Source organism: Myxocyprinus asiaticus, chromosome 46 (assembly GCF_019703515.2).
Source record: "Myxocyprinus asiaticus isolate MX2 ecotype Aquarium Trade chromosome 46, UBuf_Myxa_2, whole genome shotgun sequence".
Lineage (NCBI taxonomy): Eukaryota > Metazoa > Chordata > Actinopteri > Cypriniformes > Catostomidae > Myxocyprinus > Myxocyprinus asiaticus.
Window position 1 is genome coordinate 19250613 of NC_059389.1, and position 61317 is coordinate 19311929.

At 37.6% G+C, this 61317-nt stretch overlaps 2 protein-coding genes and 1 pseudogene across 3 annotated transcripts in view; 2 read left to right on the forward strand and 1 right to left on the reverse strand.

The window, feature by feature from the left end:
* LOC127435976 (hematopoietic SH2 domain-containing protein homolog) overlaps positions 1-3492 on the forward strand; it is a 5943-nt gene extending 2451 nt beyond the window's left edge. Inside the window, exons 5-8 of the mRNA XM_051689832.1 lie at positions 263-428; positions 1638-1799; positions 2150-2839; positions 3100-3492. Coding sequence (XP_051545792.1) covers positions 263-428; positions 1638-1799; positions 2150-2839; positions 3100-3144 — 1063 coding nt within the window. The 3' untranslated portion in view covers positions 3145-3492. The remainder of the gene's footprint in view (positions 1-262; positions 429-1637; positions 1800-2149; positions 2840-3099) is intronic.
* Positions 3493-14876: 11384 nt separating this feature from the next.
* LOC127436219 (calcium and integrin-binding family member 2-like) lies at positions 14877-49862 on the reverse strand. 2 transcript variants are annotated; one of them, XM_051690246.1, is made up of 7 exons: positions 49570-49862; positions 44843-44877; positions 28994-29105; positions 25308-25373; positions 21276-21423; positions 20864-21059; positions 14877-15715 (listed from the first exon to the last, which is right to left on the reverse strand). In XM_051690246.1, the coding sequence occupies exons 1-7, from the start codon at positions 49618-49620 to the stop codon at positions 15694-15696; spliced, it is 630 nt and encodes a 209-aa protein (XP_051546206.1). In that variant the 5' UTR covers positions 49621-49862; the 3' UTR covers positions 14877-15693. The 2 variants fall into 2 exon arrangements, with proteins under 2 accessions (XP_051546206.1, XP_051546207.1); XM_051690247.1 differs by lacking the exon at positions 25308-25373.
* A 5268-nt stretch (positions 49863-55130) lies between these two features.
* On the forward strand, positions 55131-60317 carry LOC127435709 (leucine-rich repeat-containing protein 61-like; annotated as a pseudogene).
* The last annotated feature ends 1000 nt before the right edge of the window (positions 60318-61317 follow it).

Here is a 61317-nt window from a genome sequence, read left to right on the forward strand (position 1 = left end):
ACTTTGAAACAATATTAATGGCTACTCTATATACATTCAATTAAGACTTCATTGGTCTTTTCTGGTGTACCATTTAGATTTTTTTATTTTTAAATGACTTTGCTTATAACCAGATATTTGCATTTCCTTTAAGCAAAGTAGGAAACTGTTCAAATGCAAAGTTTTGGTTGAATTTAACCTATTTTGGGGGGGTCATTATTTTATGGTATTTGTTGAATAATTTTGAAATTGTATTTTAACCGTATTAATAATTGTTTTTCAGAGGTCGTGATCGATGTCGGCACTTTGTCATCAATCAGAATAAAGAGGGACGCTTCATTGTGACGGGCGACACAGAGATGCATGATACACTGACCAGCCTGATCGAGTATTACAAGACAAGCCCCATTGAACCTTTTGGAGAGTATCTGACACTGTCATGTTTTGAGGTGAACTCTCTACCCCTCCACATCTGCGACCACATTTAAATAAAGTTATATTTCATCATAATACTTGAATTATTTAGTGTTGAAGATTGTATTATATTGCCTTTTTGCTAACTCTAATTATATTATTATATGGTAACATCTAAATTAATTGGATTTATTCAATTTAAAAAATTTAACATGACTGAATCAACCTGAATACAATATGAATTTTTAAGGTATCAATCAGGTAGAAATATCTTCTTAATGTAGCAATTATAATGTACCACTTTTCACAGTGTTTATTATTATTATTTTGCTAACTGTATTTTAACTGTATATTATATTATATTATTAATTACATATTATTGTTAGTATTTATTTATTATTATTATTCTATTAATATTATATTACAAAAACTGTTAACCTAAAAATGTGCTTCATAAGGTAACATCTAGAATGACTGGATTTATTCAAGTAAAAAAATATAACATGACTGAATCAATCTGAATAAATTAGGCTACTACACCAACAAAATGAATTTGTAAGGTATAGATCAGCAATAATAATTGACCAATTTTATATTATTATTTAGCTAAATGTATTCCTATTATATTACTGTATATTATATTATATTATTGTTATTATTTATTAATGATTAATTAATGTATACAAAAAAATGTTAACCTAAGAATGTGCTTTTCATCGTAACATCTAAAGTAACTGGATTTATTCAAGTTAAAAATTATAACATGACTGAATCAACCTGTATACATTACGTTACACCATAAAAAATAAAAAAAATAAATTAAAAAAATTAAAAAGAATTTAAGATCTAGATCAGGTAAAAATATCTTCTTAATGTGGCAATTATAACTGACCCCTTTTCAGTGTATATAATTATTATTTTTCTATCTGTAATTTAACTGTATATCTGTATATTATATTATTTTATATAACATTATATTGTGTTATAATTTAATTTTATAATGTATATAATGTTATTTATGTATAAATATATGTATGTATTTATATTTTGAAAATTGTATACAGTTTGTATTGCATTATGTAGCTACAACCAAACAAGTACGTAACTGAATGTTTATTTATTTATTTAATTATTTATTATTTGTAACTATATTAATTCACTAAATCATACATGTTGGTTTAAAAAGTTTATTGTTTACTGTGCATATCTGATCTTTTCTATGTGTGTTTATATGTGTGTTGCAGTCTTCCACAAGCGACCTGTATGATGTGGTTCATTTTGACCAGAGGGAAAAGCCAGGTGTGAGTGTGAAAGCTATGAAGGATATTTGGCATCATCAGTGTGAAAAGACCAATGAGATCCTGCAGCCTCCAGCCCTGCCGCCCAAAGGCAACAGAAACACACAGGTATGTCACATTCATTTAAATACTTTTTGAAAGAATTTTTATTAATTTATTTTTTATAAATATTCTTATTTTTCCATTTATTTTTGAACCAACTTTCTATATCTTTAACTGTGTACTTTATAAACTACATTGATTTATATAAGTAAGGATTTGATCAAACTTGATAAAAAAATAAAAAAAATAATTGTGTACTGTTCAAAGTGGTTAAAGACACTTAAGACCAAATTTTTAATGTGGTTTTTAATATTTGTTTATTACTATGCATTCTTCAATATTATTTTTGTCAGTACATGTTACTTAAACATCTGACTGTGGATTCACATCTGGATAATTGTGATTTCTTTCCACAGTCAGTACCTCCAGTGCCAAGAAAAAGCCTTCCTATAAAATCTGCCTCCTTGGAAATCAAACACAGCCCAGAAAACGTGCTGTATACTCAGGTAGAACTGCAGAGGCCCAAAGAAAGAGTCAGAACGTCCACTGAGGACATTTCAATTATAGCTCTTAGGGTCAACCAGGGAGCACACCCCAAAGGCCCAAGACTACAGAAAAACCCTGTTGTAAATCAAGGAACCATATACTCCGAACTCATGGTGCCGAACTGCCGAAGTCAGTCCCTGCCTTTCCTGGATGATGACAATGAACAAGACGAACAGTTCTACAGGAAAAGCCAACCCCACCTGTCTTCTCACACACAGGGGGAACAGCTCAGTAATCCACCAACCAACAGGTTGCCAAGTCTCAGCAACAGTCTGGATAAGCTATGCAATAATTCTCTCTATCAACTAGCTGGAACATCTTGCAACCAAAGCGTAGCAGGGCAGGGAATTTCAATGGTCAACATGCAATGGAATGATGCTGCGTATGCTGAGGTGTCTCTCGAATCCGTTCCTAATCACATTCACGTGGATGACACATACGAGCAGATTCCAGATGCACGGCCTACAGCCAGAGACAAGGAGAAATCAGCTCAAACTAATACATATGAGACGCTAACCGACCTAAAATCAAAGCACATCTTTTCTGCCAGAGGCATTAAGGTGAGTGTATGTGAGATGCATATGTAATTGATATGGGTGATACAAATTAACCAGAAAAAGTCAAGGTGAAGTGTGTAATTTCTGGGCAGCTAGGAGCACCAAATGTTTAAATTGAACTTGTTTAAACGATTTTTTTAGCAACAAATGTATGGATTAAGAATATGATTTTTTTGCAATTCAGTGTTTAGCTTGTAAAGCAGTTAATTAATCAATAAATGACTCTTCAATTAATTGTAATAACAGACTTCCTTTTCCTGCAGGCTGAGAAATGGAAATGGCTGTCCCCTGAATACTGGAAAAAATAACTCTTCATTCTCTTCATAAATGCGTTTCCAGGCATGAATCACAGTCATCACAAAGTTACACTATCTGAGAACAGTCGTAGAAAACCCTAACAGTCTGAGAAAAAGCTAACTTTATTTACTTTGAAGCTATTTCCGATTATTGAATACTAGAAATACTAGGACAGAGCTTTATTTTTTATCAACTGTGAAATGTTTTTAAGTATTTGATATTTGTGAAATATTTTAATTTGTATATGTTTATTTACTATTTATTGACTTAATAAACATCACATTTCTGTGTTTACGGTTTCATGATTGGGAGAACAAGAATCCATTGGAACAGGAGCAAGCACCTTTAAAAGCAGTTAATTGTCCACCTACTTTCATTCTTTTTAGTTATGTGACTGGTGTAGTGCAGTATCATAAAACATCTGGGTATTAATAAAAAAAACCATTCAGGATCATCAGAAGTGGGCCATGTTGAAAAAGGGTAATCCACAAATGTGTCATTACACCTACATGTCTCACACATAACATTAGCTGCCTCAATTCATTCAATTCTTAGACATGTGTGACATTATTGTGGTTCAGGTAGGAATTTGTAAAGGAAACAATATCTGCAAGATTTGACAGTCAAGGACTTTCTATGACTAATAGATCTACAGTGGCCCCACAAAAAGTATGTAGACACTTAAGCCACACTTTAAAATTTTGATTGGACTAATGAAACTAAGGTTGAATAGTTTGGGAAGAACACGCAGCACTACGTTTGGCGTAAAATGGGCACCGCATACCAACATGAAAACATCGTCTCAACGGTGAAGTACGGTGGAGAGAGCATCATAATTTGGGGCTGCTTCGGGGCCTGGACCGCTTGCCATCATCATATATTTATTTCTTATAATATTTGTATTTTTATATATTTATATGAAAGTACTTGTACATATTACATGTATTTAACAGACATACTTCAATTCATCTAAGAAGATGTTGATATTTTGAGTATATCAGCTGGGGGTTCAACAAAACATGTTGTTATCAAAAACGTTGAATAAAATATGAAATACGATATGAAATATAATGAATTTTTGCATATTTTCTTGGTATGCATAACACTATTAATATCTGCACCACAATTCTTGTATGATTCCAGCTTTATTGACCATGAATCTAATTATTAACCATTTAAGTTTAGATGAGCCCATGAGAAAAAAGATTCTTGTCAAAAATATAACTACAGTCTTGAACAACACAAAATAGGTATCGTTTGAAAGCTTAGAAGCTCTACTTTACAATGCATGTAGGCATTATGACCAAAATAAGTGCGTTTAAATTTGCAGACGAATCAGAAGTGTTCCGTTTTGATCATTTATGAAACATATTGCACTGTACATATTATTGCAATCAGTAAAAACATCAAACTCATCAAAAAGCCATATGTCATATGTTGTTGAAAAGCTCTCAAAGAGTAGAATACAACCAGCCTTTTTTCTTTTTCTTTTTTACTCACAGACAAAAATATAGTGAGTAATTGCTAAGTATGTCTTTGACATTTATGTGGCTTTTTCTTATATGCCACGCTTTCACTTTTCATCTCACGAAAAATAAACTGAACATAAAATATCACACAACATTAATTGGAGGAGGCGATTATCTTTCAAACGAGTCCACGCACAGATCATTAGATAACCCACACGAAACACAGTGTTACATGTGGCCACCAGTACATGACACAGACTTGATGCAGACTCATTGAGTCAAAAGGTACTCATTCTGTGAAATCTCATTTCTAAAATCATGTCTGCAGGTTTGCATGTGTAATTAGTTCTTATGTACAGTTATTATGTTTTATTTGTTTGGAGAGGCTTTTGGACACTTGGAGATGTTTTTGTACACTAGCACTTTTTTTAATGCTAGAACTTTGATTGCTTTGTCGCATCAACACAAAATTTTACTCAGTTACGGGTATAATGATTGGGAACAAAAAAAAAGCAGTTTTTCAGAACCACTTTATTTCACCAAGAGATTTATCATGTAAAATCAGAAAAAAGGTACATTTTTGGCTCAATTTTTATTTTATTTTATTTTTATTTATTTTTTCAGCAGTTTCTTAAGCTGAGAGTCTCAGACTTTATCATAATCTATATCATAAAAAATGTGAAAAGTTTTCTTTACAATGATACCAAACATTTTTTGTTGTTGAGTTATAAGTCTTTAATTTTGGGTATCCCACTGAAACAGGAAATCTTTAAAAACACCTTCAGATCCTACAGTAAATGATTAATACACAGAGTGGGAATCAGATGCTGTAAAACTTTAGTGTCTTCAAAATTACCTTACCTGCCAATTACAAAGACCATCTGTGAGGGAACACATCTGTCTTACTGTGCCGGTGTGCAACCACCGGAATCATTAAAACACATGATGTCATTGTACTGTAACCATAAGTGCCCTTATTGCAGGCACTATATCGAGATTCTGTCTCTGCCTTCAATATTTTAAATGTCGGCAGTCTAGTTGGTTCCCAGTAACATATACTTACCACGTATACTGTAAATAGACTATTTAAATCAAAGAATTCAAAATTACAATCTAATAAAAATCTATAAAAGAGCTAGTAGCATAACACTCCCTGACTGTGTGACTGTCCAATACTCATATGGGGAATTTGATATGACATGGCAGAAATTTTAATACTTGTTACCAGGGACAGTCATCAAATATGTGATCATCATGAGGGAAGAGCAGCAAAAAGGGCCTCCTTGATTTTTAAACACAATAAATCTGTCTAAAACAATAATGTGACTAATTTATAGATTGAGAGATCATTTACAGTACTTGTTGATCACAAACAAGTTACATATAATAACAGCGATAAAAATCGAACTCTCTGAGGGACTGTGATTTCTGTGAAGGCCTTAATACATTTACATTCACTTTTTTTATACACATAGAACTTTTCGTGCATGGGGGTGGGGGATTTGGTTGTGGATTATTTAGGGCACATAACAGCAGAAACATAAATCACACTGTAACATTAAGAGCATGTGCATTAAACACTGCATCACTTGCTGCAAACAGTTAGCATCTTTGCTGTGCCTGAGAGCATAACCCAGATAGCATAGACATATATCCTGACAGGAATGAGTTCCATTATCTGTATTGCTTTAGGTTACTTGAAAAAGCTAATTGCCTATGAATTTATTCATGCCTGCTGTTGTACATTATTCCAGGTCCACTTTGTTGAAAGGGTTAGCTTTATCTGTTAGCTTTTGTATAAACATGTCAACTTTAGCTTGCTCAGCAAGATTCTGTTTAATCTGCTGTTCCGTTATGAGAGTAGCTGACTCAAAAAGGGAAAATGGCTATAGAAGACAGTGTTCTCTAATGTTTGCCACTGTGCTCCTTGCGGCAACTCTGATAATGTGTATTGCACTCATTCACAACATTTGAAATCAAGCTTGCATAGCGTTTCCGTTCATATACTTGCACAGGGTATATTTCGAGCCTTAATGTTCCAATTCACTTGGCTCAGTGTTGCTTATTTATTGGAAGAAAACAAAAACAAAAAAAAAAAACAAGCTGTAAGCTAGTTGAATAGAATTTTTTCTGATTGGTTTATAAGAATCATATGCCTATTATTGATTATAGTCTCGAGGCATATACTACGGAAGTCCATTCTGTCCTTGGTTTTTTAGTTTTTTCCTGTCTTGTTTTCTCGTGATCACAACTTAATTTTCTCTTGTGTTCTCGTGATTTCAACGTACATTTCTTGGGAGCAAACACCTTTTCGCACCTGCAGCACCTCATAATCACAGGCACAGCATCTTCATCTTCAGTTTATCGCAACAGTTGGCTTCTCAAGGTTAAGAACATTATTTTATCTCCGTTTTGCCAAGTGAAACTCAAGCCTGCTAACCTGCACCTCTCAGTCATCATCTGCTATCCATGGAGTAGTGAATGGTAGTGGGTTTGTTACTCAAAGCTTCTGTACAGGTGTTCAAAAAATTAAGCGCAACTTGTAAGCCGCTGTGAGTGACAACGTTTTGAAGCAATACAATTTATTATTAACGATAAGTAATAACCAAGTGAAGGCTCAAAGGATTCACATATGAGTTAAGAAGTCACTGTGTTCTGTTAAGAAATAAAAACAATGTCTGAGAGTAAATTAAGAACTGATTATTAACACTTAAGTTGTGATCTCAAGAAAACAACTTTTGTTATGTCGTGATCTCGAGAAAATTAAGATATGATCATCAGGGACGGATTATGACTAGCAAGGGCCCCAGGGCCAATTTTTTTTCGAATATTGTTGAATTTAACAAATACAGTAGGCTCCTACAGTATCAATGCAAGGGTTTGTTGAAATTCGGCAATGAGTTCAGGCAGTTCTGGTTCGCACTGCTATATCTTTTCTAAATCATCTGAATGATGGGGTGCGTTCCATTCAGAAGTGATCATCCCTACACCCTATTTCCTTCAAAGACTTTACCCTCCATTGTGAGAGCTTTGAAGGGCTGAAAGATGTGGGGTTTGGCTACCATTGTTATTCTTTCATTGAAAAGCCCTGCTAAGGCATCATTTAAGCCTTTTCAAAGTGTCCAAAAATCCCCCAGACTACATTAAATTGACAAAATATTTAAATGAGCTTCAAGTCTGTTTTGGAATATTTTGGAATGTTCATAATTTCAAACTTTAGCTGTCAAAACTTACACACAAGCCCTTTAATCTGCTTTAAGATGCTCTCTTCTATCTATCTTTCTTTCTCATTATAATGTGTCTCAGCAAACTTTATGTATCTATGCTAATCAATGCTTTTGAACCATACAAAGTAAAATATCAATATTTTATTTTTCCCAACCACCTAAGCCAAGTTATTTTTTGTAATGTAGGGCAAACATGAGTTGAGCAATGAATAGTATAATAAACATTTTTGTTCGACAGCCCTTTTATACAAAGAATAAAGCTTAACTATATAAAGCCTAACATATGAAATAATAGTCCAAAAATTATATTTATAAAACCTGTTAATAAATAATTAAATTTTAAGCACATGTTGCTTGAATTCAATAAATACTAATTTTGACTTATCAGTAACAAGATAAATGTTATTGTTAATTTTACTTACTTACAAAGCCAGCAAAGATTTCACATAAAAAAGATGAGTGCATCAAAATATGAAGTTAGCTATTTTGGAAATTATTTTACAAGGTCTTCTACTTCCAGGAGAGCACGGAAATTTCACCAGGCGGCATTATAAGATTAAAGATCGGCTCAAAAAATGTAATTAGAAACAGGAAGACAAAAGTGTCCTATAAGAGGGCTGGGGGCTCTCATAGTCACAGTGCCCTTTTTTTTTTTCAAAGTTAATGGGCCATGAGAACCCCCCCCCCAGGCCCCTGGTAGTCAAGGACCCATGGGCACTGGCCCCGTTGGCCCGGTCCATAATTCACCTATGATGATCATGAGGAAACAATAATTTGCTATGTTGAGATCTCAAGAAAATTAAGCAATTATCACGTGAAAACAACATTTGTTATGTTGACATCATAAGAAAATGAAGTCGTGTTCACAAGAAAACAAGACAGAAAAGTGATAAACCATGGACAAAACGGGCTTCCATAATATACAGTGACTATACATTATTGCACAAACACAAAGCATTTTAATCAACTTTAGCTCATTCCTAACAAACTTCCTCACTCATTCCTCACTCAAATGTAGGGCTGTGATCCTTATGGGTGATTAATGTCCAGAGGAAATTTATAGTGGCCTTTCCTACTCCCTGGAGAAGCAAGACTAGCACACTTGCAGACAAACTCAAGGGACAAAATGATGTTGGACAAGATCTTAATTTAAAAGGGGACAATAAAGCTGCCAAAAGTGACTGTTCTTGTTTTTGTGGGGAGCATCAATTGTAATAAGGGTTAGAACACACTGTAGACAACATAGCTGGCAAAGATGAGAGACGCTCTATCAAATGTGTCCTTCTCTCTACTGTTAGCACCATGCTTAACATCTTATTAGCAAAAAGACATGTTTCTAGATCAACTTCCTGTACTGGTCCTGGAACAACATTCATATTAAACAATCAACGGACAACAATCATACCCTATCGCTAATCCTAACCATTAAACCTACCCTAAGATCCATAACACTCTTTTCCAATTATCTGTTGTGCAATGTCTGTGTTTCTTTGCCCACTCTAACTTTTCTTTTTGTTTTTCTGTTTCAAAAGTGGCTTTTTCTTTGCAATTCTTCCCATAAGGCCTGCACCCCTGAGTCTTCTCTGTACTGTTGTACATGAAACTGGTGTTGACTGGGTAGAATTCAATGAAGCTGTCAGCTGAGGACATGTGAGGCGTCTATTTCTCAAACTAGAGATCTGATGTACTTATCCTCTTGTTTAGTTGTACATCTGGCCTTCCACATCTCTTTCTGTCCTTGTTAGAGACACTTGTCCTTTGTCTTTGAAGACTGCATTGTACAAATTTGTATGAAGTCTTCAGTTTTTTGGCCATTTCATGCATTGTGTAGCCTTCATTCCTCAAAACAATGATTGACTGATGAGTTTCTAGAGAAAGCTGTTTCTTTTTTGACATTTTATACCTAATATTGACCTAAAGACATGCCAGTCTATTGCATACTGTGGCAACTCAAAAACAAACACAAAGACAATGTTAAGCTTCATTTAATGAACCAAATAGATTTCAACTGTGTTTGATATAATGGCAAGTGATTTTCTAGTACAAATTAGCAATTTAGCGTGATTACTCAAGATAAGGTGTTGAAAGTGATGGCTCCTGGAAATGGGGCCTGTCTAGATTTGATCAAAAATGACTTTTTAAAATAGTGATGGTGCTGTTTTTTACATCAGTAATGTCCTTACTATACTTCGTGATCAGCTGAATGTCACTTTGGTGAATTAGAGTACCAATTTCCTTCCGAAACAGCAAAATCTGTGCATTATTCCAAACTTTTGGCCGCCAGTGTATATAACAGGGTAGACAAACATATCACATTTGTTTCTATGTTTATCATTATTGATCATTAGCCTACTGTTCTTACATTAGTGACAAGAAAGCTATTACACTAACACATCCAGTAATACTTATCCTCCAATTTCACTAAAACCCTAACAGGAAACAATGAATACAACCCAAAAAAAGCAATCTGTACTCATCCAAATTTGTCACTCTGCTTGTTTTAAAAGCTATCGAACTGATTTATAAAAATAAAAAAAAACATTAGTATGGATTGTTTTGCAACTCTTTGGATGCCATATTGGCCAGACTCAGCGGGCAAATAAGATTAGAGGGCAGCCAAGGCCAGCACACCCAGTGTGTGTGTGAATCAGTGTGCATGTGTGAGAGAACCAGGAGTTGCTGACACCCCATTTTATGCCCAACGTCCAGAAGAATCAATGCTCTAATGCCTACATTACAGTCAGCAGCCCATGGCTGTATCAGACTGGAACAGAAGCACTGATCTAAATCAGTAGATGCTCAGGGTGAGGGGTGTAATTAACGGAGATGCATCATCAGCACATACTGTATATCCCGCTGGAGTTTTAATACAGTCCTCATAAAGGGAGTTGGAGGTAACGGGATGAGGAATTAACGGCATATTAGCACAGGCCGCCTGCTCTTTAATGACTGCAGACTGCTGTGATATCGCCAAACTGGTTCCTCACCAATCCATCCAGGCGTGTCTTGAGAACCATTTTCATGGTTACATAAGCAGTGTGAATGGGATTTATTTTACTTATAATAAAGGCCCAAGTGCATTTGTGTTTACTTAAAAGCCAGTTTTAGCTGTTTCTGGTACAAGTATCTCAAAGTATGTTGCTAACAATAATAATAAAAAAAAGAAATAAAAAAAAAAAACGTTTTAACTATTGGATGTTTATTTAGTGCCTATGATTATTTAGCTGCATTTTTTTTTCAATGGCAGATTTTTGCTAAACAGATGTATCTTTCTATACTGCTATCTTAGCAAGCACCGCTATCAGTATTGCTCAAACTTAGGTTTAGGGATTTGAAGAAAAAACCTGTGTGTGAACCAGGGCTTCACCTACTTTGACACCAGCATCTTTTTCCGGTTAATTTCTTGCACTTGGTTGAGATCAGTCACCATCAACTTGACACATTGGAGTGCAGAGTTGCCACTCTTTTAAACACTTGTCTTTGCAGGTATATCTATGTCTGTCTTTAAAAAAAATATACCTTTTTTCATGATCTTACTTGAATTCTTTATACAAAATTCATCACAAAATACTATAACAGAGGGTAACAGGTGCATGTTATGACCAGGTATAACTTGTTAGCATTAGCATTAGCTAAATCCAGAATGGAAACATGACAAATTACACTTTAAATCATCATCAAATGGTTAAAACAGCTCCTTTTTTTTTTTTTTTACTGATCTCATGTAGATTCTATTCATAGAATGAGGCAGGTAGTCATTGATAACACATTTTAATGTCACACTAGTTAATGTTTTACATGGAGTCTGTTGACCGGACAGTGTGCGTCTTATATTTAAATGCTCATCTAAATGCCAGCCTCAGTGGCGTGGGTGGTGTCCAAATGTTTGCAAATAGTATACCGTTGCTCCACTGTTTTGACCTTCTTTCTAGCTCAGAGCGAAGAAAAACTTCGCTGTGAGTGTATCGGAGCTTTTTAAGTATTAAACTTTGATGTGTAACTCTTCCCACACTGTTTGTATTATGGATGTAATGGTAGCCAGCTGGTATGTGCTGTGCAGTGTGTAAACCTCACTCCCCTGGCCTCAAGAGGCGCACTAGCGACTGATGCTAGATGCTGTAGCCTTTAGCCTCCTTGTTAGCGTGACTAATGCTAGGGGCTGTAGCCTTTAGCCTTCTTGTTAGCACGCCCACCTCCCATGCCAGAACCCCGGTTCAAATCCCGCTCGGAGCTGGTCGGCAGGACTGGTTACATATACATGAATGATACTGTCCCTCAAATTTCAAAGCTTGTTAAAGAGAGGTGTGCTATTATTTTTTCAAGAGAACAGACATATGGTTTTCACTTGATGAATGATAAAAAAAAAAAGTAGTGACTTCAGACATTTCAAAGGACCAGAATATTCCAGATACATGGTGGTGGGCTCTTTTGAATTGGGCCAATAAACAGCCATCTAGCAGCCACCCAGAATTCCTAGGTACCACCCAGTAATGCCCCAGAAACCAGTCAGAACATCCTAGCAACCATACAGCAATGCTTATATAATCACTCATGTTTTGCACGACAATTCTCAGCATGAGAATGGAAATGGAGCATAAAGACTTAGATTAAAAAAAAGTGTTAGAAAAGAACCGAGAAGAGGAGAAGATGGCTTTTGATGACATTTTGATAATGGATTCAGAATTGATTATAAAATGAACCTGGAAATCCACCAGAAGAAGAATAGTAAAATAGCAGAAATGTTCCATTATGTTCCATTTTGTCACAGATCTTCTAATATTAAACATTAACCACTTGTGCATGTTTCACTTGGGGGAAGTGCTGTATCATTCTCTTAAACAGAAGTTTTTACCTGATTTTACCTTACAGTGTCATTTTAATAGATGTTTAGAACATCCAGTGAATATGCAACACCACTGAGGTTTGTTCTTTTGGGAAAACACAACAGATTAAAACAAGATTAAATCTGAGTCTTGGAGAATTCCTAGGTACCACCTAGTTATGCCCCAGCAAACAAACAGGACACCCTAGCAACCACACAGCAATGCATATATAATCACTCATGTTTTGCATGGGCAAGCACCATTCACATTTTCTTCATAAATTTTCCCTATCTAGTTATAATCATCATTCTGTCCATTGCACATATAATGCAGTATATGGCTCCCTAGTGCCACATCATATGGCCATTATACAACGTATTATATAACAAGATCAGTAGGAACATACACACCCATTCTTCAACAAAAACAAAGTTTAACATGTACATTCACTATCATAACAATATCATCTCCCTGCAAGACAAAATCGAATGCATTTTGAATCAATGTTGAACCCTGTTAATAGGACATGAATTTGTTGACCCAGTAAATTATCAAGTGAACTAATATGGCCAGGCTTAGCTCTGTGCTGTGATCTCTGAGTGGAGATTTACCGGGCTGAGAGTGCGCTGAGTATAATCATAAGGGTGCTGAAGCAGCGCTGTTCATAACGATCTCATTCAACTTAAAAAGTCATTAAAGTGGAATACGATAGGATGGGCTGAAGAATAATTGTTGGCCTGTCTTTATTGTTAAGGCTGGTTGGTTTGCTGCTGCATGGAGCCTCAACTAGATGAAGAGGAGGACAAAGGAGGACAAAGGATCAGCTTGGACTAGAACTGGGGTTACAAATGTTTGAATTCTTTAGTCTTGACAAGGGAAATATAGATTGAGCTGATTACTATTGAGGTTATGGGTCCCCAAATCTGTAAAAAGTGCTTCAAATATAATCTACAGTAGTGAGCGATAGTCTGATATATCGGCCAGCTCGATTAATCGGACGATATTTGGCTATTTTGTGATGATTGGCACCAATAATAGGGTTCTCTTAGCCAATTAACAGAAGTTTTAATTTTCCCTTGTGTAAGTTCCAAATCTACCAACAGGTTTGCCAATGGATAATTAACACTTTCTGTTTTCAAGGGAATTTTTATTTTCAAGTTTAAATGAATTTGAGAAAATATTGTGTAAAATAAAGATTAATTTCACTTAATTTTTGTGTCCATTTGATTTGCTGTTTGTTGTTGTCTAATGTACACTCACTGAGTACTTTATTAGGAACACTATGGTCCTAAAAAAGTGCCCGACATGGTCTTCTGCTGTTGTAGCCCATTCACCATTGGCCAGGACACCGGGGTACACCCCTACTCTTTACGAGAAGTGTCCTGGGATTTTTAATGACCACAGAGAGTCAGGACCTCGGTTTAAATTCTCATCCAAAAGACGGAGACTGCTGTGCGAGAAAATCCCAGGAGATCAGCAGTTACAGAAATACTCAAACCAGCCCGTCTGGCACCAACAATCAAACCAGCCCATCTGGCACCAACAATCATGCCATGGTTGAAATAACTGAGATCACATATTTTCCCCATTCTGATGGTTGATGTGAACATTACCTGAAACTCCTGACCCATATCTGTATGATTTCATGCATTCCACTGCTGCCACATGATTGGCTGATCAGATAATCACATGAATAAGTAGGTGTACAGGTGTTCCTCATAAAGTGCTTAGTGAGTGTATATCAACATTTATATCAACCATCAGCCATCCTGTTCTCTAGATATCGTATCGGCATCGGCCATTGAAAACCCATATCGGTCGACCACTGATCTACAATGCAAATATTTTAAATAGTGGCATCAAAAGTCTATCACTGTCTGTCTTTTCAGACAATGGCAGTTGATAGCAACTCTCTTTAAAGCTTAAAAAAGAACCCACAAGTATCATACAAGTAGTCGATATGACTCATGCATCATATTTCAAGTCTTCAGAAGGCATACAATAAGTTTTGTTGAGAAACAACCTGAAATTTAAGTAATTTTTCAGTGAAAATCTTAACGTCCATTGTACGTTCATGAGTACATGAAAGAGGCTTGTTCCCAGTGGCAGAAATCAAGAATTTCACTATTTTCCATATATATTTACCCCAACAATCTCATAAATAGATGCACTCAGTCAACAATCAACAGAAAAACATTTATTAAAAGTTAAGTCAAATGCCCTCTATCACATCAAATACTGAAAAAAGTAAAAGGTAAGAGACAGTTTGACGCTAAAACCTCAAGTTAGGACAGAAGGGATACAGGAATCGCAAGCAGAACAAATACATGGAGAGTGAATGACAGTGTATAAGACAATGAGAGAAATATATGATGATAGAGCCCTTCATTCAACTGGAGTACACTGAGATATGATTGTCGTCATGCTCCAGTTCTATAAGCAATTAGATAGTTTTGAAATGGCAAAGCTGTAGGGACATTAGGGAATGAAAAAGGGGGGAAACATAATCTAATTCATGCATTTTATGGAGAAAGATTGCATAGCTGTAGAAAACACTGTCTCAGTGACATCGATGCCAGTGCTGTGCTTTGTAGCCCTCTCACTCACTCTCTCTTTAACATTTAGGATGGACAATGTCCAATGATTTACTTGATCCCAAAGACGAGTCATTAGAATTAGGAGAGTGAGTCAAAATTGTTTCCAATGTGCCACAGACATTGTTAGACCAAGGAGAACATTTGTAGGACCCCATATGAGTGGCTGTAGTCCACAACCAGGTCAAATCCACAAAAGATCTTGCCATCCTGTTTCCTCTCTCTGTAAACACAAAGGGATTTCTGAACCAATGTTTGAAGTTTTCCACTGGCTAAAAAACCATGCACTTGTCATTAATCCTCAATGTCAAGTGTGCTTCCAGTGCAAAAATGAAAGGAAAACAATTGTAGACATTTATCCTCCGATGTGTACATGTCTGTTCAAGGTGGATTCAAGTTCTGGATCAGCCTAGGAACCTCAGGATCGGTGTCTTCCATTGAAGCCATTTAGATTCGTATATGGAAGGTGCTGCAGTTTAGAAAGAGGGCACAAGAGAAACAGCATATTAGATTACAGATAAAAGCACATGAACCAAGATTGCATTAAGCCCTTTCATGCCCCTAGAGCAATGGGATCATTTTTCATAGCAGTGGCCCAAACGTGACAAAACCCAGGATATATTTTCCAGGATATTGACATTTATATTCCCGATCACTTGAGTAAATTTTTGGTGTCTCACTGAAAATTTTCAGCATGAGAATGGAAATGGAGCATAAAGACTTAGATAAAAATAAAAAGTGTTAGAAAAGAACTGAGAAGAGGAGAAGATGGCTTTTGATGACATTTTGATAATGGATTCAGAATTGATTATAAAATGAACCTGGAAATCCACCAGAAGAAGAATAGCAAAATAGCAGAAATGTTCCATTATGTTCCATTTTGTCACAGATCTTCTAATATTAAACATTAACCACTTGTGCATGTTTCACTTGGGGGAAGTGCTGTATCATTCTCTTAAACAGAAGTTTTTACCTGATTTTACCTTACAGTGTCATTTTAATAGATGTTTAGAACATCCAATGAATATGCAACACCACTGCAGTTCTTTTGGGAAAACACAACAGATTAAAACAAGATTAAATCTGTTTCTTGGAGCACCCACAATATATAAATTAACTTTATCTTTAAATCCCATTATGAATGTGTCTGTGAGGTGAGACTTAGAGGGACAAGTTCCTGTTAAAGTGTTCAAATGCTGAATCATGCAGACACTGTTGTACTTTGTTTATTTAGCGAGCTAATATACAGTTTATTGCAATTAAAGGAATATTCTGGGTTATGCTGGCTTGACTAGAATAAATACTGTTTTTCTACAAACTTGGTTAAGGACTTTTTCACTTAAACTGAGACCAAAATGTCTAACATTAACTCCTCCTAGAGCTTTCAAGCTACATCCACCAAATTTGGTACAGACCTTCACACTGCTGTGACTTAGTATGATCTGTCTTTTCAAACTGATCAGACTTACGGTTTTAGCACTGCGGACAATCAAAAATCTGAAAAATCCCATACATTTACATTGAGGGAAAGTTCAAACGGGCCAACGGAATGCTTGTTAATTCAAACTCCAACTGTAAAAAATGCAAATGTAAACAAACCCACAAAAGGCCTTTGAGCTGCTTTAAGTTGCTCTCTCTCTCACTCTCTCTCTCTCTCTCTCTCTGATGGTTTATCTGACTATTTAAGTGACAGACTGGGTCTTTCTCAATGATAAGAATGCAAAGAACAGATTCTTATGAAGACCAATCTTGTCAAGCTACTTTGGAAAGAGAACTCATAAGAACAGAAGGATGTAGAATGCATCTATTGCGAGCTTTGAGATGTGCTGTGATCTTCCTGTTGAGCAATTGCCCATCCCAGCACATTTTTATCCAGTGACAGAACTGCTGGCATTATCACACACCACTGACAGTATTTTTATCATCACACCAGTGAGGTTTTGCAGTACAAGTGACTAGTGAAAAAATAAGTAAGGGACAGTGCACAGTCAGCTGGTTTTTATTACAAAATAAACCCAGACAGGGTGATCAGGACTTGGATCACCCTGAAGGGGTTTATTTTGCTATAGTAACTGACTGCTCATTATACAGCTTATTACACAGCTAATAACCAAATATATGAATAAATGGACATGATATATTGATTTGTGTTAAAATTATGTTATTATTTCAGAAGAAAGGAATCGCTGAACAGCTGAATTCCACCTCTGGCTACGTCAGAGTTCTGTTGACTTATTTTGCAAAAATGACAATATGACTGCTCATTATCCAGCTTATTACAAGACGACTTGCCAAATAAATAGATGAATGGACATGAAATATTGATTTGCATTGAAATTATGTTATTATGTGAGAAGAAACAAATTGCTGAACAGCTGAACTCTACCTCTGGTTTACATCGGAGTTCTGTTGGTGTTTATTTTGCGAAAATTACCATCTGACTGCTCATTATCTAGCTTATAACAAGACGACTTGAGAAATAAACAGGTAAATGGACATGAAATAACTATTTGCATTGAAATTATGTTTTTATTTGAGAAGAAAGAAATTGCTGAACAGCTGATTTGCACCTCAGGTTTGCGTTGGAGTTCTGGTGGTCCTTATTTTGCGAAAAATACTGTCTGACTGCTCATTAACCAGCTTATTACAAGACTACTTACCAAATAATAAATAAATGGACATTATACATTGATATGGTATATATTAAATTATTGAAATTATTTTATTAGCTTACTAAAAAAAGTGCGTAGAGATCACAAAAGTAATAGAAATAGGAAAGATCTCTTGCAATACCCGGATAAACGGTCTGCTATTACTTAGATTCCAGATGTGAAGTTGTTACACAGACAAATCAGACCACTAGATGGCGCCATTGACCAGTCAGAATAGAGTATTCCAGAGAGCCATGTAATAAAAGTAGTTAACATTCGTTTCCTTCATGTGTTTATTACTTGCCCATAAAATGTTTACAATGATGTCCATAAAAACAACAAATGTTGATGGTGTATGACAACTCTCAAGAGCCAACAGAAAAAGAAAACACAATAAATGTCCTTTGTCTGACACATAGTGCCGCTATGACTTCTGTGACTTCAAGTGAGTTATTGTGCTCAAGTCACCATTCGATGCATCCTTGATATTGGCCTGATCAAGAACACATCTGGGTAATTTTATGCATTCCCGGCACTTATGTTTATGAGTATTAGAATCGAACTTCGGCAGTGGATGATGACGTTAAACGAGTCCACGAAAACGTAAGAACATAAAAATGCACACTGAGAAACAGCCTCTGTCTGATGATCTATCTAGCTAGCTGGCAGTTTATCTTACTGTAATGTCTGTATAATCATCAAACTTAAAACTCTTAAAACTAGTTTAAACTTTCAGACAATGGTTTGTCAAGCCAACATCAAAGTTTGTCTTGACAAACTTTACTTATTTAGTTTTCAAAGTAATGTCTATGGACAGTATTATAAATACTGAGGATTCAACATACAACTTAATTGAGATACTGTATTTGGCATACAATATAATAAGGAAGTAGGTATATTCAGACGCGGGATCCATCCACAGGAACGGATTACGGTAATGCATAACTAAATTAATCAACGCAATATTCTCCACCTAAAAAAGTAGTTCCACCTCCCAATTCATGAATGTGCTTTAAGTCCAAATACAATCTTGACATTTCTGCTTTTAATTATTTATTTTTTTGTTTTTTGTTTTATTTTTTGTTATTTTTTATTTTTATCCCCAATTCCCACTACTTAGTAGGTCCTCGTGGTGGTGTGGTTACTCACCTCAATCTGGGTGGTGGAGGACAAGTCTCAGTTACCTCTGCTTCTGAGACCGTCAATCTGCGCATCTTATCACGTGGCTCGTCGTGCAAGACACCGTGGAGACTCCGCATGTGGAGGCTCATGCTACTCTCCGCGATCCACGCACAATTTACCACGTGCCCTATTGAGAGCGAGAACCACTAATCACGCCACGAGGATGTTACCCCATGTGACTCTACCCTCCCTAGCAACCTGGCCAATTTGGTTGCTTAGGAGACCTGGCTGGAGTCACTCAGCACACCCTGGATTTGAACTCGTGACTCCAGGGGTGGTAGTCAGCATCAATGCTCGCTGAGCTACCCAGGCCCCTTATAGTATTTCTGCTTTTAAACCAAATGGCATGCTTGCCTGCTGGGCTTTCATTGTAAGTGTATTATTGTATATATATTTTTTTCTGTTCAGTTTTACAAACTAAGAACAATTGTAATTATTGTCTCTGATTATCGAAATCATTCCATAGATGCTGTCTATACACTAAATAACTTAAAATATTCCTATAAACTAACATATTGGCGCATTGTGTGGGGACAGTAATAGCCCATTGTATGCATTGTTTGTGTTAGGATACAGGGCCTTTCCAAGCTGAACAACATATTAGTTGAACTCTATATGACAATAAAGTTACTGCTAAAGTTAAACAGGTTGCGAAAAATGTAAAGTCAGCAAAATGCATTAAGGGCAAAAAGTTTAATTTGCCAAAACTGCAAGTGGCCAGTAAAGTAATTTTTTTTTGGCTAAGCCAAGTCTCCAAATGATGGTACAATGCTCTCCCATCACTCACAATCATGTGTTCAGTGAAGCACAACTGTGCAGTGCAGAAAGGCCTGTAAAAGCAAAATAGAAGGACACTTGCCCCATAAAGCACACTGAAATGCACTGCAACCAAATTACAGTAGTGTACTTCCAGTGCAGAGAATTAGCAAGAATGCTAGCCACTAGCATTACTAGTTTTACACACATAATGCCTCTAACCCAAGTGTATCTGTCTTTATCCCACAAGATGACACGGAACACTTACTAGCCAACAAATCCACTCCAAGTAATACCCCCCTTGGATCACAAAGTGATTCTATTGGCTGAAAGAACTTTTAAACTCCTACACAATTGGTTTTTGTTTCATGTTGTCTTAGTTATTTAAATCTAACAAAAAATTCATTATATGTCACATATCGTATTATTAAACTGAAGATATAAATGGTTAAATAAAAAATTTCTCTGTTCCGTTTTCTCCAGTTAACTTGCAAGATATCGTATTAGCCTATTAGCTTAGCATCTAGTTTCTCGTCAATGTTGCCTCTAGCCTGTTTGAATCCTTATGAAATTGCTATGATGGCACATCGTGTAACTGGTGTAAAATCAGTCCAATTAAATTATATACATCATTAGTAAAGACTTTTTCACAGGGTGACACTCTTCTGTACATCAGCATGCTGTCAGGATGGTCAAGCAAAGGGTATACACTAGCTACTTTTGGCTAGAAACAAACTACTAATTCAGAACAGGAACAGCCTATGACCAACCACAATTATGTTTTGGGGTGAATAAATGATGGTATGATACCACAATAATAGGCTGGCATGCAACAAAGTAGTAGCTCATTTAAATGACAGCATTTTCCACTAATAAAGGATAAACAAAGAAAATAACTGGTAAACGTATGTAGACTAAAACCCTAACTTTAATAATAATTTATGGAAATTCTGCAGCAAACTGAACTCAAATTTGCATACCTACAGTAGAATAAAAGTAACTTTAATGCTGTAATGCAATATTCTTACCTTAAAAAGTCAGGAGCCCTGGAGATCATATTCTCAAAGTCGGCAAAGGACAGCTTGTTGTCTCCATCCAGATCAGCCTCCTCGATGGCCTTCTCACACACCAGAATAACCTCTTCAGGTGTCAGCTCCTCCTTTGTCAACTTGTTTAAAGTTTTTTCTAAGTCTTCCTTGCAGATGTAATTATCCACGTTAAAGTCTAAAGATAAAAAAAGATGTTAAGAGTTAAGAAAGATAAGTAAATATCACTAGTTCAAGTTATGATGTTGCTGTAGTGTTTACAAAAGTTGCAATATAAATGTTTATTACAAACTCTAAAACAATGGTTTGTGACAGTCATATTGTAAAACTTTGTTAATGATTTATTTAAAAATTTTTGTGGAATGTACATGAGGTAATAAAAACTGACTGTTACCGTATATTTTAAAAGCATAAATGGCTTTGAGTTCTCTTGGGGCCGTTTCACTGAGAACTGAAAACATGTCAACAAAGTCGTTGAAGCTGAGGTTCCCCTGGCCGTCTTCAGAGAATGATTCCACAATCCGATTCCTGAATGGATTCTCCTGGATAATAGAAATTGAGAGTTCTATTAAGCAGATTACACAAAGATTACAGATTTACTACAATGTTGTAATCAGTGGGCGTTTGCAAACCAGGATGGGCATTTCTCAACTATGTAGCAGGAAAATCATGTAAAGCAGTTGAAAATGCCCATCTGATTGGGAAACTCATTTTTGTTCCCATTTTTGTTCTGCAGAGACACAAGTCACACCAAAGGTGGAAGTGTTGTTGAGGAGAAATGTCCACAGTGTGTTGCAAAAAGCAAGTTGTATTTTAGTTGTATATTATGTAATTCAGACAAAAGGAATGCATATTTTAATAACCCTAATTATTTTAAAGTTTCTCCCCGGACTTCATTTCTAATCACTTCCACCTGTTCCTTATTTTCCTCACCTGTATTCCATTCCTTCATTTAGTACTTTGTGTATAAATACCCTCTAGTTTTGTTAATTTATTGGTCAGTCCCTGAAGTGTTCCGTTATGAGGTGTTATGTTGTGCTTAGTTTGATTGTTAAAGATTTAGTGTTTGTTCCAGCGTTTGTTCCACTCAAGCGTTTACTATTGTTGAGCCTTTCTTCTGTTTCCACTCCTGTGATTGTCCTACTCCAACATTTATAATTAAAAGATTAAAAGGAATCTACTCCTGCATCTCCTCTCTTCCTCTCCAAGACACCCACGTTACAGAAGGACTGACATACAACAAAGAAATACGGATTTACTTACCGGTTACTCCCAACGTCCTCCTCTACTCCAGTGATCCCTCTAATTGTCCTCTTCCACTCGTCTAGACCCTCATTGAGCCCAACCTAATGGATCTACCGCCTGCAGTAGCAATCCTCCTCCTAGAACAAGGAGACTGTCCAACTGAGGATCACGTACGTGAGTTTCTCCATCTCGCTAATTTGGTGCACTATGATGACCATGCTCTGGTGAGTTTCTTCAGGGCTGGCCTGAGTAGTAAATTGAAGGAGCTGATGCCTCCGTCGGGACCTCACTGGACGATCTCCGACTACATGGAGGTGGCTCTGCAGCTTTGCGGCACATCATTCACTGTAGGTTTGGAGGATGAGGACTTTGAATCTCCTCCCACAGTGAACATCCTCCATCCTTCCACGGCCCCTGTCTCCGCGCCTTCCACGCCCCCTATCCCCAAGGTAACTCCTCTCCATATAATTTCCCAAAATAATTTTTTTGGGGGGGCTCATCCTCTTAAGTTTCCAGTGGTCGATGCCCTACCACAGTCAACGGTAGCGACCATGGTTAACGAGCCAGTGCCCAAGCCTGCCACGGTTAACGAGCCAGTGCCTGTAGCCTCAACCGTCCCAGAGCCAGTGCCTGTAGCCTCGACCATCCCAGAGCCAGTGCCTGTAGCCCCGACCGTCCCAGAACCAGTGCCTGTAGCCTCGACCAACTCCGTAACCACACTCCCTGCTGGCCAAAAGAGGAGGAGAAAGAAAAGGACTCTTCCCCAGTCTCTGCCCATGCTCACAACCACGAAGGTCGTTCCCCAGTCTCTACCTGAGCTCTCGACCGCGGAGGTTGATCCCCAGTCTCAGCCTGTACTCTATTCCACGGCTCTCAGCCCCGAGCCTCCCACGGCTCTGTCCCTCGAGCCTTCTACGGCTCCGCCTCCCATGGCTCCGCCCCCAGAGTCTTCCATGGCTCCTCCTTCCTCAGCTCCGCCTTCCATGGCTCCGCCCTCAGACTCTTCCACGGCTCCGACCCGCTTCCCCAGAGTCTCCTCCTCCAGCGGTTCCACCTCCTGACCCAATCCTTGACCTGTGGCTGCCTCCCAGGCCTCCTGACCCAGTCCTAGCCCTGTGGCTGCCTCCCAGGCCTCCTGACCCAGTCCTAGCCCTGTGGCTGCCTCCCAGGCCTCCTGACCCAGTCCCTGCCCTGTGGCCATCTCCCAGGCCTCCAGATCCAATCCCTGCCCTGTGGCCTCCCCCCAGGCCTCCGGATCCATTCCCAGGCATGAAGCCACCCCACAGGCCCCCGGATCCTTTCCCAGCCCTGAAGCCACCCCTAGGCCTCCTGATCATCCTCTTTGGATCCTTCATCTTCTGCGTCACCCTGCCCTCATCATCCGTTCTTGGGTGTCAGGAGTCGCCCTTTAAAGGGGGGGGGGGGGGTTGGGGGTAGGGGTAATGTCACAGTCTGTCTCACTCATTTTCTTCAAGGACTCTTATTTTGAAGTTTTCCCTTGGACTTCATTTCCCAAAATTCTCTGCCCTAATCACTTCCACCTGTTCCTTATTTTCCTCACCTGTATTCCATTCCTTCATTTAGTGCTTTGTGTATAAATACCCTCTAGTTTTGTTAATTTATTGGTCAGTCCCTGAAGTGTTCCGTTATGAGGTGTTATGTTGTGCTTAGTTTGATTGTTAAAGATTTAGTGTTTGTTCCACTCCAGTGTTTACTATTGTTGAGCCTTTCTTCTGTTTCCACGCCTGTGATTGTCCTACTCCAATGTTTATAATTAAAAGGAATCTACTCCTGCATCTCCTCGCTTCCTCTCCAAGACACCCACATTACAAATATTTAAAATGTTGGTATTAAGAATGTTAATTTGGTAAACAAAATTTTCTCTGAAGAATAAACAGGTTTAGAAATTAACAATATAGGGCTGCACAATAGGAAGGAAAAATGTTATATGTAATATCTAAACTTGTTGGATTATGCATCGACGATATGTTATGCAATTAACCTATAATGTGTCTGTGGTGATGGGTGCATAGCCGAACGACATCAGAGGAGAACGAGGCTGCAAAAGGAAGAATGGTAAGGATTGACACCTGTGGGAAATTATCTCTAACAGCTGTTTGTGTTTGCAGTGAGAGCTAAGAGGGATATAAAAGAGCAGTCCAGTCTGCCGGAGGAGAGAGAGAGACGCATGAAGCTGTGTATGTGCATGTTGTGCTGAAAAGCAAACAGTGATGAAAATTGTGTAGAAATAAAGACTCACGCAAGCTGTGTGCAAAAGGATGTCCAAAATTACCCTGTAGTGACGGTCACTATTCAATTTCGAAGACAAAATCATAGTGTCGGGCTGCGGTTAGTTCCCGCCTCACCCATCCACTAATCTTGGGAACAAACTGGCCGGCATTTACTACCTTATTAAGGGGAATGTGTGTAGATGGGTCCTGCAACAAAGCAGATTGGTGTGTGGTGTGAGACTCGCTGGCTGGGGAGGGAGAGCCAGGGCCATCTACGTCAGCTCCACGTCAGGAGGACATAAGGGATGGGGAAGTCTTGGCTTCCCCAGCCCTTAGAGGAGTCCCTGCTGGTGATTTCCCACTGGAGCAGACACGAGACAAGACCCTTAGGCACGCCTTTGACCAAGTGAAAGTGATTGATGGTCAACACCTCCAGCAAGACGTTGCACTCTCATATACATATTTTACAATTGTCAAGGATCGGTTGTATCGAGTGACACAGGACACTCAGACAAAGGAGGAAGCGGGAGCTGGATAAACAATGCACGTGAGTCTTTATTTCTACACACTCTTCAGTATTTTCATCACTGTTTGCTTTTTATCACAACATGCACACACACAGCTTTGTGCGTCTCTCTCTCTCTCTCCTCCGGTGGACTGGACTGCTCTTTTATATCCCTCTCAGCTCTCATTGCAAACACAAACAGCTGTTAGAGATAATTTCCCACAGGTATCAATCCTTACCGTTCTTCCTTTTGCGGCCTCACTCTCCACAGACGTTGCTCGGTCACACCTCCATCACCACAGTGTCCAAATCAAATTCAATTGTCTTCAAGTAATTAATAATTAATAATAACTCCTTACATTTATTTAGTGCTTTCTAGGCACTCAAAGTGCTTTACATAGTATAGGAGGACTCTCCTCAACCACCACCATTGTACAGCATCTACCTGGATGATGTGACGGCAGCCATAGTGCACCAGTACACTCACCACACACCAGCTATTGGTGCAGATCTACATCAAGAAAACAGTGATATCCAAGAGACATAAAAAGACATTCTGTAAAATGTATTATCCAGCATTAAACAAATGGAGATCTAAACAAAGTGTGGGCTAAATTAAAAAGCTACATGTGCAAAGTGTCTTCGCAAATTAGAAAAATTATGGGTAGAGCGAATCTTTGACGCTATACATTTTTCCTCACTTTCTGCTTTCCAACTCCCCTCACTCTCACATAATGTTTTCTCATATCGCCATCCCAAATCAGTTGTCTGTGCAGTTATACTTGCATCTTAAAATTTTGCACCTCTAATCCACCCCATTACCTAGACAGTCATTAAATTCAACACTTCAAAGTCTTCCAAGGGCACTTACCGACCATAAAAGTAGAATACATTGGGCCGCATGCAAGACTTAGGATGTTTTTTTATTTATTTAGACAGAAAACATTTGTAAAAGAAAATCATGCTTAATTAAATTTATTATTTTTAAGGGTTAGGCCTAAGATACAAATGGAAATTCGCCCTTGTAATCTCCAGAAAAAATAAATAAATCTAGTCACAAATGACTGTGATTGGTGCATCCTGAACAGTGCTAAGAAAAGTAACAGGTGACACGCAACAATGCTGTTTATATGCACAATACTTCCAAAGCAGTCAGACAATAATTTACACATGAATAATGAAACTGATAAACTTTAATCGTCATTAAAATGAAAATAAAAACATAATATAAAGTTAATTTCCCAAATGTTTGTCGGGACACTTCTGATTTTCACTTCTGACATACGCCTATGCTGTAATGTAAGCATGTGAGCAGCAGAGTCAGTTTTGCTGAGTGAGTCATGTATAAAATGTAAAAAGGCTGACTCCCCAAACTGGTGCCGATATATTTGTTACTGGCTTTTGGCCTAAAGGATTTTATTCCCTACACTACTAGCTGACTCAACAGCTCTGGGAACAGTAGCAGGAAAAGAGCTGAGCAGGGTCAAGCCTGAAGTTTAACTCTGCTTAAAAGGAATGTTCCGGGTTCAATACAAGTTAAGCTCAATCGAAAGCATTTGTGGCATAATTCTGATTACCAAATTAATTTGGACTTGTTTCTCCTTTTCTGGGTAACAGTGAGGCACTTACAATTGAAGTGAATGGGGATAATAATGGCCAATTTTTGGAGGGTTTAAACAGAAATTTGAAGCTTATAATTTTGTAAAAGCACTTGCATTAATTCTTCTGTTAAAACTTGTGTATTATTTGAACAGTAAAGTAGTTTAAATCATCATTTTTACAGTCATTTTAGGGTTTGTTGACATTACATCATCATGGTAACGAAGTTGTAAAATTGGCTATAACTTTACACAGAAAAGGCAGTGATTTTAAGGTAGTGATAGTAAGTGATTTTATGACACTAAAATCATGTTTACATGCATATCCTTTATGTCTTGTGGCTATACTTTTGAAAAAGTGAGTATTTTAACGTTAAAAAATTGGCCCCTTTCACTTCCATTGTAAGTGCCTCACTGTAACCTCAGTTTTTGCTTTTTTTTTTTTTTTTTTTTTAAAGAAAAGGAGGAACGAGTCAAAATAAATTTTTTGGTAATCAACAATATCCCTCAAATGCTTTAGATTGAGCTTAACATGTATTGAACCCAGAACATTCCTTTAATACACTTCACATCCTGTGCTTAGCTAAAAGTGCACTCAGTAATTTTTTCCCCTTTAAAAAAGTTTTACTCCTAAAGAAATTAATTGTGATTTTGAAACATATGTATAAAATCATGACCACCACACATGAGATGAGGACTCTAGTCATATCAGTGTCCTTATAAAAGCTGTTTTATTCTACATAGGGCAGGGGTGCCCTCATGGGGGCTGCCATTTTAGAATCACATGATCAGCTGAATACTACTCGCTTAATCTCAGCAACTGTTTTATTATTGGACACTTTCTCTCTTGGATTAAATGAATCATGGCTGATTGTGAATAGTGAATTTCTACAATGGCATCTGTAACTGAAAACTATTGATTTTAAATGATGCTGCATCCACACCATTAGGTGTCATTGTCCAAGATGACACGGGCAAAAGGTTACTGAGTGCACCATTAACTGTAAATAGATTTTTATATTTTCAACAAAATTCACCAAACAAACAGTGTGGGATGAGTTATTCACCAACATTTCATACTTTTTGAACTCTAAGTGGGGCAATTGTGATGGCAAACACCACTGAATTGTTTATCTTGGAACTTCAAGCATGACTTCACATTGTTAGCTGGAAATTGGTTGACACGATTGTATCTAAGCATCAAGCCCTGGAATCAGTGGTGATAGAAGGTTGCCCCATGGCCTGTGTGTTTCTTAAAGAACATTCATCCTTGTGTAATGACAAGAAACACTTCTGAGGTGTCATTATTGGCAGAAATTAGGTAAACAGTCCTCTGATTGTTGTGAATCACTTCACTGGGGTCAAAGGGGACAGAGATGAAAATTTATGGAGACTGAGAGGACCATTAGAAACTGGAAACTGTGGTGGCACCATAAATTCCAGCTTGAGTGGTCTCCTTCACCATCATTCACTTCTGAGAGGGGCTTTATTGCTACTTTGCTCACTATGATGGCTTAAGGGGTGAAATTATGTCTCCAGCAAGGGAATATGATGGGGCTCACTCTAGACCCATAACAAAGATGTATTTTGATGGGCTGAGGGAGGGATCAGAATAATTTAGGAAAGGTGAGATCGTATCTGCGACATGGCCACGATACTGTTATTATTCACTTTAACTTTCATTTTATGGGAAAAAAAGTGACTAGCATAATCTTCAAAAATTCACCTATTGTATTCCAAAAATGTCATATGGGTGAACTAATAATTTAATTATAGCACTGTGTAAGGGAATGTTTCTTTAAATCAAGGTTTGGGGTCATCTTTGGGGGGAATTATCATCAGCCCTACACTTGATGAAGACTTATGATGAATTATCTGAAACAGCTTGACTATGGAACTAATAAACCATTTTCTCTATAAAACAACATGATTACAACTGTAATGCTAGCATAATATACCGACTAATGCTCTCATTGGGTAACACTATAAACGATCCCCTTAAGCTTTAGTCTTACTTGCTTGAGGATTAAACGTATGTATCTTAACAACCATGAAAAGTCTAAAGTTCTAACATAATTTGCTGAAAATGCACCATCTCATGGACTGTTAACTTTCACAAGCATAGCAGTGTAATGTGCCTCGCTCCCACCAGTGTGCTTTGTCATATAAACAGCTCTGCCAGCATTCCCATTAAAAAACAATTATACCCTCTAAACCCAACTGTCTATTCTATTTGATATCAAACGAAAAGTGCAGTGAGGGTCACTGCTGCTTTAACAAGGGACGGGGAACATTTCTGCACCTTTAATGCTTAGCTTTAGATTCAGAACATTGCTGAATCACAGTAGTAAATTAAATTCAGAAAATTGTTGATTCATAAAAGTAATCAATTAGATTGAGAACATGGTTGCATCACAAAAGCTAAAAATTAGATTCAGAACTGCGCTGCACCACACAAGTAAATATTTGAAATAATTCTGCATCAGACAAGTAGTAAATAGCAAATAACGAAGTAATAAACTGAGAGCATTACCTTCAGTTCTGGCATGTTGACTATGAGAGCTAATGGGACTTTAACATCAGGATCGTTGGTGTAGTCCATGGGAACCAAATGTGGAGCCAACTCGTGGTATCTTCCATGCAAGCTGTATTGCAGAAAAAGGGATAACTGATTACCATGGTTCCTCATGGTTCCTCTGATTACTTCATTATGTTAATGTATAAGACGTACTGATTTACTGAGAAAGATACAATATAGAATAGAAATCAATTTAAGTTTAAGATGAGTATTTTGGAAGACAATATAGCACAACAGAATTAACAACTCCAATGACAGATAACAAAACAAAACAACAACTTATTCATTGGTTTATTTGTTCCTGCAATGGCAAAACAAAACAAAACAAAACAAAGGAATTAAAAAAACAGCAAAGGAAACAGATATTACACCAGAATAATGCAAAAAGCCACACAATTTTGTTTATATCTACAGTGGTTTATATTTACTGACATTAAACTGCAACAAGCTTCCAGTGGACTATGATGCACACCTTGCTGACCTGTCAGTGTAACGGGAGCTAGCTGGTACGTAATAGCTGTAGAGTTTGTGTAAACCTCACTCCCCTGGCCTCAAGAGGCGCACTAGTGACTGACGCTAGAGGCTGTAGCCTTTAGCCTCCTCGTTAACGCGCCCGCCTACAATGCCAGCTTACGCCGGTTCGAATCCCGCTCAGAGTAGGCCGAGCGGGACAGGTTACACCAGCATCATCTTGGTCATAGGATAGACAACACTCTCTTAAAACGGAATAAGTAGACTATAAATTAACGCGAACTAAAGCCTTCATCAGCCAAATAAAAAAGAACACATCATCTATGTGCACTTCTGCAATCAATTCGGGATGGACTTCAAAAGACCCTCAATCATTAATCTTACAATTCATACAAAATCTTTTCGTTTTAAACATTGCCCACCAACATTTACTCAGTTTACTCACATAAAACAAGACTTGTACTACACATTCTATCTAATACTGGCATTATATTCCCCCAGGTGAGCCTGGTTTCTCCCGAGGTATTTTTTTCTCCATTAAATAAAATCTTATGGAGTTTTTTTGTTCCTTGCCACAGCTGCCTTTGGCTTGCTCACTGGGGGCCTAAAGACAATATATATTTTTAAGAATAATTGCTTAATTCATTTAAACCACACAATGAGGACTTTAAGACATTCAGCATGTTCTGTTACAGCATCATTTTATGTGTAAAAAAGACTTGACTTGACTATGTAGGGCAAGTCACCAAAATACCCGAGACTAAATGGATTTCACAAACATTTTGAAACTCAATTATCAATAACACCATCTAAACACAATCATGCACTCAGTATAAGGAGAAGCAGTACTGCTCTTGACTAAGCAGGAAGATTTCACAAGGCCATTTTGTCCATTTGTTCTGCATAGAGAGACTTGGAGTGTTGCCAGCCAATGGTGAATTGATGACTCATTCTGAGCATGGCAACTAGACAGAGAGCGGACACTGTAACAGACCTTTGCAGCAGAAAGGAAAAAACTTTAGCACTAAGAGATGAGATAGCAGATGTTCTATAAAATCAGGGCTGCAGGAACACAGGTGAAGACAAGACAAAATAGATGGCTGATACAGCTTTGTGTAAGAAAGAAAACAATGTTCTGTTCCCAGATTACAGTTATATAGATGAACAATATTCTCTCCAGTGTGAATGTTGAATAAACTAGTAAATGTAGAAGACTAAAGGGAACTTATATGAAAAAGGGTTTGTTGCATTTATGTGTGACTAAAGAAAGAAAGGAGGCTGTGGAGATATTTTAGGTATTGAAGGTTGTACTAAATACTTCAAAACCTTCCTGCTATAGTTACACAAAAAGAGAGAAATCTCATGTTGCACCACAGGCATCCAATCAAGATGCAAGGAAATAAAAGTCAATCCATAATTATTGGCAATAACCCTTTGGCTTTGCTAACCTTGCATAAGAGTGTGGCGGATTGTTTTAGTGTATGCTGCGAACAGAAGAAACAGAGTGTTTTATGTAGTCGATAAAGTACGGACTCCATTAGGTTCGCCAGTGATTGTCCATTTTGTTTCTCGTGCTCCACTGGCCCTGTTATCAAAACCAATCTCAGTGTCATTTCAGAGGGATAATCCATCCACATGAATCAAACCTTGCTGGCACATTTTATATGAGGTGGAACTGCTTACTATAGTAAGTACAGGATGAAAGCTCGTATTATATAAATGAATAATATTATCACTTAAAGAGGCATAGGAAATATGCAAAAATGTGTCCTGAAAACACAAAACTAAAAATGGTAGACATACAGGGGCGTAGATTCCAGAGGGAATTGGGGGGGGGGGTTAACCCTCCCCAAAAATCAAAACAAGTAAGTACAACCCCCCAATATTTATACCATGATTAATGGAAACAAGTAAATGCTTCACGCTGCAACCCGTACATTTGTTCAAGCCAAAACTACGTAGACATAATTCAGACAAATTATACATTATATACATGAGTGCACTATAAAGAAAGATGTTTACCAGTTATAGCACTGATGCAGTATGGTATCCAGAGCCACAGGCACAGCATCAAGCTCATTGGTGGAGTTTGCTAAGGCAAGTATGAGTTTACTATTACTCACACTGTAGTAACACCCTAGAACCTAGAACACCCTAGAATAGAAAACATGTAGCAACATCCTACTGTAGCAACCACCCAGAACACCCTAGCAACCACACAGCAATGTACTAAAAAACACTCAGAACACCTTACCAACCATAGCAATACTATGGCAACTACCCACAACACCCTAGCAACTGCACAGCAATGCATTAAAAATCACTCAGAACACCTTAGCAACCATAGCAATACTATGGCAAACACCCAGAACACCCTAGCAACCATAACAACACCTTAGAAACTGCATTGTTGCATTGTCTAATGCATTGTCAACCACCCAGAACACCCACAGCAATTCACTATAAACAATTCAGAACACTTTAGCAACAATAGCAATGCTATGGCAACCACCCACAACCCCCTAGCAACCTTAGCAACATCTCAGAAACCATAGCAATGTCCTTGCAAACACCCACACTAATGTTTTATGTGAAAAACTACGTAAACCACCTAATTTTTATGTGAAATGTGTTGCAGCTTACTAAAAGCATCATAGCATAACAGCACCCAGTGAATGGGTCTTCTGGGGGGTAATGGCAGCAGATGGTGACAAAGCACTCTGAGGACAGGAGATAAAAGCCAGAAATGGTTCATTGCTGAGGAATAAGCAGAGCCTATAATGGCCATGAGAAACTAATGCATTAAACATCTCATTAACCCCTTTCATAGACACAGCCATGTTAATAAACACATAGATTTTTCAACTCGCACATGAACCACATATACTACCAGTCAAAAGTCTGGACACACCTACTCATTCTTAAAGGGATAATACACTTTAAAATTATTTATGTCATCATTTACATGTTGTTCCAAGCCCATATGACTTTCTTTCTTCCATGAAACACAAAAGGAGGTGTTAGGTGGAATGACACCTCAGTCAACATGTATGTTCTTTGTATGGAAAAAAAATATGTAATGAAAGTAAATGGTGACTTAGACTAACATACTGCCAAACACCTCTTTTTGTGTTCCACAGAAGACAGTTGTGTTTCACTGCTTAAAACAAGCAGCTGGCAAATGCAGTCAGCTGCAGGACAAATTAGCTAAATGTGCAACACCCACATACCACACTGAAGCTTATCCACTGTCACAGGAAAGTCCATGAGCCATGATGGGTCACCAGGGGACCATAGGATGGGTTTCATTATGATAACTGAAGCCTTTCATTACACACTCACTCAATAGATGGGTATTACTGCCACAAAAACAATTAAAACCACCAATACTGGGGGGCCTGGGTAGCTCAGGGAGTATTGACGCTGACTACCACCGCTGAAGTCGCGAGTTCAAATCCAGGGTGTGCTGAGTGACTCCAGCCAGGTCTCCTAAGCAACCAAATTGGCCCGGTTGCTAGGGAAGGTAGAGTCACATGGGGTAACCTCCTCGTGGTCACGATTGGGGGTTCTCGCTCTCAGTGGGGTGCATGGTAAGTTGTACGTGGATCGCAGAGAGTAGCATGAGCCTCCTATGCTGTGAGTCTCTGCGGCGTCATGCACAACGAGCCACGTGATAAGATAAACGGATTGACTGTCTCAGATGCGGAGGCAGACCACCCGGATTGAGGTAAGTAACCGCGCCACAACGAGGAGCTACTAAGTAGTGGGAATTGGGCATTCCAAATTGGGAGAAAAGGGGATAAAATAAAAATAAAATTAAAAAAACACCAATACTGTCTACCAGTAAACTATTAACCAGCTGCTCATGTGATCTCAGTGAAATCCCTTCAGAAAACTGGTCTTTTGTAAACCAAAGCAGTAAAATAGAATGGGACAAGTGGTTGTGTCACTCCTATTTATGGATCCTCTCTTATTCTTTATATTATATAATACTTATTTGATTATGCAGCTAAATTGTTGATCCAAAAATCAAAGTTCTGTCATCATTGACATATAATGAAAGTGATAGGGGACTTTAATAAGCTGTCAAGCTCTGCAAAAAGCATCATAAAACTATGATTAAAGTAGTCCAACCATGTGTCCAAATATCCATACTAATCTACTATATAGTATGCCAAAAACAGTTTGCCAATGGAGTTGTACAGAATGTTCGAATCCTCAGTATTCATAAAACAGTAAGCAAGAAATACCCGGATGGCCCACTGAGTAAACTCTAGAGGCTGTTGTGCGTGAAAATCCCAGGAGACCAGCAGTTACAGAAATACTCAAGCCTGTCTGGCACCAATAATCATGCCACTGTCGAAATCACTGTGATCACATTTTTTCACCAATATGATGGTTGATATGAGCATTAACTGAAGCTCCTGATCTGTTTGCGTTGCACTGCTGCCACACTATTGCCTGATTAGATAATTGCATTAATAAATAGGTGTACAGGTGTTCCTAATAATGTGCTCAGTGAATGTATATATCAAGAAAGTTGTTCCTTGTGCTTAAATGGTTCTTTTACAAAACCATATTTTTGTGGTTCATATTTTTCGGGTCATGGGACAATGCCCATGTTTCTGGATGAAGTATGAATCTATTCATACTACTCACTTGCATACCAAAAGAACATACTGTTTTACCAGCCGAGAAGTGCATCCTTCATCAAATGCAGTACATACTCACCTCAAGTCTTCAAATTCCAAGTCTTCTGACACAAAGTATGATTACATGCACTTTAAAAGTTCTATTTCATTCGGACTAAAACAACAGTGCATCTTTTTAAAATGTAATATTAATGCTTTAGTTTTCAGTACCCAGTACCCCCCACCCCTTCTGATGCCCCCGCCCTGGCTGACAGCAAAACGATCAAGGGGCACTTTGTCATTTTGGAGCTTGACAGACCCAGTCCCTTTTCAATATAAAGAACGGTTAGGATATTTTTTAAAAATATCTCCTTTTGTGTTCTACGGGGAAAAAAGTCACAAGGGTTTGGAATGACATGAGTGTGAATAAATTAAGACACAATTTTCATTTTTGGGTGAACCATTCCTGTTCTACAATGTCTATAATGCATTTTTTTTTAAATCCTGCATTATAAAAGCGAGTCCATATAAATGTCCATCAGAACTGTAATAAAACCTCATTTAACTGCCACTGTGTTCACAACCATTGACTCGTACAGACATACCCAAGAAAACAGCAGTAAATCCATGGTGATGCAGCATAGCACCCTGAATCATATCATATTATCCTTTCAAGGTTTAAACACCTGAGCACAGATCATGAGGGGTAGTTGGACAATCTATCAAGCTCACATCACATACAGCGCTCAGAAAATGTCGAACCCCGTCCATTAACGAAAGCCTTGAGGCAGCTCAGGGGACATCAAGAGAACTATTGGAACATTTTGGTTCAGAAAAATGCCACTTAGTTGATGGTGATTAAAGACAGTCCATATTTCTCATAATAAAGTTGTCATGACCTGTTCTTTAAGCTTCAAAACACTGATTAATTTATACCAACATCATAAAATCTAAAAGCTGACTCACTGAGAGGAACTGAAAGTGTAAGGGGCCGTTCAGACAGAACACTTACTTGCAATTCCAAACTGTATTCTATAATCTAGTCATCAACTGTGAGAAGAAATGAGCTGTGAACTGTAGGCAGATACCTACTGAATTTCCTACACATGGATATGACTTACGGACAGAAAATGTAACTAGTATGTACAGAACTGGAAATGTCCTACCTATGAGTCAGACTGGGGGAAGTACACTACCTAGAGCTCAACGAATCAGAGCCGGGTGCAGGGCCTTTGTATTACCGTAATTGGGTCATTTGACTGTAACCCGACCCTGTACCACCTTTCTCCTGTATCTGCTTTTAATTTCTTAAAGTAGTCACTGGATCTTCAAACGGCAGCGGTTAACAGCATATCCTGAAACCCGAGAGCAATATGTCAATCCCATTAGGAAAGCAAGCTAGCAATTTGTTTTATTTATACCTAATGCATAGAGGGAATGGACAACAGCCAGGTCAAATAACAAGCACAAACGCTGGGCTTGCTTTGCTTTGGGTTTCGTTTCTTGTTCTAATCGTGGATAGGAATCAACGTATGAAACAGACCCGATGTGAGACATCGTAAGTCTGTGCCTAATCAAGAGATTGGGTTCCAGGTCTTTCATAAGGTTTGGAAAGTGACCCTTCGCCATGAGAAAAAATTAGCCCAGAGCTTAAAGGGCTTAAAACTGGAGTGTGTAATTTCTTTGATGTAAAAATAACTGCTTGTATACCAGTTTAATATGACAGAGAAAACTATATGTGAGCCATATGTAGGTTTATTTCCTCAAAAGGTGTAAAAAATTGAGGCTCTGTGGTAACTTTAAAACATTGAGCATCCCAACCAGCTTGGCACATGTTTTCTCAACCACTGGCTTGAGTCTGGGGCGGGGCTACCTGTTTTTTGAACAATGGCAGAATGGACGGAGAGAGTGTTGGGAAAACCCGTTTAAAAACAATAATTTTGTTGGCTTGATAAAGCAAATACTGTTATTCTACAGACTATTCTACAGACAAGACCAAAATGTCTGTCTGTAACTCGTCCTAGAGATTTCAGGCTACACTGTTAAAATGTAATCCATAATTTTAACAGTAGGGCCTAAAAAGAATGTAAAAATGCTACAGTAAAAAAACTTAATTGGTTAACGGGTAGTTATCATAACATGCATGTACAACCAAACATGTATAAAAGATTTATAAAGTATGATTTTACTGTATGATTAACGGTAAAAATGTATATCATGTTTAACAAGAGAATACATGTACTTTTAATAGTAAACTATTGCAAAAATTACTGTAAAAAGCAATAATCGGGCATTCCCTGAAGTCCCTGCGTGACTCATCCCATTCCATTATATTTTATGGGAATAGTTATGTTACTTCTTGTTTTTTAATATCAATTACTGTATGTACATTTAAATGTTCTGTGTTATATTTTATGCAGTTTAGTTCATGTTTATTGCATTATTTTATTGTCATGTGTGTTACCCTGATGGTGTTTTGTGTTTGTGTGAGAAACACTGTGCACTGTCTCTACATGTATATTAATTATTGCTCCTTGAAATGGGGCCACTCTTGATGAACTTTAAGTTATCGTGTGGCCATTTTTAGTTACTACAATGATTATCAATACATTATAAAGTGAAAAGCAGACTTTTATAGTTCCAGTAGGTTGTTATATCAAGTTTATATCATTTAATAATATGAACGGTAGGGAACCGTAAAATATACAGGTATCAAAATTACATCCCGTAATGCCTGAAACAGTTTTAGTCACAGTATTTTTACTTTAAATTTCTGGCAACCACAGCTGCCGGTATTTTAAGGTAAATTTAACAGTGTCTTATTTACAGTGTACATCCACCAAACTTGCCACATATATTCAGACTGTTCTGACTGACTGTGCTAGATCTAATTGGAATTAAGGCCGTCGCACACCATGACGTTGATAAGTTTGCAGGTTAGTGTATAAAACATCTAGACAACATCTAGACAGACCAGGGACTTATGCAAGGATACTATTTGTTGACTTCAGTTTGGCTTTTAACACAATCAACCCCGCTCTCCTATGGACTAAATTAACCCAGCTCTCTGTTCCCAGCTCTGTCTGTCAGTGGTTCTGACAGACAGGCAGCAGCTAGTGAGAATGGGGAAATTCACCTCCAGCACATGTACAATCAGCACTGGTGCCCCCCAGGGATGTGTGCTCTCCCCACTACTTTTCTCCCTCTACACAAATGACTGCACTGCCAAGGACCCCTCTGTTGACGACACTACAGTCATCGGCCTCATCCGAGATGAGCATACAGAAGGGAGGTTGAACAGCTGACCGTCTGGTGCAGTCAAAACAACCTGGAGCTGAACACGCTCAAAACAGTGGAGATGATAGTGGACTTTAGGAGGAACACTCCAACATTGACCCCCCTCACCATTCTGAACAGCACTGTGGCAGCAGTGGAGTCATTCAGGTTCCTGGGCACTTCCATCTCACAGAACCTGAAGTGGGAGACCCACATTGACTCCATTGTGAAAAAGGCCCAGCAGAGGATGTACTTCCTTCGCCAGTTGAGGAAGTTCAACCTGCCACAGGTGCTGCTGATACAGTTCTACTCAGCAGTCATTGAGTATGTCCTCTGCACTTCAATAACTGTCTTTTTTGGTTCAGCTACCAAGTCAGACATCAAAAGACTTTAAAGGATAGTTTGGACTGCTGAGAGGATTATTGGCACTCCCCTACCCACCCTGCTAGAACTACACATCCAGAGTGATGAAAAGGGCCCCATTCACCCAGCACACTTCCTTTTCAAACTGTTGCCCTCTGGCCGGTGCTACAGAGCACTGAGCACCAGAACCATCAGACACAGGAACAGTTTTTTCCCTCAGGCCATCCACCTCATGAACAGTTAAAACTGCCCCCAAATACTTTCCTTTGGTCAATACAACCATGTGCAATATTCAATCCATCCATTCCTACTTATATCCATATTTATATTCTTTAACATATCCTACCTCTTCTTCAATACATTACATCACCTGCACATCACTGTATATCTGTATATAAAATATTCTTACAACATTATTGCACTATTGTATATTTCTCTTTTTTTTATCTGTTATATCGTATTTTTTTATTATTATTTTTTATATCACTAAATGTTTATATGTATATGCTTGTATGTATCTATATATGTTGCATTCTTTTGCACTGGAAGCTTTTGACACCATGACAAATTCATTGTGTGTGTAAGCATACTTGGCAATAAAGCTCATTCTGATGCCGATTATGAAACTGGTGTAACTGCACAAATTGAACGATTAGACATAGCGACATTTATTATACAATTTCTCTGCAGCACTGAATGAACTTAATTTAAGCTGTCAAACCACAAAATACATACTTGTAACTGAAAAACACATTGTGTAGGTAGAGGCAATTCTAGGGACTCTAGGGGCTTTAGGCAAAAAACTCTCTTACCAAGGCCCTTCTCCCCCGATTGCTCAGTTTGGCTGGGCGGTCAGCTCTAGGAAGAGTCCTGGTTGTTTCAAACTTCTTCTATTTAAGAATTAGGGAGGCCAATGTACTCTTGGGAACCTTCAATGCAGCCGAAAAAAATGTGTAGCCTTCCCCAGATCTGTGCCTCAACGCATTCCTGTCTCTGAGCTCTGCAGGCAGTTCCTTTGAACTCATGACTTGGTTTTTGCTCTGATTTTTGCTCTGCATTTTCAGCTGTGAGACCTTATATACACCAATCAGCCACAACATTAAAACCACCTGCCTAATATTGTGTAGGTCCCCTTCGTGCCGCCAAAACAGCACCAACCCACACCTCAGAATAGCACTGTTGTTTCACTGTTTCACTGTTGTGCATGAAAATCCCTGGAGATCAGCAGTTACAGAAATACTCAAACCAGCCTGGCACCAACTATCATCCATGCAATTATCTAATCAACCAATCATGCGGCAGCAGTGCAGTGCATAAAATCATGCAGATACGTGTCAGGAGCTTCCGTTAATGTTCACATCAACCAACAGAATGGGGAAAAAATTTGATCTCAGTGATTTGGACCGTGGCATGAGTAGCTGCTGATCTCCTGGGATTTTTACGCAAAACAGTCTCTAGAGTTTACTCCGAATGGTGCCAAAAACAAAACATCCAGTGAGTGGCAGCTCTGTGGACAGAAATGCTTTGTTGATGAGAGAGTTCAACAGAGAATGGCCAGACTGGTTCAAACTGACAAAGTCTATGGTAACTCGGATAACTGCTCTGTACAGTTGTGGTGAGAAGAATAGCATCTCAGAATGCTATTCTGAGCTCCAGGTTTGCGCTGTTTTGGCGGCACAAAGGGGACCTACACCCCTGGAGACCCCTGAAGGTGTCCTGTGGTATCTGGCACCAAGAAATTAGCAGCAGATCCTTCAAGTCCTGTAAGTTGTGAAGTGGAACCACCGTGGATCAGACTTGTTGGTCCAGCACATCCCACAGATGCTCAATTGGATTGAGATCTGGGGAATTTGGAGGCCTGGGCAACACCTTGAAATCTTCATCATGTTCCTCAAACCATTCCCGAACAATGTGTGCAGTGTGGGAGGGCGCATTATCCTGCTGAAAGAGGCCACTGCCATCAGGGAATACCATTGCCATGAAGAGGTGTACCTGGTCTGCAACCATATTTAAGTAGGTGGCACGTGTCAAATTGACATCCACATAAATGGACAGACCCAGGTTTTCCCAGCAGAACATTGCCCAGAGCATCACACTCCCTCCACCAGCTTGTCATCTTCCCACAGTGCAGTGAAATTAGAATTTTGTTTCGAAAACGAAACCTTGTGAGCTGCCTACCTAGATAGCATTTTAAGACATCATAGGTGCACTTCTGACGTGAAGGCTGTTCCAGTTCGGACCAGACGGGATAGCCTTTATTGCCCTTGTGCATCGATGAGCCTTGGGTGCCCAGCACCCTGTTGCCGGTTTGTGGTTTGTCCCTCCTCGGACAACTGTCAGTAGGTACTCACCATTGCTGACCAGGAACACAACACAAGCCTTGCCGTTTCAGAGATGCTCTGACCCAGTCGTCTGGCCAGTCCCTCAGGTCTTTACTCCTGCCAATTTCTCCTGCATTCAACATGTTGACTATGAGAACTTACTGATCGTTTACCATCCAATCTATCCAGACCTTGACATGTGGCCTTGTTAGGAGATTATCAACGTTATTCGCGTCACCTGTGAGTGGTCATAATGTTTTGGCTCATCGGTGCATAAACAATATATCATCCAGTTATGGCTACAGTAAATAATCTATGTCCTTTTGGATCTAATTTAAGGGAAAACAATGCGAGTTGCGCTCCGTAGCGCGGCAGAAATTTGAGCAGCCTCCAGAGTTGTAGCTGTGCGCTTACATTCATAGAAAATAATTGTTTTGAATTTTAAAACCTGCCATGTTGCCCGCCAGACACGTCCGATGTGTGACCTCCTTCATTGTTTTCACACAGTGGATGATTGAATATCCAAAAAATCCCATATATTTACATTGATGGAATGTTTAAACGGACCAAGATTTTCAAACTCCAACTGTCAAAAATTAAAATGTAAACAAACCCACACAAGGCTTTGAATCTGCTTTAACTCTCTCTCTCTCTCTCTCTCGTCTGCTTTTATTCCTTTCTTTCTTTTATGAGTATTACACTTACATCCTTTTCAAAACATTAAAAACCTGTTTTGCCTATGCAGTGCACAAAAACAGCACTAAGATGCAATGGTGATAAAGAAGCAACATTGTGAGAACAGAAGAGTATGGATTCACAGTAGCTATAACTAATGGCTGGCTCATTTAAGCCAGAGTGTAAAATATCAATAACTATGTAACTGAACAAAAAGCAAGAATTCAGAGTCAATCGCATGGTCCAAAAACCATTGTGAGGGATTGCGCTGGTATTTCCATTCTTTGTTGTGGTTTGGAATTTTTATTTGCTTTTTTAAATGTTCCAGATTTAAAGTAATATACCATTAAATCACATATTACAGGACTAGTTCACCTAAAAATGAAAATTCTGCAAATATTACAACCCTCATGTTGTTCCACAAATTTCTTCCGTGGAACACAAAAAGATAAATGTTAAATAATATTGATACTGTTCTTTTTACCCTACAATGAACAATCTGCCAGAATGTTCAAGCTGTCCTTTTCCATATACAATAAACAGCACTGAAAGCACAAGACCAAGGGCTGTCAAGCTTAAAAAAGAACAAACAAGCCTTTTAAAAGTAATATAGTACGCTATTCGTATGGACTTCATATGGTGCCTTTTTGTCCATAAATACACTTTATTTTCACCGAAGGGAAATTTGTCTTGGACTCATGGTGCATACACATACACAATGACTTGTCGTTCCCCATCCAACCATAAATAAAACAATAAATAATAAAACAATAATACCACATAAACCATCTCTCAATATAACTGTAACAATAAAAGCATGACTGAAAATGCATTATAAGACATCGAAGAACAATAACATAAAAAAAAAAATGTGTGAGACACAAATGTATGGTCACATTTTTGTTTAAAAAGGAGTGTTTATTTTGTATTAAAAATAATTTATTTGCCTGAGCCATTTTTATGTTGTCAGTGTAAACATACACCGATCAACCACAACATTAAAACCACCTGCCTAATATTGTGTAGGTCCCCCCGCATCTCAGAATAGCATTTTATTTATTTTTTGGCCCTATTTAGAGTACATTTTAGAGACTGTTGTGCGTGAAAATCCCAGGAGATCAGCAGTTACAGAAATACTCAAACCAGTCCATCTGGCACCAACAATCATGCCGTGGTCGAAATTACTGAGATCACATTTCCCCCCCATTCTGATGGTTGATGTGAACATTAACTGAAGCTCCTGACCTGTATTTTCATGAGTTTATGCACTGCATTGCTGCCACACGATTGGCTGATTAGATAATCGCATGGATGATTGTTGGAGCCAGACGGGCTGGTTTGAGTATTTCTGTAACTGCTGATCTCCTGGGATTTTCATGCACAACAATCTCTAGAGTTTAATCAGAATGCTGTCAAAAACAAAAAACCAGGGCCAGTTCTGCAGACGGAAACACCTTGTTGATGAGAGAGGTCAGCAGAGAATGGAAAGACTGGTTTGAACTGACACAGTCTATGGTAACTCAGATAACCGCTCTGTACAATTGTGGTGAGAAGAATATCATCTCAGAATGCTATTCTGAGATGCGGGTTGGTGCTGTTTTGGCAGCACGAGGAGGATCTACACAATATTAGGCAGGTGGTTTTAATGTGGTGGCTGATCGGTGTATGTTATATGTTTATGTTTTTAATGAGTCAGTACTGATGCAGCCACAAGGGGGCGCTGCTTACGGATGTTAGTGGCACGCAAACTTTCAGCCCTCAGATGCTGACAAGCCACGCCTGAGGAAAGCCACTAATTTGTGTCTTGTCTTCTTTTCTCCTGATTTCTCAGGCAAAAATGTATCTGTCACTCAGGTCCAATGCCTGGGACCTGTAACATCTACACAACATACTATTCCTTTAAAAATAAAAATGATTTAGCAAAGTGTACTACACTGAATCCAGAAAAAAAACTGAATTTTTACCTCCCGTAAAAAGGAAAACAGATAAAACACTTTTACCTGTAATTCGGAGTAGGCTACAGTAATGTGGAACTCTGCCATTTTTCGTCCAATAAGTCCATTAGAGACAATATCAGTGGCCCTGACGATGTAAAACCTGCCTTATAAACAATGTGATTAGACTATTTAATAGAAAGGCTGAAAAATGTCATATCAAATTTTATTGATCCACACTTTAACTAGAATGTGTGTGTGTGTGTGTGTGTGTGTGTGTGTGTGTGTGTGTGTGTGGTAGCTGTAGCAGATTGTTTAATGGAACAAAGTTTTAATCTACTCTGTTTAACCACTCAACTGTCCTGCTTGTGTTTCATTGTTTATTTATGGGATGATTTGTTTATATGCTAGATAATTACAGAGCCATTTCAAATAGTTATATAATAATAATAATAAGACTGTAATAATCAAAAAGATCACACAATTTTAATAGATGCTGTGCATTATTTTGCTTATAAAACTTTATAAGAAACAATGAATACAATTTTATTTTTTCATATTTTTCCATTTCATCTGAAATATATTCTTTCTTTCATTTATCATTTATCAATTACATAAGTGCAATCCCAAAAATAAAGTTGCATATTGCACAACATTCATTGTCCGTAACTCCTGCCGTGAGGAATGGCTACATACACAAAATACTAGTTTTGGAGGGCAGCCACATTGTCTAATTGAGGCTGGCAGAGAAATTGAGTGATGGGCTCTAGTTTTTGCCTGTGGCTTTCTGATTTAAAACCGATTAGTACAGCTACACTGAATATTGCTGCATTGGACCAACCGGACTGCTTTATATACAATATGTACTTATACAGCAGACTGTCTCACAGGGAAGACTTTGCAAGGACTGGTGGGAATTTGCAATAACAGCTTGTAATTGAGGCAATGTCATGTTTGGTGGCCGGCAAGACAATTACACGCTTTGCTGCTCACTGCATGCCCTATCGGGGGAAGATTCTGAGAGTCACAAAACAACGAAAAGAAATCACATTCTTGCAGACGAGCAGGGCTATAAATTTTGGATGACATAATCTCTCTCTCTCTTTACCGGGATGAATCTCTGCTGGCTTAGAACACAATGGGCTTGAGCATTTCCTGCGGGTCAGAATATTGGTTCAGAATAAAAATTCACTTTATTAGATCTGAGCTCTGATTTGAGCAACCATATGAATTTCAAACAAATGGTGCATTAGTTGTGAATGGAATACTAATGAAGCCAGCAGACTGTTAAATGCAAACTGGACTGTATGAATGAGCATGCACAGAGAGATGTATACCCTGGACTGCTGAAAAAAAAAAATAGCACTGCTGGTCACCAGCTTATGTTGTGTTTTTGGTGCTGGTCCCCCAGCATGGAATTCTAGTGTGCTAGTGTCTGCACCACGCTTTAAAACTAGCTTCATCAGAAAGACCATGCTGGTCCATCAGCTAAACCAGCAATCCACCACCAGGTCTTAGACCTACCCTGTGATTAGTAAGAGCCATTGGACTGGGAAAAGAAGGGTTCAACAGAACTGGTAGAACACAAAATACCAACACAATCTGTGTAGTTTGTGTTTACCATTTACTGTATGTGTTAACATGATTTTAGTGTGATAAAATCTTAGTAATCTTATCTGTATAAAGTTATATCCAATATCACAAAACCCAAAACATTACGCTGCAAATGTTGATTGAGCTCAACTCGTACTGAACCTGGAATACTCCTTTAAAACTGAAATGTGACATTTCTGTGCCACTAGCATCACCAAACAGAATTGCAAAAATATTAATTGCATTCAAACAGTTTTCCCGAACACTTTCCCATTAATTGGACTAACAGATAGCCATGCCCAAAGCTCACAGCATTGGTTGAGCCAAGGTTTCTATGTCAGTGGTCTGAATGCTCAAACAAACAAAGCTGTTTTAATAGCACTACACAGCCACTGTGTTTACACTTTTTGGGGGAATCATTCAATGAAAGGCTTATTTATAGTTGTCAAATTAAGCTGGGAAAGGAGATCATATTTTTAACAATAATAAAATAACACAGTGCACCTTTATTGATGAGAATCACAGGCTGGCCATACTCACCGAAGGATTTCCTTTCGGGTGAAGAAAGTGCAGTCCTAGAGAGAGAGAGAGAGAAAGAGAGAGAGAGAGAGAGAGAGAGACAGAGAGAGAAGAAAATCATTAATTCCTCAGAAAACATCTTGGAACATCAATGCCAAACTGTTTCATGGCAAGAAATTCATTCCAACAATGTCTCGCTCAAACACTGAGGTTGATCAGCGTGATTACACTGTGAATTCAGCAACAGGAGGTTGAAATTTCTGCTGCTGAAACCGGTCTGTACTTACCTAAATTCGAACCACTGCCCCCAGTGGCTGAAGTTGGAACTGTTGTTGAGGTAAAATGTCCACAGGGTGGCACCAAAACTGAGTTGTATTTATAGTTGCAAATGATGTAACAGTCAACAGGAGTGCATATTATATTAACTCCACCCCCTAACCCAAACCCCAACCCTAAACCTAACCGTCAGTGGAGTAAAAATTTACATTTAGAGTGAATTTGCATCCTCCGAATTACGCTCACTATTATTTATGTGAATGTGATTACTACCTAGTTTCCAGGGGACCAGAATGCACTTTCAGTAACACCACAGGGAAAGGTTATAACATTTGAATTGATGCAAAATTCTCGTTGTTGGAAACTCAGCAAAATGGGTCAATTTCAGGGAACACGAACATTCTGAAACCAGCATGTCAATTTCCCATGTGATCATGTTGGCTTACTTCCAGAACTGGGAAGTTAATCATGAGGTATTTTGCCACAAACTCAAACTCGTATCTTATGTACGGATGTCATGGCTCCGAACATGTGCACTTACCGCTAGGCCACATCTCCATCATGTTAAGCATGAGTTTTGCATTCATATCACATGACTACAGGTGGATCAACACCTGAGCTCCTTCACAAATCACAAACTAAATGAGGCCTAGCAGTTTGATCATGTGCCCACTGTAGAATGGCACAATCCACCTGACTATAGGACTGTTTCCATATCTGTGGATCCTTTCTTACGTCACCATGCTCACTGTAGCAGTGCCATCGAGCACAGACAGATTTATTATCTAATGATTTAGCTCTCCTTTATGATGTTTACCCTGTTCAATGCTGCACACCCAGCCAGCGTTATGCTAAAAAAAAAACATCCTCCAAATCACTGTAGCAGCTCTAAAGATTACTGTTAATTGCTCATTAATTTAAAATATTGAGGCTCGAATCTGTGTGGTGTGAGTTAAGGCCAGAGCTGCGAGTTATTAGCAGACAGGATAGATGACCTGGTGTTCAATTATTTCCAGTGACAGAGCACAGCCCACATATCTAATAATGACATTACATGCGCACAGAAAGAAATGGCTGCTTGGCAAAAAATATAGGTATGAGAGCCTTTCCTCTATTGTACTTCTCTATACGCCTCCACTCTTGATTTATTCATCTAAATATAGTCCAGCCATAACACCTCTCTGAAAGATATAGCATGTTAATGTGGGTATGACATATTGAAAGGATATTGGTCTCGGCGGACTAGATCTGCTACGCTGCTGCTGTGCAATTACGGAGACTTACTACTGCTAGAACATATACAGACAACTGAGTTCAGCATGTGTACATGCTACTGCTGCTGCTGCACAATTAGAAATATACAAGACATGCTGCACAAGCATGTATGACATGCTGCTGCACAATTAGACGTAAATACAATCCTCCAACAAAGCAAAAAAGCTGCATAAACGAATAACACAAAACATAACCCCAAACAAGCAGATCTACCGCCAAGACGTGTGTACTGCTGCTGCTCCGAAGAGCCATGTGTACTGAGTGTATGCTAGCTATGTGTGCCTTGGCCTGGCTGGCCTAAATGGCTAGTAATGTGACTCATAGTGTGTATCTGGACCTGAAAATCCCAGATCTTATTTAACTAGTGACTTAGCCTAGCTATGTGTGGATTTATTTAAACTAATAACCTAAGATAGCGATGTGTGCAAGTGCCTGATTTGGCTACAGCTTACCTTGATAAAGACTGCGATTCAATGTGTCATGGCCAAAATCAGACCTTAATGTGCAAGCTGTTACAAGAAAAAGCCTTAGCAACCACCTGAGCAAATATCATTTTTAGAGTAAACTCGCAGCGTGCTGCAGTGAAAATGGCTTACTTGCAAATTGAGCAAATTTAAATGTTAAGCAAAGAGAGAGTGTGCAAGTTGACTACCCAATTACAAGTCAAAGGACCTATCAGCTTACACCATGTGAGGCAATTGGCTTGACATATCACATGTAAACGAGCTGATTGGATAACAGATAACAAGTTTTAAGAACCTATCAGTTTGCACCATTCAGAGTTTCATGCCTGAACTTAATTATTTGGTCAAAACATACAACGTGGTCAAACTTGATTAAGGGCCGTGGGCCAAAAGGGAACTTTGCATTATAACAAACTGAGGGCTTGAAATTCATTTCTGAAAATTATTGGGGAATTTGTTGATAATAAACAGGATTGATATAGTTTTATCGCGTCACTCGCTTCCGGAGACGTGGTATAACACCATTTGCATGTCGAATTAAAAGGTTTAGTTTATACATCAGTAATATCTTAAGTTCAGTAACTATGGGACAGAGTACTTCCTAACTGCGCCGCTAACACTTCTGACAGCTGCACGAGAGAGAAAGTGAAAGACATTGGATTTACTCGCGCAGCTTCTGGAATTACAGTTTGATACAAAAACAAGTTTATGATTTGATTTGTTCATCTCATCTGTATCTATTGGTTTACTAATTCGCAGTTGCACTGTAAAGTGAATAAAAGTGTGCAGGAATTTCCCGCAAAGCTATAGTATAGCTTCAGAAGACTTTAATATAGCGCACAAATTGTATGGGCTGCTGTTATGGTGCTTTATTCTCCTTTTTGGAGCTTGACAGCCCTTGGTCACTATCCACAGTTTTCCTGATCAACCACTGGGCGGTGCCATGTCGGGACTGTTTTCTGGTTCCGGTCTCCATAAGAACCAACGTAAAAACTACTAAAACAAGCCATCCATATGGAGAACAACAACCATTTTGGGTGTTAGTTGGAGTAAACATGAGTTCAGGCTCAACTTGTGCAGTTGTTGGCTGTCATAACCATTAAAAGTAGTTTATCATTGTGACTAATCTCAGGCCATTGCTTCATGTCATCTACCCACATGGGTGAGGCACAGTCAAAAGACAATCTTCGCAACTCTGAAAAGCATCGCCACAATAGAGCCACATGTTTTTTCGCTAAACATCAAATTATTCGCTAAAAGCATAAAAGCATAAGTGAAAACGAAAACAGAGAAAATATATTCTCTGCAAGATTCTCCCTCAGTTGACTGATTCCCTTTCACAGCATGGTGACATGACTTGATACCGTTAGACTTGGCAGGTTTGAGAAATGGGTCTATCAGCCAAATGGCCAAGCTCCACTGATCCAGGTACAACGCAATGATTAAAGAGCACAACATCAAAAGGCGTCCATGGTTGCTAGCAGTCATTGATTTGTACAATGCTTTCTACAATGTGCTGTGATGATTGGCAAATGGGAAACTGAGATGGCTACCATTCAAGTTTCCCAAATATCTGACTCAATGAACCAATTACATCACACCCCCACCTTGTCTGTATCTCCATACTTGTGGTTATCAGAATGTAAAAAAAAGAATATTTGATCATTCTGCTATATTAAAAGTGAGGAATGTTAAGCTTCTGACAACACAAGCTACAAGAGAATCTCACCATTGACTACTTAGAATTAGGTTTCTGGGTATCTTTGTAGACTGACTATTAATATTTAAACTTCCTTGAGTCATCCTTTGAGCAGCAGACTAAGATGATGTTTAGCCAATGCATGACAGACTACTGTACAAAAGACAAAAGACAGATCTTCTCACAATCGTTTTGAAACAATATGACCAGATATCCTCAGATAAGCCTCAATAACCACAAGGAAGCAAGGAATCTTGTCACGCTACACTAAAAGAACAAATGCTACTGTTGTGATATGTGAAATGTTTTACATTTAAGGGTACAACACAGAAATTGTTCAAAGAGATTCGAAATAACACTGCTTATTGTTTGATCATCATGTAGTACCAGGTTTCAATAGTACCATCAAGATGCTTAGAAGTAAACAACTAGATTTTGACTAGTCTAGGGTTTAAGGACCACAGGCACTGTATAAAAAATCTGCATAAAAACCTCCAGAACGCTCCAGAATTTCCAAGCAAAAGTGCATCCTATATTGTGCACTGTCAGACAGTAAAGGGTCTTGTGTGCTGCAGACAATAAACTAAGAACAAGATGAAGCATCTTATAAAATCATACATGAATAATCACTGTTTTTTTTTTTTGTTTTTTTTTTTTTCATATTGCTTTTTCAGGTTAAAAGGAGCAATTTGTTTCAATGACGAATAATATGTTTAAACATTTCACTATTTTACAACACAAAATGATGAGTGCAGAATATAATAGGCTATGATAAACTATATCACCATATTGCAACAAAAAAATATATAATAATAATAATAATAATTAAAAAAAATTATTGGATATCTTGACTTTTAGAACTACGTTCTGGAAAGAAAGAAAGAAAGAAAGAAAGAAAGAAAGAAAGAAAAGAACTGGAATGCCAAAACCACATATTAACACAAAACTTGATTTTGTTGTTGTTCTCTACAATCTGCTTAATCCTGAAATGAAAAATTGTCTTGAAAAACATAATCAAGACGACAGTCTCTTACCTGATATGCGTCTAGCTGTTCATCAGTAAATATCGTTTGCTTATTACCCATCTTAGTCGAGTAATTTTCCTCTCGTGCAGATGCATCACATTGAAAGTTGGAGGCGTCTTCTCTGGTCTATGCATTTATGTCCACGGTTTGGCGCGAGGAGAAAATTGGGACCCAGCATGAAATTTCAGTACTTCTCGAAGTGTGCCTGTTGGTGGTAAAGGCGACACTCTCCATAAATACTTCAACAGCTCAAGAAACGTTATACCTTTTCACTCGCTGTCCGCTGTCCGCATTTACTATGACGGAATTCTTCTCAATGAAAATGCTTCTTGAACCAACTTACACTTTTATACCAGCAGGGGGCGGCATTCGACGTACAGCGCATTGGGTCGACATAATATAAAGTAAATAATAGGGGCATAAAAAATACATGAAAAATATTATAAATATATGTTATATAGGGTATAACGGGGCTAAAGGTCCCCCGAGGTAAAAGTCACTTTTGATTTTATTTTCTCCCAAAACACTAAACTGCAACAAAAAATACCACAGTACTTTCCTTAATAGCTGTTTGTCACCATACACTGCAAAATATTCCTGATCCATGAGATCTTTGCGTGTGGTGTCTAAAGATTGATTGTGAAGTAATTTGATCTAATATTTAAAAACTGCATGCTAATTTTACCAAACACTCTTACATATTCGGGTCTTTGGAGACCTGGCACTTATATCTGTCAAAAATGGATGTACAAAATGCCCAGCTAGTGTAAAATTTTACAAATATTTTCAAGACAATTAGAAAACAATAAATTAAAATATATTTGGATGTTTTGTATTTCATAAATTAAACAGACAATGCAACAAATCAAGAACAGGATTCATTATTTTCACAGAAATGAGATGCAACTGGCTGTCAAACACATAATGAGCTACACATTACACATAATCTACACATGTGTAATGCATGTTTAACTTATGTGTAGCTTATGTGTATTTTCTCAGGCACTTGTTGAGTATATTGAAATAGATGCACAACTTACATAATTTCAGTAGTACACTCAAATGGCAATATTCATATCATACTTTTTCACGTGTTAAACTTACTATAGTTTTCTTCATGTTGTTTCTTCATCAAATAGCAATGTCAAATGTAAATTAAGTCAATCACTGAAACAACAGTGCTACCTTGAGTAAGAAATAACAAGTATATTATGTTTGTGTATACGCATATATAAAATACAGATAATTCTCTGTTGTTGACAGTTCGTTGTTGCACAGAAAGTCAGCGTGATATAGTGTTTATTTGTATGAATATAATACTCATTTCTCTTGTAATACACAAAGTAATAGAGAGCCTGTGATAGTAAACTTAAATAGATATGAAATTATTTATATATATATATATATATATATATATATATATATATATATATATATATATATATATATATATATATATATATAATTTATGAAAGTGCAATAAAAAAAAGAAAGAAAAAAGAAAAAGAAAACACAACAAAATGGCACTCTTACATACCTTGGGTCTCTAAAGACCGTATACACTTTTGGTACTTAAACCATTATAATATGCACGAATAATGCAAATCACTGAAAACAAATGAAGAAGAATGTAAAAGTGAAAGTGGAGATTTATTGCAAAAAGGACTTAAATATTGATCTGTTTCTCACCCACACCTGTCATATCACTTCTGAAGATGTGTGTTTTTTTCTTTTTTTTTTTTTTTTTTGGCAATTTTGGCATTTTTTGTGTGTCACTATTTATAAGAGATAGATTCAGGAATAGTAAAGAGGTGTGGGCACAACTTAAAAAAATGGATGATTTACAGGGAGTGGAATGGGGTCATGGGTCACTAAAGACCTGAGGTATTAAGGGTTAATAATTTAAAAAATGTTGCAAATTTATGTAGCTAATGAAAAGATCACATTTATTTTGAGATAAAATATTTATTTGTCATTTTCAGTATTGTTCAAGGTGATTCAATCAAAATCCAATAAGTGAAAGGATAGTATTTGAGGTAAAATTCCCCCCTGTTGCAGGGGCTAAAGGCCCCTATAAACCACATGGTTTTTCTTAAGTGGGGCAAATAGATTTGCTATGAAAAAATGATTTAAGTGGGCTCACGGTGACTGATTCAATTACAATGGAGATTAATTTGATTAACTAAAACTACTGGAGCTGTTATGAAAAACCAAATGTGACTGAAATGAACAGAAAATGGTTAACTCTTTTCTAAGAGGTTATTTTGAATAAGCATTATCTTAATTTGTTACTTAAAAAAGCATCTTGTTGTCTCAAAAGTATATGCATAAGTTTAAAAAATTTGCCCTATAACTATTGTCCCAATCCTTTTAGCCCAAATGTTCAGACCTTTAAAAAAAAGAAAAAAGTATTTTAATCAAAACAACCTTCCGTTATTAATTATTTTCACACCAAGTATGTTGCTTCATAAATATTCAATAAAAATAAATATATTTTTCAATCTTGATAGGATACACTTTGTGACCAGGAAAAAAAGAGAAAAATGTCCTTAAGGTGTTCCTAGCCATATATATTGTTCCCTAAATATATCAGTTAAATTAATAATATCCCTTACACTATTGTTATTTATTATTATTTTTATTGCTTGTACACTGTAAAATATTTAATTCAAGTTATAAATGAACTGGTTTTATTCGAGTTAAATTTTTTTATTAATAATTCAACCTGAAAAACAAGGTTACACAAAATTCATTTTTTTCTCTCTCTCTTCAAAAAATTTTTTTTTCTCTCTTAAAAAGCTTTTTTTTTTCTCTCTCTCTTCAAAATTTTTTTTTCTCTCTTCAAAAAACAATGCATGCGGTACCAACCTTGGCCACCAGGTGCCACTATCAGTAAACATGTAATCTTATGCTTTGAATGCTTTCTCTGTTGCTATATAGCTGAATAATACATTTATTATGAGCAAACGGCATAGATGGTTTAGAAAGACCAACAATTTCAAACAAAAAAATCTCCAGTTGTTGCACGACAACGAATGCCATATCAAACATATGTAACCTGATTTTGTCTTGATTAAGGTTTGTAAACCCTTAAATAAATAATAAATGTATATTCAGCTACATAGCAACAGAGAAAGCGTTCAAAACATAAGATTACATGTTTACTGATAGTGGCACCTGGTGGCCAAGGTTGGTACCGCATGCATTGTTTTGAAGAGAGAAAAAAAAGATTTTTGAAGAGAGAAAACTTTTTTATTTTTTATTTATTTATTTATTTATTTTATTTTTTTTTTTTTTGAAGAGAGAAAAAAATAAATTTAGGAAGAGAGAAACATTTTTAAGACTTAGGCTCAGGAAGGAACGGAGACACTTTTTTTTTGTTTGTTTGTTTTGTTTTGTTTCACTCTTATTGTTTTTTTTTCCACCGTGCGGTTCAGAGCTTCCGTAAGTAATCACTGCGTTTTTAACAGTTTAAGTTTTTAGACACGGGGCTCAAGGCAAAACCTTTTTTATTTATAACAACAAACGCCAAAACGTTCGGTTGGTTTATTATTATTATTATTATTATTATTATTATTATTATTATTTTATTATTTACGAATTTTTGCGTACTTTCCTTAGTCCACTGATAAGATACGTTGTATAGCAACTTAGTTTAATACAAAATGTACATTAAAATAAAAAAAAAAATAAAAAAATAAATAAAAAAACCTTCCTGTTCCGTATCCTAGTAACATATACAGGTGCATCTCAATAAATTAGAATGTCGTGGAAAAGTTCATTTATTTCAGTAATTCAACTCAAATTGTGAAACTCGTGTATTAAATAAATTCAATGCACACAGACTGAAGTAGTTTAAGTCTTTTATTCTTTTAATTGTGATGATTTTGGCTCACATTTAACAAAAACCCAGCAATTCACTATCTCAACAAATTAGAATATGGTGACATGCCAATCAGCTAATCAACTCAAAACACCTGCAAAGGTTTCCTGAGCCTTCAAAATGGTCTCTCAGTTTGGTTCACTAGGCTACACAATCATGGGGAAGACTGCTGATCTGACAGTTGTCCAGAAGACAATCATTGACACCCTTCACAAGGAGGGTAAGCCACAAACATTCATTGCCAAAGAAGCTGGCTGTTCACAGAGTGCTGTATCCGAGCATGTTAACAGAAAATTGACTGGAAGGAAAAAGTGTGGAAGAAAAAGATGCACAACCAACCGAGAGAACCGCAGCCTTATGATTGTCAAGCAAAATCGATTCAAGAATTTGGGTGAACTTCACAAGGAATGGACTGAGGCTGGGGTCAAGGCATCAAGAGCCACCACACACAGACATGTCAAGGAATTTGGTTACAGTTGTCGTATTCCTCTTGTGAAGCCACTCCTGAACCACAGACAACGTCAGAGGCGTCTTACCTGGGCTAAGGAGAAGAAGAACTGGACTGTTGCCCAGTGTTCCAAAGTCCTCTTTTCAGATGAGAGCAAGTTTTGTATTTTATTTGGAAACCAAGGTCCTAGAGTCTGGAGGAAGGGTGGAGAAGCTCATAGCCCAAGTTGCTTGAAGTCCAGTGTTAAGTTTCCACAGTCTGTGATGATTTGGGGTGCAATGTCATCTGCTGGTGTTGGTCCATTGTGTTTTTTGAAAACCAAAGTCACTGCACCCGTTTACCAAGAAATTTTGGAGCACTTCATGCTTCCTTCTGCTGACCAGCTTTTTAAAGATGCTGATTTCATTTTCCAGCAGGATTTGGCACCTGCCCACACTGCCAAAAGCACCAAAAGTTGGTTAAATGACCATGGTGTCGGTGTGCTTGACTGGCCAGCAAACTCAGCAGACCTGAACCCCATAGAGAATCTATGGGGTATTGTCAAGAGGAAAATGAGAAACAAGAGACCAAAAAATGCAGATGAGCTGAAGGCCACTGTCAAAGAAACCTGGGCTTCCATACCACCACAGCAGTGCCACAAACTGATCACCTCCATGCCACGCCGAATTGAGGCAGTAATTAAAGCAAAAGGAGCCCCTACCAAGTATTGAGTACATATACAGTAAATGAACATACTTTCCAGAAGGCCAACAATTCACTAAAAATGTTTTTTTTATTGGTCTTATGATGTATTCTAATTTTTTGAGATAGTGAATTGGTGGGTTTTTGTTAAATGTGAGCCAAAATCATCACAATTAAAAGAACCAGAGACTTAAACTACTTCAGTCTGTGTGCATTGAATTTATTTAATACACGAGTTTCACAATTTGAGTTGAATTACTGAAATAAATGAACTTTTCCACGACATTCTAATTTATTGAGATGCACCTGTATTAGTACACAAAAAACGCAAGAAGGGTGACTTGAGGTAAAGTCCGACTTCCGGCTGCTCTAAACCTATGTTAATTAAACCAGCCGATAAAAGAACAATACATCAAACCAGCAAAACAACAGGGTGCAAATAATCCACGCATTAAAATCATCAGTATGTAGGGCAAACATTATAGTGAGGCTAGCAGTGGAGCTAACAGTCTCTCCTGTCTGTGCTCACTGCATGCTGTCTGTCCACCGGTATTTATTCACAAAACATTAATCTCATGCTGTAGTCTGCAAATGATTTCACACATCTGAGGGATAATGGACTGTAAGAGGGGAAAAGACAATGGTGAGTTACCTGTAACCAAGAAAGAGTCTGTATTAAACGTGTGCGCTAGCAGCGGTAGCTGTCCACACACCATGGTGCTGATTGACAAAGATACTACTACTAAATATTACATATATATTTTTATTAAGGATATTTTTGTAAGCAGTTAATCTCTTTGGGAGCCTAATGAATGTAGTCGTGCACTGTCATTGCAATAAAACCAGCTCGCTGTTTCCTTTAGGTCATTAAGTAATCGCTTGCTGCTTAGTATGTGTGCTGAATTGGGTTTCTTTTAAACATGAGTTCAGCTTTTAAACCAACTGTTGGCTAACTACAACTTTTATTGTATCCACAAAGACTCAGTTATTTTATTATAGCTTTCAAAGCTCTTTTAAAGTGATAGTTCACCCAAAAATGAAAATCCACTCATTTACTCACCCTCATGCCATCCCAGATGTGTATGATTTTCTTTCTTCTGCATAACACAAATTAAGATTTTTAGAAGAATATTTCAGCTCTGTAGGTCCATATGATGCAAGTTAATGGTGGCCAGAACTTTGAAGCTCCAAAATACATATAAAGGCAGCATAAAAGTAATCCATATGACTACAGTGATTAAATCCATGTCTTCTGAAGCGATGTGATAGGTGTGGGTGAGAAACGGATCAAGATTTAAGTCCTTTTTTACTATAAATTCTCCTCCCTGCCCAGTAGGTGGCAATATGCATGAATAATGCGAATCGCCGAACACAAAAGAAGAAGAATGTAACTGTAAAAGTGGAGATTTATAGTAAAAAGGACTTAAATATTGATCTGTTTCTCACCCACACCTATCATATCACTTCAGAAGATATGGATTTAACCACTGGAGCCATAAGGATTACTTTTATGTTTTCTTTATGTGCTTTTAGGACCTTTAAAGGTCTGGTCACTTTCACTTGCATTGTATGGACTAACAGAGCTGAAATATTCTTCTAAAATCTTCATTTTTGTTCTGCAGAAGAAAGAAAGTCATATATATCTGGGACAACATAAGAGTGAGTAAATGATGAGAGTATTTTCATTTTTGGGCGAACTATCCTGTTAAGTGGGTACTGTGTGATGTACAGTATGATGTCAATATTGTCAGCAGACATATGAACATTTTTTTTTAGTCAGACATTGTCTCATCATCTTCCAGAATCCGAATGTGCAAAGATCACCACCGTGCTTCTGAAGTCCTGCACAGGGGAGTTCGATCTGGAATCTATTTTGTTCCTTAAACTGAGGAATTTAGGTAAGCCAACATTGATTTTGGTGGCTTCTGAATAGATTGGTACAAAGTATTGCACATAAACACAATCCAATTTGTGTTTTGCAGGAATTTATGACCTTGGATGTATAGGAGAGTGTATAAACCTGGAGAGGCTGGACCTCTCGGGAAATAACATCATGAATCTGGGGCCTCTTTCGCCTCTACGAAGACTTCTTGTCCTTAACTTGTCAGCTAATAGAATCTCCAATTTAGGTAATGGTCATTACAACCATATTATAATCTGAATATGGATTTCATTAATGCAGCTGAGTAATATTTAATGTCAATATGTCTTTTCTTAGAACCCCTTTCAAGCTGCGAAAGTTAACAGAGTCTTAATTTGTCTGGCAATGTGATACCGAGGTAAGCTGCCATTATTTAGCAATATAGCCACTTTAAATCACTTTTTGCTTTTCTAATCCTCTTTCGCCCATGTCAAATTTGTTGCCTTGCACCAACAGTGTTGATAATCTCCATGTACTCAAGTCTTTATGGAAACTAGAGAGCATTAGTTTGAAGGACAACACCTATAATTATACCAATCCAGGTTAGTGTTTGTCTGGGTCTTTGTTTATTTAGATCTTTTTGATACTGTAAACCATTTCCAATATTTTTACTCATTTATTTTATTGTAGTCTGCAAGAATTCTTCATACCGCACCCTTCTTCTTGAAATGTTGTCAAACATCAAAGTGGTGGATGGTGAGATGTTTTATGTTAGGTTGCTCAGTTTGGATCCATATGCAACACGATTAAAAGGATGCATGTTTTTTTTTTTTTTTTTTTTTGTTAGATTTGGCATACATTTGCAACACTACGGCAAGGCAAGCAAGTTAACAGATGCTCTTTTAGTGTGTAACTTTAGGTGAAAGGGTGGTGGGACATGGAAGTGACCTATACCAATTATGCAAAGACATTGATGATACAATCAAAGGTATTTGCTGGAAGTTTAACCCTGTTATTTAATTGATTTGAAATGATTGATTGTAGCATGAAAACAATGTACTTGGATGGGTATTATGGTAACCTGTTACCAGTGTTGGGTGTAATCTGATAACAAAGTAATTAGTTACTGTAATCAAATTACTTTTGTTGTCAAAAAGGTAGTGTAACACATTACATTTTAAATCATTGTAATTTTTTCATGTAAAGATATGCGGAAAATGTTCCTACTCCCTGAAAGATATTTCTTAAATAAGTGTCCTGAGATATCTCACAGTCTCTGTGACAGCTCTAGATTCTGTAAACAGCAAACAAAAATGTGTCCACGGGCCGTGGTCAATGACGCTTTCTGCCTGTCAATCATTTTGCCCGTTCTCATAATGTTGTAGTTGCAGCGAATTATTGAGCCTTAATGCTATTTTTATGCCATGTTGCTCATGACAGTTGCCAGTTGTGGGCGCTATTTTGCTGCTGTTGTTTTTGTCAACCGTTTTTCAGCTATATCTTTCTCTTTCTGCATGATGTCGTTCTCAAAATCTTATTTGGTATATTTGAAGTGCAGGGTTTTGGAAAGAAGGGACGTGGCTAATCCAATGGCTCACCTTTTGGAAATGTAATTACTTTTAAGTAGGGCTGTCAATCGATTAACATTTTTAATATAATTAATTACATGACATGCAATAAATTAATCGAATTCATCGCATACATTATTATTTGCTGAGAAAGGCCCACTAAATAAAGGTAATTAATATAAATAATGCATAATAAAGGGCCTGGGTAGCTCAGCGAGTAAAGACGCTGACTACCACCCCTGGAGTCACGAGTTCGAATACAGAGCGTGCTGAGCGACTCCAGCCAGGTCTCCTAAGCAACCAAATTGGCCTGATTGCTAGGGAGGGTAGAGTCACATGGGGTAACCTCCTCATGGTCACTATAATGTGGTTCTTGCTCTCGGTGGGGCACGTGGTGAGTTGTGTGTGGTCGTGGATGCCGCGGAGAATAGCGTGAAGCCTCCACACACGCTATGTCTCCGCGGTAATGCGCTCAACAAGCCATGTGATAAGATGCGCGGATTGACGGTCTCAGACGCGGAGGCAACTGAGATCGTCCTCTGCCACCCGGATTGAGGCGAGTCACTATGCCACCACGAGGACTTAGAGCGCACTGGGAATTGGGCATTCCAAATTGGGGAGAAAAGGAAAATAAATAAATAAATAAAAAAAATAATGCATAATAATTCTAATATTTATAAATATTTAGGGCCTATAATAAATATATAATACGGATTGAAATTCAGTTTGAAATAAATTGCATTATTGTGGCAGATGCATAAAGCATTGATTAGACAATACTTAAGAACTAATTATATTGTTTGTTTTATTCTCATATCATTGAACCAAGCCTACAGTTGACCAGTCTGTTTTGCATTGAGTTCATCAATGTGTCTAGTTCTCATAGTACGTGTTCTTGCGCTCTGTCTGCGCTATTTTTAATTGTCGCTCTATTTACATGTGTGTGCCTCAGGTGGTCGCATTTGGAGCATCTCACTGATATTCAGCAGTGTCAAGTTAAAAGTAGTGGAAACATTGAAAATCGCATCTCAAGGCTCCTGTTTTCTGTTGTGTCAATGAAGTTTGTTGAGGCACGCTGCCACCTATTGACACGGCTCGTAAAAACAGATGTTCTTCAAGCTTGAAAAAGTCGCCGTTTTCGCTTGCTGACATCACCTCCACAACCATCTCACGTACGTTATGAACATTGGAAGATCTCTCCGTTCACTTGCGGCTCGTATGGTAGGAATATCCGTACATTTATTACGGACTTTATGTACTGTACGCTACAGGGGGCATGATAAATTGCATAAATTTTTTAGCAAGTTATTTTTAAATAATTAATTACACTAAATTAACGCATTAAATCAACAGCCCTACTTTTAAGAAACTGGGTTACACATTTTTCGAAAATAATATTATTTATGTAGAAACCATTTAAAACAGGAATTATTTTCATATATACACCCGTTTGTGTTTCTGTGACAGCTGAAAGGACAACGACAATGAACAATGATGAAATTTAGGCATTATTTTGAAATGGTTGAGCAGAAAAACAACACTATTCTGACAAAATTGTAATTTGTAATGTCATTACATTCCCATTAAGTAATCAGTAAAGTAATCTGATTAATTTTTTTAGAGAAGTAATTTGTAGTGGATTACTTGTTTTGAATAATTTTTCCTAAACAATGTCCCTTTTTATTGTCTATTTATTGTTTATTTTTTATGAGACCAACTGTAATTTGAACAATTACAAACAAAGTCTATATGTTCTGTAATTATTATTTCTTCTCTTTTGATTGTAGCAGGCTTGTATAAAAATGGCCAGCTGTCGGAGGTAGCAGAATGTAAACCTTGGGTAGATGATGGATTTTGGGAGATAAAAAGATCAAACAACGCCATTGTAGATGAAGCCTATAAACATTTTAGTGGTATTGTCTAAATAATTTTTTTTAAATAATTTATTTCTTAAAACGTCAATTACATTCATAAGCTGGCACAAATCCTATGGAAGCTAGATCCTGCCATGGAATAAAAATGGTATTTCTAACTTTATACCTCACAATTGTGACTTTATTTCTTGCAATTATAACATTGTAATTACGAAGTCGTAATTACTTTTTTTTTTTTTTAATTTATATTCTTTGGTGGGATCAAGGCACCATACAATTCCTTTGATGAAATGCTCTAATTTCTTTTTGGGAACCTGACTCTGTTTTCTTAACAGATGTTCTTCATGAATGCAGACTGCTGAACAGTAAAGCAGCTCATGTGATCTCACAAAATGAAAGGACCGTCAGCCTCAAGAGCCAACTAAAGCAGTATGCTGTTTGAATCTGGTGATTGAGTCACACTGAATATTTGTTTCCATTCGCAAAGAATGCATATGTTTTCCACAGCTTTTTCTGTGTCTTCTTAAAAGTCCATATGCTTGATGGGGCCAGAAATCCAAAATGATCCGTGTTGCCTGCAGTGTGAGGGTTTCGTTTTAGTAACAACGACTGAGTCCTTTCTGATTCTGTAGTTACCCTGAATCCATTTTGATCACTGTCTCAGGATGTTCCAAATCAAAAGAATCCTCTTTGCACTCCTAACACAATACTGTATCAGACATTATGCTTTAAATTACTTAAAATGCTGCTATTTGTATATTTCGTAATAGTGAAGCACTTCCTTTGTTTATTGACCATTTCTGGGGCTTTTTCCATGTTGCACTTCTTAATTGCTATTTTTGATTAATGATTTGCCTTTTTATTGTAAACCTAATGTGGACAAACTTTTGTAATTAAATACAGCAGTTTGTGTAGCTGTTTGTTTCATACATTTTTTCCCCTTGCATTTTCTAAAATATCCTTTTGCTTAAAACGACATCTATACTTTAAATATATATGACCAGCTTTGCATCTTTGCATTTACATTATGTTGGATAAAGAAGAACACTCACCAGAAAATGTCCCTGTGTCTTTACAGTACAGTGCATCCGGAAAGTATTCACAGCGCTTTTTCCACATTTTGTTATGTTACAGCCTTATTCCAAAATGGATTAAATTCATTATTTTCCTCAAAATTCTACAAACAATACCCCATAATGACAACATGAAAGAAGTTTGTTTGAAATCTTTGCAAATGTATTAAAAATAAACAAACGGAAAAAAATCACATGTACATAAGTATTCACAGCCTTTGCCATGACACTCAAAATTGAGCTCAGGTGCATCCTGTTTCCACTGATCATCCTTGAGATGTTTCTACAACTTGATTGGAGTCCACCTGTGGTAAATTCAGTTGACTGGACATGATTTGGAAAGGCACACACCTGTCTATATAAGGTCCC

Coding starts and splice junctions, on each gene's coding strand:
- LOC127436219 (XM_051690246.1), bottom strand. CDS start 49,620: ATGGGTAATAAGCAAACGATATTTACTGATGAACAGCTAGACGCATAT. Junction 29,106..44,842: donor ACCCGAAAGGAAATCCTTCG/GTGAGTATGGCC, acceptor TCTGCAATACAG/CTTGCATGGAAGATACCACG. Junction 21,424..25,307: donor GCTGCCGTCACATCATCCAG/GTAGATGCTGTA, acceptor TCTATTATCCAG/GAGAATCCATTCAGGAATCG.